Genomic DNA, 62,671 nt, shown 5'->3' with positions numbered 1-62,671 from the left:
CCAACAGAGAGAGAATCAAAGTTGAAGACAACAAATAAAAACTAAAAACCAAGCCCAGAACAAGTGCTACTCAATTGGAAACATGCAATAATTAATCATCTAACATGAAGAAATCCATATGTTTTTGAAAGAACAGTTCGGTGTACCACATCCATACCCTGCTTTGCAGGAGCCTTTTTTACCTCTTTAAATATCATAGTTAGCCCAACGATTAATTTCTGTAAGGAGTTAAATACAGAAACCTTCCAAGGATGTTTGAAGGCATAAAAAACATTGATGGATGTAAAAAATTTCGAAGGGGAAATATAAAATTGCGAGCCTTGAAAAGAGAGAAGGAAATCAAGGAAAAATTCAAATTGATTGTATGGCAGTGGAAAAGCATATTGTGCATTGCTTGGATACATTTTGGAGACTGTAAATGTTAATAATTGGTTGTTAAAGAACATGTGCTTAAGAAACAAATTTACGAGCTCTGATTTTATGGATGGATAAGAAACACCATACTGCATGCTTGTCAAACCATGGCGAAATGGCATTCCATGACTGTTTATGGGGCTCGAATCCAGGAGAAGATTGATTTGAAGAGTAATGTAAGATGTCTAAAGCCCCAACATAACATCGCAAACATATTAAAGCTAGAATGGATTAAAAATAAAAATAACAATTGAAACACTTAATACTTTCTCATTTATGACCTTTTCATATTTCACCTCTCAAGCTTCAACAATCAGCTAGAGATGTTTTTAGCTCAGATTCCAATTCAGTCAATTCATATAAAAGGTGCTCTAACAAAACAGAAAATTGACCTCCTATAAAACACACACCCCCATAGAGAGACACGCATTTATACATGTAATATATATGCATGTAAATTGTAAAGACAGGACAAGAAAAGCTTCAAATCAATGAAAGAACATATTAATGATATTTTTTGTAACTGATAACAAAGAAAAGGAGATCCTACTAAAGTCCCACTGTATGATCAGAACAAACAAGAAGTTCAGAGAAATCAAATCTATAATGCAGCAACCAAGCAATGGCACTCTGCATAATCAAGTCACATTTTTTTATTTTCCGGAAGGTGTAATTAAGTCACGTTGTTAGACCAGGGGGCTGATTCCTAAAAGAGCAGCAATATTAACGCATATTAACACTTTCTACTGCTACAATATTTGTATGCGCCAACTTACTTCAATGGAGTGGCTAAAAAGAAAAAACCATTCTAATTAGAAATTTTTGGTTTACATAAAAATAGCCCAAAATAGAGATCAACGTATTAAGTATTCAACATTTAGAGAGTAGAACAAAAATTGCTTCTGTTATGGAAAATACTGAAATATTCAGCCTATTACTTGTTTAAGTGTGATATATAGTGTTCTGAATGGTGAAATATCAGTGTGGGAAACATGAAAACATATATGCCAATCGGATATAATTACATGTGTAGTTGGATATGCAAGCACGTCCAGCAAAGGTCACTTATTATGTTCTACTCATTATATCTCCTATTATGTAGCTTTGTTGGGCATGTGATAGACAATGGTTGGATATGCATCTATAATATTTCAAGTTCATTATATAGTACATATGCACTCTCTTGTTATGTTCCTTCTGTTACATTATTGCTAGCTTTAAACCAGTGAAACCATTATTGTACTCTTATAATGTAAATAAAAATTATTAAATATAACATGAATATTTGTGTCCTCGAGTATTATTAAATAATTACTCAAAATATACTTCAGCATGATTGCAGAATCTATCCATAAGATGACACTTCAGCTACATAATTAAACATGGATTTGCAATTCAACAGTACATCTAAATGAAGCATGGAATTTAGACTAGGGAAAATAATAGAATAATAAAATATTAGTCCATTATGGTGGGCAAATTTATAAACCTTAATGAAAGAAACTTGGTTTTATTTTCACTTCAAGATATTATAATGGTGATTAGGAAAAAAAATACTAGGTCCAAAAGATATGAATATTGATCATAAAATTTAGAGCCATAACTAGTGAGACTCGTATCCTAGACCTTGTATATCAATTATTATGTGGTTTAACTCGACATTTTCAGGTCAATGTAAGGACCTATCATATTCACTTTCATTTTCTCCATTTGTTAAATGGTTTAATTATGTGAGAGACATTGTTCTAAGTTTCTGACCTGATTGGAAGGGATTGCGATAGCCATTTCTGAGGATATGCCAGCATGTTTGGACTTGGGTACCCCTGCTGCTGATACAGGAAGCTCCAAAATTTCTGCAATTCCCACTGCAACATTCTCATTTTCTGCATATGTAAAAGCTAAGCTTAAATGCGGGGACTAAAAAGCCCAAATTGATCACCAAAATTAAAATGCCATTAACTTTCTAAACTTTACCTTTGGCACTTTTGTAAACCGTATTTTCCTTCTCTGTTTCTGATCGAAGACCTCCGTGCACATCAGTAACAACTTGATCTTTAGCTTTCTCACCCTGCATTACAGATTTATTGTCGACCAGAGGCTTCTGCTCCTCTTCTATACTTTGGACAACTCCCCCAAGTCTCCTCCCATTTGAGTCCCCATAAGTTCTCTCTACTGCTAAAACATTGTCAGCATTATTTTCATCTTCATTTTCATGTATTATAACTTCTACCTCCCCGACTGGTTTCACCTCCGTTTGGACAATATCCGTGTTTTCTTCACTTCTTTCTGGCATCTCATTTTTGTTTGGAAGTGCTTCAGCCCCCTTTTTTCCTTTTCTTCCTTTCTTTTTCCTATTGAATTTCTCCACCTTCACATTTTTCATTTCAACATTGCTGACATTTTTATCCCTCTCCCCTGCACCAAGCATTTCATCCTCTTTCACACCATTATCAACATTGCCCTCTTTCGCTAATTCCTCCTCCTCTTTAATTTCTTTTGGAATTGCCTCATCTTCCCTAACAAGTTTCTCTAATTTGACATTTTTATCTTCAGATTCTTTATTGATTTCTTCAACACTCATGACAACTTCCTTGCCAATCACTTTTTCCCCACTACCACTTTCTTTTACGATCCGCGGCTCCAGAACAACTAATTCATCCACTTCTTTATCCTTGCTTTCTTCTATCAACATTTCACCTTCTCCCTCTTCTCCCATTCCTTCAATTTTCACTACATTCTCTTCCTCATAATGCTTGTCGATGCCTTTTAGCCCATAATCATCTTTGTACTCCGGCAAAACCTCTTCTTGAGGTTCGAATTCTTGGCTTTCATTTTCAACCAATTCAATCCTCATTTCAACCCCGCCCTTCGTACCGGCCTTTTCATCTTCCTCTTCCTTTTCCATATCAATATCTCCTCCAAAACCCACACCGGCCTTTTCATCTTCCTCTTCCTTTTCCATATCAATTTCTCCTCCAAAACCCACATCTTCTTCTCCATTTTTTCCATACCCCAAAATAAGAGGAGGTTCCGGGCTAGGAAGGAGCTTCCTCATGAGCTTCTCAGTGCATGCATAGCTCGCAAATACGAGCCCAAAAGGGACCGACACAGCAAAACCAAGTGCAGAAATTATCACAAGTGGAGGAAGAACTAATGGTGCAGATGATATTAGTATACCTGTAATCACAATTTTCTTTCCTAACCCAAGTCCCTTGTTCAAAATCCAACTCACCTTGCTCTGTCCGTCTTCTGATGGGTAGTATTCTTCAATCTCCCATTCCGATCTTGGATCTTCCATCCTATAAAAAAAGATATAATATTATCATTAATAGAAATGCCAACCTAATGTTTGGTTGCTGAGAAACCTAAGGAAAATGAAAGAAACTTGATTTTATTTATTATACACAAAAAAATAAAAAATAAAACCCTTTTGGTCAGCTATAACAAAACCAGAGGACAAATAAAGAAAATAGAACAGAAACTGGAAATTACTTACTCAAAACCCAGAAGAGAGCAAAAAAAATGGAAATTATTAGAGAAAATCCAATCCTCTGGTTGGTAGCTCAATACCTACTAAACATGAAAGAAAAATAGAAGAGAACTAGAAATTATTAGCGGAAAGTCCAACCTTTTTTGGTAGTTCAGAAACCAGAAAAATAAGAAATAAAATAGAATTTAACTTTAAATTATTTGCGAAAACCCAACTCTCTGTTTGGTTGCTCAGAAACAGGAAAAACTATAAATAAAACTTGAAATTATTTGCAGAAACTAACACTATTTGGGAAAAAAGAGAGAGACTGGAAATTATAATTAGTCTAAACCCAAGTACTACCTCCGTCTTTCAATAGTTGTCCACATTGGGAAGAACCGTGACTCACAGAAGGATTTCCAATATGAACAACTATTTTGGGACAAAAGAACTACGATTCTTTGGTATCTCGATCAGATGAGAACCCAGAAAACAGGAACACAAAAATAGAAGAGAAATACTAAAAATTATTAGCAAACAGAGTGTTCTTAAGTTTTGTACCTGAAGATGATAGATGAAGAAAGACTTCTACTTCAGGAAATTAAATGTCATGATAGAGCTTTGAGCAGGAGAGAAATGGCAGAGTGGCTTTTCTTAGGGTTTCATTTGATGAGTGAGATGAGAGAGAGAGAGAGGAGAGAGAGACACGCGTTGGAAAGAGGGGAGAGACATATGCAAGGGAAGCGCACGTCAGCGACTGCATGAGACTTGCAGTGCTGCATGCTTTTCTTAGGATGTCAGATTGAGCATTTCAACGTGTCTGCCAGATGATGACCCTTTCTGTTGCCACTGAGGTCACGGAAATAAGCGGTGTGGCACTTTTAGTTTGGGACATCGTTTTGAAGTGATACATGTTAGGTTTTGCCCGGGCTAATTCATGGAAGGCTCCGATACAAATTAAATATTATCTCCGTTTCATTTTAAATGTCGGTTTTCGAAAAACAATTCTTGAAACGGGTATTTCCAAAGTTGACATTTAAAATGGGACAGAGAGGGTAAAATTCAAACTATGTCTGCCGAGAGTTTCGAAGTGATACTAACTCCCAATAAATTTTAATGTGCCATTTTATCTTGGTGGAATCCAATGCTGTAATAGCACTCTAGTGTAACAAAATTTAGTTACGAAGCAATCAACTGCTAAGCTCAGTCACACGTGAGAATCCAGCCTAGAAAAAATAACTGAAGATGCAAGAAATTTCTCTCTCTATTTTGACAGAGTAACTCTACACTTTAAGATTTTTTTTTTCCCTTTTTTCCTATATTTTTCGTCTATTTATAGACTATTACAAACTTTCCAGAAGCTTCCTAACTAACTTCTTGCGCTGAGCTTCTTCTTGGGCTCTTCTTGATGATGGGCGTAACTCTTTTGATCGGGCTTCCGTCATGATCTTCCATTCCTGGGCCTGACTTGCGAGGGCTTGGTTCGGACCTGGATCACTTACCCGACTCGATTTTGGCAATCTGGACCGGCCCGACCCATGCCATTTTTGGCATCCTCAATAACACCTTAAGATATATTGTGAGTAATCGTGATGAACTGCTATAATCAATTATGTTGAAAAGGATTTGAACTTTACTTTACAATTCATTATAATTAAATGATTGAAATTGTTGATATCTAAAATATAATAGAATAATAATTTATGAATCGAATTCAATACTTATGGAATCTCGTTTATGTGAGTGGTACAGCAAGACCACCACATGATATCCCACTCACATAAATGGATTGTGTAACTATTGAATTTATTTAATAAAATATTATTATATATTACTAAGACAATAGTCTAGTAATGCTTTCTTACCATTAAAGGTAAAGAGTTCAAGTCCACGAGAATAAGTGATGGGTGGTGTATGTCTTGTCATAATAAAAAAATAAATAATAACAATTCTCTGACTAAATGTGTTAAATAATGTGTATTGAATAAATAATAGGGAAAATAATTATGTTACACTTTTAGTTTTAAAGTGCGCTGGATTGTGAATGTAAAAGTGTTGCATTTGTTTTGGAAATAATTAAGCTTGTGCATTGTAAATGTGAGTGTTGAATTTTTTATATTAAAAAAAAAAACGCATACGAAAAAAGTTTTCATTAATTTTTATAAGAATCAAAATTAAAGAGTAAAATACTATTTTCAATTCAATCTTAAAAATAACGACAAATAAATGTGTTGAAGTCAATGAAGTAACAACTAATGTTATCGAAATAAGTAGTGTGTTGAAATTCTCAAAATTAATTCATTATACCGTAAAAATAAGTTGTTATCGAAATAAGTAGTGTGTTGAAATTCTCAAAATTAATTCATTATACCGTAAAAATAAGTTGTTGACATCCTCGAAATAATTGTGTTGAATGTTAAAACAAAATGTGTAAGTTTTCAAAATAATCACATTGTACTGTTAGTATAATTTGTGATGGAATATAGAGGATTATAGAAAGATGTGTTTCTAAAAATATAAATAAAAATTGTAAGTGTGTTGTATAGTTGTATTTAGAAACAACCATGATGTAAATAATAACATTAGTTGATCATCAAGATTAACTATACACACACAAAAACTATTATTCATCACATAATGAAACTTTGGGTATAACTTTTGGCAGTAATTAGAATACAATTTTCGCGGGTCCATTATATATATATATATATTTAATTTTTTTTTTTTATTTGTTAGGATTCCTCTATCCTTACCCCTTCAAAACTGTAAAAATGGTTGCATGACATTCAACTTATGTTTTTATCATGAGACCAAGCATTACTTTTTATTTAAAAAATCCAAAATTCCTCCAAATCTATTGTTATTTTATTTTCCAGAATTATAAGAATAAAAATTCTTGGAACCGAGAGTAAATTTTTAAAAAATAAAAAATATATTATAAGAAAATAAAAATAATTAGTAACTCCATGTAGTTTGTAGTGATGATTCCCAACTCACCTGGTCAGTACTTGGACACTTGGGTCTTGCATGCCTAAATTAAAGGTCGTCCAATTGCATTTGATTTTATAGAGTGAGACATCTATTTATCAATCAATTTCAACTACTATAACTTTCCAGTGTTATCATTAAAATTCAACTACAAAAATCACTCAAAATTCAAATTTATGTACAAATTGATTGTCTTAATTTGATAGGTCTTGATTCAATCCCTAATTTTATGCGAATAAATAAAACAGACTAGAAGTCATCAAAAAAATTTGTAGATAAAAAATTAATTATATATATATATATATATATATATATATATATATATATATATTGTCTTCAACATATTCCTTTGGCTGCCCAAATTCAAGATCCTATCCGTACCTTGAATATTTGAGATTTATCCCAAATTCAAAATCTTATTCGTATTACGAATATTTAAAATTTGTCGTATTATCGTACCCTTATTATATCGTATTGTATTATGTATCCGTGTTTCCTCCCAAATAAATTAAATAAACATTATAATAAACCAAATAGGATTATAAACCAAACTTTAACTTCTTCTTTTTCCTAATTTTTTCACACTAATTTTAAAAGCTGGTATATAAGAATATAAATATTATTTTAATCACACAATTATCCTGTATCCGTATTCGTATCCGTAAGACCAAGATCAGGCTCACGGGCCGGTCCTCTCTGGATCCATGGCCAACACGTCGAATAGTTTCCACGGTGGATATTTCCTAAACCAGAACTAAGTTATTTCCTAAACGAGGTGGAGATTTACTTTCTCTGCGCATATGTTATGTGTCGAATCCTTTCCCAGATGGAGATTTGTTTACTAAACCAGGCGAATCAAATAGGGTTTTGTAAAGGTAGATAGGGTTTTGTAATCTTCTTCTTTCCTCCGTTCGAAATGAAGATCGTTCGTAGAGACCTGGTTCGTGATGGGCCTGGCAGTGTCAAGGTGAGATTTTTGTGGATTTTATTTTATTTTGTTATTATTATTATTATTATTATTTTGAAAAAAGGGAAAAAAAGTCTTGATTTTGTGCTTTGGGTTGGGATTGAATTTTGATTTTCGTGTTTTTGAATTGGTGGATGCAGATGATTCCACAAGAATCCGATGATTTATGGGTGGCTTATAACTTGATAGCTGTAGGTGACACAGTCCTAGCTGTTACAGTCAGGTGTGTTGTCTTTTTATATCTCCCTTTATCTATTTCTGTATATTTGAAGGTGAATTGTGTATTGCTATCCACAACATATATAGTGAAAGGCACAATTTTGCATCAAAATTGTTTATGGGTTATGCTGATACAGTTTGAAATTTAAAGAGTAGTTTGGTTGTGGAGGGATTCAGGGAAAAGGAGATAATTGGGTAAACTAAATTCCAGAAATTTAATACCTTGGGACCCAAGAAAGCAAATAGCTTCTCATTATTGAAAATTATTTTCAAACAAAAAGTGGCATTAATTGGAACTATTAGAATTCAGAAATCTAGCTAAAAATAGATTAATCAATTTAACTTGATAAATGGCTTTATACATATTTCACAGAGTGACACAGACTCAAACAAATTAAAATGATAATCTTAACAGACCCGAAAAATGACGTGGACAGTGAAATCCATTACTTTCAGTATGGTCTCCGAACTTTCAGTTGTGATATGAACAAGAACGTAATCTCATTCAAAATTATATCAAGTGAAAATGGGTAATTGTCCGCAATATGGGTGATCATCCTGGTATTGACAGTGTACATCAGATCATGATTAGATAGTAGCTGTTTTGACATGCCTTATTAGAAATATTCAAATAAGCATTAGATACCTTCAAATGTAACATCGTTATGTGGAACTGAATGTATATGCTGCTGTTTCATATGAGATTTTCAAGGTGCATAAAAAAAGTTATATTTTGAACTGCTTCCCTTTTGATGAGATTCATACTTTATTTTCTTTTTCTTTTCTCTCTTAAAAAATAAATTTATCCATTCTTATGGTTAGAAACGTGGATGAGATCTTGATTGTGAACCAAAAAATTGGAAGATTCTTTCTAAATCTCCACATGGAAAAAATAGTTTAATTGTTGGGCAGGTAGTAAAATTCCATGCATGTTTTGTACAAGCGGATATCACAATCATTGGTTCACTTTTTACAGGAAAGTTTTAAGAGAAGCAGCTTCTGGAGGAAGAGATGCGGAACGCGTGAAGCTGAAACTGGAAATAAATGTGGAGGTAAGACAAGGTTAAAAGCTTTAGCAGTTTTTTTCATATAATCTTTTTCTAGCTTATTGTCTGAGAGAATGAGGTACAATTCCACATTGGCAGCTTATTTTTGTTTTGATTGGTACTGAAAAATTATGTTAGAATTGTTTATAGACCAAGTACTTAATAATTTACGAAGTCAATTAATCTTTATTTGTACACAAAAATTGATCTGTCAAAATATAGAAAGAAAAAAAAAAAAAATTCTTCTTTCCAAAATCAGATAGGAAAATACAATCAGGAAAGCTTTGTTAAGTAATGGATTTAAGGAATTATGTAACAGATTTTTCTTATCATAAAAAGTAGTGTGTGGGTGGGTGGTATGAAATGACAGAAAAGAAGAAAGAAGAAAAAGGGCATGGCAGAGGAGAAAATGGAGAGTTTTTAAAGTTGGAGTTAACAAACTGGTAGTTGCTAAGAAGCACGAACATGGATACGACACGACACCGACACGGCGACATGGCAAATCCAAAAAAATTAGGACACGGACACGGCGAATAGTATATATATATAATGTAGTACTTTAAAAATTACCGAGTGTTACTATTTTTTATCAACCTCATAATGAAAAAAAAACACAAATCATAACTCATAACTAATAAACTATAAAAGAACAATGTTGCAGAGTTATAAAACCAAATAAAAAAACAAGACATTAGAATAATAACTAGTATCATTTAATCATCATTGCAACTTTACTCCAAATACAAAAGCATAGACAAAAAAGGACTATTAACATTCATGACTGTTTAACATTCAGGACTTTACTGTTAGCACTTAACATTCACAAAAACCTAAAGGCTAGTCCCCAAAAAAGATACAAAAACCAAGTCAGTGTACTATAATCTATTCCCATCCATCATTTGACCTAGGACTTTTACCACTTACAATACCAAAAGGGTAGTACAAAACAAAAAAAAGAACATATCAGCATTCAAAAAAAAAAAAAAAAAATTTCCAGAAGTGTCCGTGCCGTGTCTGTGTCCGTGTCCGTGTTCGCAAAGTGTCCGTGCCGTGTCCGAGCTGTGTCCGAAAATAAAATAAAAAAATTCCAGACATGTTTTTTGGCGTGTTCGACACGTGTCGGACACGGATTCTTCGCCCATTTTGGAGTGTCCGTGCTTCCTAGGGTAGTTGGGGGCTAGTGTTTTGTAAAATAAGTGTGGTGTGTAGATTGCATCGAGGGTTTGTTCTTTAGGAGCTTAGAGCTTAAAAGTTATTTGAAATGAAAACCGATTTAGTGTAGTGCATGGCATAATTTGATATGCGGTGCTTTAATAATAAATTTAAAGAATAGGGTACAGTAACAGAAAATAGAAAAAGTTTCAGAAAGGAGGGCCCAGAAAGGCTAGAATTCTGGGCTTAGTACTGGGCTTGATTGAAGGGGCTGGGCTTGATTCTGGACAGAATTTTTTGGAACGGCTGGCTGGGACTAGGTGTTTTCTTCCTTTTCTTTTTCCTTACTCTTGACTCTATCTCAAAATCTTGAATTGTCAAGTGTCTTCTAAGGGCGCAAGAAATTCTAAACAGGTTTGCATTTCTTTTATTCATGGCCACACGTGAGATCTGATTTATCCTTCTTCACTTATGTGGTTAGTCGATAATGATTTTTTGATAGCTTATTTCTCTCACAGCTAGTTAGTTGGTTGATGCATATAATTCTTAGTGCTTACTTTTAAGAGCTCTGCCTGTTTTACTTCTATGATGTGTCCTAATTTATGAATTTTTAGTCTGTGGATTATGACAAAGAAGGGGCTGTTTTGCGCATACGTGGAAAGAACATCCTGGAAAACGAACATGTTAAGGTAGGTATAATTTTCCAAATCAATAGAAGTATAGCTGAATAGCTTTTTGATTCTTACATGAATTTATCATCTTATTGCAGATAGGGGCATTTCACACTCTAGAAATTGATCTTCATCGACCTTTTGTGCTAAGAAAGGTACGCTTTCCTGAAAAGAAAAAGGAAAAAGAAGATCTGTAATCGCTAATATTTTGTCCTTTCTATATCCACTTCATTGTCTTAAGTGATATGTTTAAAACATCCATGATACAGTACATCTCCTGTTAATTTGGATTTTGATATTGTTAATATTTTGTTGGAATTGATGCTTTATGTTATTTTTGCGTGGTATTCGTTGAAAGGAATGCCTTGTAAGTTAGCTTTATGCTTGGTATTGTTTTTACTACATAGTAATATTTTGTTTTTTCGATTGCACTTCATATCTAGTAATGAGGCACGTTGCAACAGTTATGCTGTGGTCTTTTTTAACCAACAAAGTTTGTGCTTGACTGAAAATATGCAGTTTCATATTTTCATTTCATTCAAAGATATTTGTAAAACTTCACATTTCCAGTTAAATAGGATTTACATTGTGTTGTTAGCTCTATGTAGTTATGTTAGCTCATTGTTTGCTTGCCCTTTCATTGGTTGAAAGTTGTTACCCAGAGATGTACATGATATATTGGCTCTTTAGGTGACATTATGGATGCACATTGTTTTGAGGGAAAATAGTAATGTAGTAAGGTTTGTTCTACCATTTATTTTCCCCTTTGGGGGCCTTTCCTTTTCATGCAGGGTTGGGGGGATGAGTCTGTTGGTTTGGGTTGTGGGAGAGTTGGGAAGTGGTGTGCAAGAATGCTCATATGGTCATAAGGGCACAAATACCAATGCTTACTGTGTAATCCGAGTCATTAGAATCAAAGATTGACTTTTTCAAGAGATTCTGAATTTCAGTTAGTCATATTATGTCATCCCTTACTTCAGTCAAGCTTTTACTCGGAGGAATATATCACTGTAATGTTGTTTGATTGAAGGAGGTGATTCCATCTTATTACTTCCTTGAGTTCACCTTATCATTAAATGTCTTAGACTACTGTAATGCAAGTCTCATGGGATGCCTCCTTTGATATTACCTATGTAATTTTTTGTTCAACAGAGATCTTCACTACTTAACAGTTGCACCTCATTGCTCTTCGTCTTATTCGTAGTTTGTTGGATTGTGATTTCATTTCATTTTCTAAGGCTGGAATTTTTATTTTTTATTTTTATTTTTTATTTTTTTATTTTTTATTATAGTGATAATGACTTCAAAATTATGTTGCCAATTGAAATTCAATTTTATCACCATTTGTCATTAAATGGAGCAATTTTCCTCATGACTTATGAAATGCATATCTTTTTGCTGACATGAGTTGCTGTCAAATTTTCTAGGAAATTTGGGACTCACTTGCGTTAGATGTACTCCGTCAAGCTTCAGGTATGCCATTTTGGTTCTGTAAATTTATTCCGGTTCCATTACTGGGAGTATACAAAACTGTTATCATCATTTAAATGTATTAGAATCAGATATCAGTTTTGCTGTGAATGGCCCCAATTTATTCATCTGGTGAAAATTGAAGTTGGTTACTATTCGAAAAAAAGAATTTGAAGTTGGTTATTTTAGAAATGTCTTTGGTGGACTCAGCCTGTTGACATGACCTAGTGTTTGGTTCAATCGTGTTTAAAATGGCAGAAACTCTATCTGATCTGAATGTCCTTAATCATAATGGTTTAGGATTAGTAGTTGAAATGGTGGTTGAAATTATAAGGTGTTGCATATCTAGTATGCAGTATGCTTGATTGGAGATTTTGATAGAACATTTTCCCTCAATATGCTTTTGACATCTTTAGACATTAACAAAGAAAAAACAATAATAGTAGTAATAAAAGAAGCATTTTTGGTTTGTTAAATTCAAAGAATTTTTCTTTTAAATGTTATAGCATAATTTTCTACTCAAATGTTTCGTGGAACTAAGAGAGAATGTACTTTTTCTATTTAGTCAACTTATTTTTTTGCACTTCAGAGCTTGGAAGCTTCCTGAGTATATGATGATATATTTGTAGAATGATACCATTGGTGTGGTGTATATAATAAGGGTAAGAGTTGAGGAAAAAAACCTTAAAAATGAGAGCTTCAAAATTTACAATACAGATATTCCTCTGAATTGTCAATGAAAGCCACGGTGGTAAAGCTGTCATCTATATGCGGTGGTTTAACTCAAATATATCAAGGAAGTCATTAACTAAACTAGGAAAAGGTGTAGGAGACAATAATGCTACACTGGACATAAAACAAGAGATAATAGCAAATCAAGGACGTTACCATGCACTAAGCTTTTATTATTAGAATTTTAAAAATAGTCATACCAGCTGAAGTGAAAGACAAAAGTAAGATGGGCAGACCCCCTAGAAGCCCCCCCCAAGGAATTTCCCAGAAATTGTATGTGGGGGGAGGACTCCATGTGTTTGGCAGTGGACTGTGGGGTGCTCTTAGAGGCTGTAGACCACCATTGTCAACAAAAACCCAGGCAACAAAGTGGACTGTGGGGTGCTCTCTTCTGTTTTTCAACTTGCGCCTCGCTTCAGCCAGGCCCGGCCTCATCTTGTGACTTTTGCCTCGGGCTCCAGGAGAACTGGGTGCCTTAGTGCGCCTTGAGCCTTTAACAACTATGGGCTGGCATTGCTTAGCTGAGGTCTATTGTAAGCATTGGTTAGTTTATCTTGGCGGGGTCATACCTAGGCGACTGACTGCCTAGGAAACGCCTTTACTACGTTGATGCTAAATTGATCATTATTTTTTTATTTTGTATTAAAAAGGTTATGGATTTAACTCTCATCATCATCAATTTGACTCTTTCCTACTTTCAGATCCTTCTGCAAGTGCTGATCTAGTGGTGGTTTTAATGCAAGAAGGATTGGGACAGATCTTCCTAATTGGTAAAAGGTAGCATAATTCTTTCATGAATGTGATTCATTATTGAATTACCTTATGATATGCTTTAAGGTATTTGTGTAACTGAGGTGTGATGACTGTCTGTTTATATATCTACAATGTTCATTGATCATGCACTTCCCTTAATGTGCTATCTTGTACTGTGTTATAACAGTTGCTACACAATTAAAAAAAAAAACATTTGCACCATTGTTGTGTAGAAACACACATTCTGTATATGTGACAGAATACCATCATAGAATTTTGAGGGCACATTAAGCATTTATTTAGGACAATGACATTGTATTTTTGAGTTAATTTGTTTAACAATTATAATATAGTTAATATTTTATAGAATAAATATTGTATTTTCATTAAGAAGCTTCTTGTTTCCAAGGGGAAATCTACATTTCATGTCTGTTCAACGAATACGATATCATGTGTTGAATGTGCATTTATGGCTTATCATGTTAAACTCATGTTCCACCTGTTTGAATTCCCCAGAATCAGATAGATCCTTTATATAATCAAGTATCAGGCAAAATGTAGACAATATTATCCAATGATGCTAATTCTCCCAAATATCTCTAATATATATGTCTGCATGTGTGTGTGTGTGTATATATATATATATATTAAAGTTAGTTATTTATTGGTTCCTCTATCTTGCTTTGTCTTTCTATCTTACGTTACTTCTTATAACTATTTAAATTTTAAAAATTTAAAAAATCAAATAGGCTTGTGCCTTACCCCTTAGGTTTTAAATTTGTTACCTTGCACTTTACCCCCAGAAACTATGGCTGCAGTTATGCATGGGAGACAATCAGTCTCTCATTACTGCCAGACTTACGAGATTTTAAAAATCAGGAAGCTTCTATTGATTTGGATTGGATCAATAAAAGTGTTGTTGAACTAAAAGAATGTCTACCATTTTCCAATTTAGGTGTAATCTGTACGTCCTTTTAGTTCTAAATTGACATGGTCATAAGTTCTCCATGGTATCTTTACCTCGTTCTAGAGTTTGGACAGCAAAAACCTTGTTTGGTTGGAGATTATATTTTGTGTTTGTGTAACAGAATCTCAAGAAACACTTCTCTGATTGAAAGAGAGGTAAACATGCACTATAAATGTTTTTTATTAAGTAACATTCAAGCATTTTCCACGTCATTCTCAGGCTTTTCTCAGAGTAGATATTAAATGGAACTTTGTAAAAGAGAAGCGATTACTAGAATCATCACCTCTTCAGGACAATAAGAAGTGCAGCCATCAATTCCTTTAGCAGTAGGTTCATTTCGAATTTTGAAAATCTGATTTAGTCATTCTACTAGATTCGAAATGAATATGCTTCTGTAAACAGAATGTTATGCAGTTGATTCTCTTCACAAATTATGAATGCATTCTAGTGAACTTTGTTCATTATTGGATTGAACTATTTTGTATCACAGACTCAGAAATTCATTTAGGTGCAAGGACCTACTTCAAATATCCAGTGAATTGCTACACAAAGCTCCCTGAATTTGTCTAAAACAGTGATACTTGTGTAGTTTCCATGTTACCCCTAATGGATTGTTTAAAATAGCATATACTGGTATAACTATAGTAGTCTTTTTTAGTATTCCTCATTCTTCATGTACAAATTTATTCTCTTTGGCAATGTCAATTACTGCTAAGACTGTATTGTTATCGGTCATATATATATATGTGTGTGTCTGTGTGTGTGTTTTATTGAAGGGAAAAAATACTGTAACAGTGACTGACTTGTTATGCTTGTATAAATTGGAGTGCATTGATTGAAAATTGAGGGTGTATGAATGGCCTTTAGCAGGGTCTAAAATCGAACATCAAATATTCTATCATATTATGAAAACTTAGAACTAAATGCCAGACTTGCCAGTCAATATGAAGCTGAATGTTCAACTCTAGTTTGTGATGAAGAAACTGTTCATGACAAGTTTTTTTCTACCAGTATATGTTCAATTTTATTTATTAACATTTTGTCTCAAGTTTGTGGAAGTTTACCTTTTTACTGTTGTGGCTGATATGTCAACAGTGTGACAACTACTCGTTCACGGATAGAAGTGCCAATTCCTCGCAAGCATGGACCTTCTATTGCTGGTTATGATAAAGTAAGTTCCCTAGGCTTGCCAAATTTAAATTGCTATATAGTGTGGACAGTGAATGTTGTCTCTCTAAGCATGTAAAAGTTTTTGTCTTCATCAATCATATTTTTCTTTACAGGCTTTGAGCAAGTTCTTCGAGAATGTTTTACAGGTGAGCTCATCCCGAGTTTTAATTTCTTTGCTTATTGTATGACTTATTTGATTGATTTTCTATCTATCAAATTTCACTTCTATTTCTGAATGCAATGCTTAACATGTTTATTTATCTGTTCTAGGCTTTCCTGAAATATGTTGACTTCAAGGTTGTCCGCTGTGCTGTGATTGCAAGTCCAGGGTTCACTAAGGTCTGTATAAATCTATTTTATCAATTTTTTATTTTATTTATTTATATGAAATTAGCTCTGTTTAATCCTGAACTTAGTGGTCTAGGTATTGTCGTATTAATACTTTTGACATGTCAACTTTAGGATCAAATGGGCATTTGCTTAACATTTAGAAAATCGGACTTTTATTAGAGAATGATATATTGGATTTGAAAGTTATTTTGTATATGTTTCAGGATCAATTTCATCGTCACTTATTGTTGGAGGCGGAAAGGAGACAACTGAGACCTATTATTGAGAATAAATCACGCATAATTCTAGTGCATACAACCTCTGGATACAAGTATGAAAGCTCTCTCTCTCTCTCTCTCTCTCTCAGCTTTTTTCTTTTTTCCTTTTGTGTGTGTGCTCAAAAGACTAAGTTGTATGATGAACATTATTTTTAGAATGCAATTATGGGTAGTTAAAAAATATTGGAGGTTATTGAATCTTTATGGCACATAAAAGGCATTTATTGATTCTTTGATGTAGTAATACATGAGTGTGTGTGCACACATGCTTAAGTCATCTCTATGTGGTTGTCTATATGGATCTTCTTTTATCAATAAACTCAATGTAATGCCTACTTGTAAAGTCGTAGTCAGCTTTGTCTCTTCTGACATTTTAGATCTGCCTATTTTTGCTTTATCATTGTCCTTGGCACACTTTTAACTACATAACAAGTCACTCCATGTAGCTGCGGTATCAATCTTCATTTTACATGCATAACTGTTATTGGCATTCTTGGGGATATGCATTTGCAGACACTTACGTTTGCAGTTTGTACGCATCAAGCATCCCATTAATACACTAGAAGCTCTGGAGGTCCGAAGCTTGCAAAGATTTTGATGTATTCTATTTGGGGTGTGGGGTATCTCAAGAAATCACGAAACACCTCCCAAAAAAACTCAGCATACTTTTTTAAGAAGGTGGTTATGGCTTCTTTCATCGAATGCTGGGGCAAGGCTTTGTTAAGTAGAGTCGAGTTGGCTTTTTTCCTTAATTGTTGATTTCGATTTAAAGTTAAGAGTATAATTTTTTTTTTTACTGTCCTTTATGTTAATATTTCTGCTATACTTTCTTCCTTTTTTTAGAATTTTCATTGACTTGGTTTTGTATTCATTTTTTATTTTTGCCTAACATGTAACTGCTTTGCATAGGTCATAGTTTTTGGCAGTTATTGATATTTATTTGTTTTTCAAAGTATTTATGTACAAGTGTATTAAAATTATCTAAACATAAAAAATTTGGTATACAGGCATAGTTTGAGAGAGGTGTTGGATGCCCCAAATGTAATGAATATGATTAAAGATACAAAAGCAGCACAGGAGGTAATACAGCATATCAATTTGGTTTAGGTTCTTTTTAAATTATTCATTTGGTTTGTTAGGATATTTTGTTGTCCTCTCTCTTCTTAGACCTTGTCATTTGTCCAAACATGTTTGTCATTATTTTCTCTCTTCATGTTGTTGTTTTACCTGGCAGTAACAGCTTTTTCTTATTTTCAATTTATTTAGGTCCAAGTTCTAAAGGATTTCTTCAGCATGCTTTCAAATGTAAGATTCTTCCCTGCATATCTATATTTCTTTGTTATTTATATTTGTTTGGGACCTTGATATCAATTGAGAATCCTTGGACAACAATCCTTTTCTGTAGATAATAATCAAGTTCATATTTTATAATTATTTAATAATTCACGAGATCAAACCATGATACTAGGTTACTATCAGATGATGTCACGGTATCTTGCAACAGATATATGGTTAAACATCAGCTCTTAGAGTTTCTTATGTCTAGCTTGACATTATTCTTGTATTGATCAAGAACAGGGTAATTCTTTGATGAGATTTTGTTCGTGAGGGACCAACAGATTATATTTCAGCTGGGATATTGTTTGCATTGGTGTCATGTTATAATTAAATTGCTGCATTTTCACTTTAAAAGAGTTTTAAGTAGTTGTATATATGTTGCCATTACATAATGTTGGCCCTGTTAGTTGAGAGTGTTGGGAAGGACACTGTACAGTTCAACTTTTGGCACTATTTGCACAAAATTGCTGTCTTCCTACTCAAAACTGTTTTCTTGGGTTTAACACTTAACAGTGCGAACTGTTACCGCCAAGCAATGACCAATGTAAAAAAAAATATATATATATATAGATATAAGATAATATGTATATGTCCTTGTGTGCAATTTTTCTTTTATTTTAGTTCGTAGTTGAGACTTTTATGGGTCATGTAGGATCCTGATCGTGCATGCTATGGACCAAAGCATGTTGAGGTTGCCCATGAACGAATGGCAGTCCAGACACTTCTCATCACTGACGAACTCTTCAGGTTAGTAACTTCAGCCGTTATACTTCTAAACGTTGGCTTCATTGCTGTTTCCTTCACATTACACAGGGTAGGACCAGCTCAATACAGTTTTGAGGCTTAGGGCAAAATTGCTAAATGAGCCCTTTTGAATGTTAAATATGTGAGAGAATTTAAAAATTAGAAGTCCTCAAAAGGTGAGATTGTTGAGAGACAAGGAGGTAATGAAAAGAACAAAATTGTAGGGTAAATCAACTTGTATTGACCAATAGCAGAGTAGTATTATGTATGTGGTAATTGATAAAATAAAAAGGAAATGTCATTAATACATTAAAAGAACTATATAAATAATGTAATAGGGCCCACTTTTAAGGGGCTCTTTTTCCCATTGGAACCTTAGACGGCCACCTTAATTGCCTTGGGGTTGAACCGCCCCTACTAAAGGGAGGTTGAGGGTCCAAGTTTTAGTCGAACGTCTGTGTGCGAGTATATGTAACTATAAATTGCAAAAGGTACAGCAGTCGTACTATTTGGACTTGGATACATTGCATTTTCACGTGGATTTCTGTTACTTTAAAGAAGTCAAACTCATTTTGGCTCACAGGCTCTAAATGCATCTAGGTAGTGCAACTCATATTTCACTTTCTGTAGTACTATACTATATATTTATTATTATTATTTTTTTTTTGCAATCTATCAACTGCATGGTTATTGTGGAATTAGTCTCTCTCTCTCTCTCTCACACACACACACACAGACACGCACGGAGAGACACTTATGCATGCATCATTGTTTGATGAAGCTCCTGCAGAAGTGTCTTTTGTTTTTGTTAATCCCTCTTTAAGATCGTAAATATATTCTCCTTCTGGAATCCTATGAGATTTCGTTAAGACTTCTTAATGTCATCTGACTTCCAGGAGTGCTGATATAGCAGCAAGGCAAAAATATGTTAAGTTGGTCAATTCAGTCAAAGCTTCAGGGGGCACCACTCACATATTTTCATCTATGCACGTGTCAGGAGAGCGTAAGTGCATTTATTTTCTTCATTATCACTGTATTTTCTTCTGTGTTAGTTGATGTTCCGTGCTCTAGAGCCCTCTTGATCATACTCTGGTTAATATCATTTCCTCACTAAAATCATTGTCATATGGGAGAACAGAACTTGCGCAGCTGACCGGGATTGCAGCAATCCTTCGTTTCCCCCTGCCAGACCTGGAAGACATTGAGATGTGACGGAAGATTTTTGGGTTATTGAGCTAATTATTATTTAATTGGCTTCTTGTTGTTGTATCTTAGTTTATCTTCCATTTTATTTATAATGATATGCATGAGAGTGTAGGATCAACTTCTGCGCAGTGGAAAAACATTTATTTGTAATGTAACTAATAATATGTTTAATAGCAATGCATCATTTTTCTTTTCTTTCTTTTTTTATCACTCTTTTCCCATTTCACTTGAAAGGTATTTGATTGTGGCCTGGATGCGCTTGTACGCCACCATAGCTGTGTGTTCAATTAATGAGCTGCTTCTTGTAAATTTGCAATATGACTTGTCTCAGTGAAAATTCTTTCTATTTCTATATTCTTTTTAATTGTATATGGAGTTTGGTTATACATGCAGATAATGGACTGGAAATATTTTTAGTGTGGAGAAAGCAAGTTCATCGTTTACTTTCTGAGATGTTAGATGTTATTTTTCTTATTTTCTGTATAGTCATTCACTTTCTATTGGATCCGAGCACCATTTTTTTTTTTTGTTTCCCCGGCAAATTTAGTAAAATTAAAAGGAAGGAATAATTACAGAAAATCGAGAGGCAAGGCCACATTTGTGGCCCAATCAAAACAAATCTGCACGCAGGAACAAAACTAACTTCCATCATAGCCTCGGGTGGGAACAATCAACGAAGATGTATCATACTACAGGGATAATGGGTGGTAGTGGCAATGGTTGTGGTGATGGTGGTGGAGGGTTAGTCGGTTGGGTGGACGGGAAATTAAAGAAGGGGTTTGTATGGGTGGGTTCAAAGAAGGATGTGGGGAGGTTCCATTCTGCTGCAATTTCTTCTGCAAAGGGGCATTTACACTTCTTGACAGAGAAGAGCTTCAATCTGATTGCATTAATCACCACATTCATGGTTTGAACGGGAGGTAATGATTTATTTATGAAAATTCTATTTTTTTTCTCTCTTTCCAAACATGGTAGACAAAGCTAGGCAAAGTTGGCTTCCAAATCAAGACCCTGTTTCTCTTTAGTTTTTGCTTCCAATTAGAGGATGCCCAAATTAGGAAATCCTTCCAAGAGTTAGGGTTTGTATAGAACCCACATTTGTGTTGTAAACCACTCCATATGACTTTGAAGTAGTCACATTTGGGGAACAAGTGATCATGGTTCTCTGTAGCTTTGAGGCAGATGATGCATACATTGGGTTGCATTTTGTAGTTGAGGGCTTGTCAAGTATGAGCAGCTTCTCTTGAATGGCTAACAGAGGCAAAAAGAATGTTTTGAGGTAGCATGTTTAAACTGGATGAGTTTATGCCATAAAAGAGGTGGGTTGGTGGGGTAATGGTTAGGTGTAACAAGGGTCATTTGTCCCATATCGGATCCGAATGGAAAAGTGATTGGGTATAAATGGGTGGATATGCAGTATTACCCAACAATTTCGGTTTTTGAGTAAATGGGAAAGTGCCCACCTGTTACAATTGGTATCAGAGTCAGACTCAATCCTTGATCCGGTATCACGCTCCGTTCCAGGCCCGGAGGGCGTCCAGGTTTGCAGTCCGGGTAGGCAGGGTGGCCCGAGCCGCAACGAGGGCGTTGCAAGTTTGGGTTGGGGAAAATGTAACAAGGTCATTTGTCCCACATCAGATCCGGATGAAAAAGTGATTGAGTATAAATGGGTAGGTATACAACACTACCCAAGAGTTTGAACTTTTGAGTAAATGGACAATTGTCCACCCGTTTCATTAGGAGTGTATGCTTAAGGAAGTAGGTTTTGTTGGGAGATGGAGTCCATTGTATGGTGTCATTGATGTTGAGGTTGGGGAAGGGTAGATTACTGATGTCACAATGGGGTGATACAAGGTTAGAAATATGCCTAGGCTCTACCAGTGGATGTTGGTAAGGATGACAGTTACATGTATTTGTTGATTGTCCAGCCCAGTCTATGACTGGAGTTAGATACCTGATACCTGATAGAGAGGTCTGTAATTTTCTCCAAAACCAGGAGCAATCATTTGGGATAGGTGCCTCATATGTCATTTGAGCATAGTGTCCACGTATGTCTCAAGATTGATGCCTTGTTCCAAAGTTGGATATCAAGTCCTCCTCTATGATTGGAGATCTAGTGACGCGCTGATCAAATAAGGAAGACTAGTTGTAATAGAAATGTAAGAAACAAAGAGGGTGGGATGAGGTTATTAAAAATGATTTTAAAAAAGTCAGACTAAGCCCTCCAAATGACTTACGGTTTTTTTAGGGAAGCAAATCACCAGGAAAAATGTCTCACCGTTATAAGCTTCTCTGGAGCAATTTGGGTTTTTGCATTAAAACACCACTTTCAGCGATGAAGAAGGGTCTCCCCTAAGTTAAAAATGGGTGTAGTTGTTGGAGAGAGAATTCATGTGGCCAATTTCATTCGGGTAAGGATGATAATGTTATTTTGCTGGAGGCTCATTGGCAATTGCAAGATCAGCTTGAGTGGACATGAATCCAGATCTAGTGTTGCTTAAAATGCCCAGAGCAAGAAAAAGACTTGGAACAATTTCCTTTCAACAAAAGTTTTGACTGCATTTAAAGGGCAATGAAATCACTGGGGCTAAACCCTTGTTGCAATAAACAAGATCAATATTGCCTGAAAAGTGAGAGGAGTTCTACTTTCTTTTCAAGGCTGGGAAACAGTTTCAGCCGAAGCCATACAAAAATCTTCAAGGAAAATAGTTTCTGTTTCTGAATTGTCCAACCAATTAATTCTACAGCTTGATAAATTGTCTGCATTGAGATTAGAGCAACAGGATTCTCAGCATAGCAATTGGGGAACAAGAAAATCTAGATGAGATACGATAGTTGCAAAGAATTCAAACAAATTATGGGCATTTATTTAAAAATTCACGAATCAAATGATCTCAATACGATCTTCTTATTAAATGATCTCTGTAGGATCTTCTTCAACCAATTTCTGCTTACCAAGAGTAATAAATGATAAAACATAAACAAAAAATTTGAGCAAGAGAGAGATCAAGTCAATTGCTATTGTGCAATCTCAGCTGGATCTTGATTTCTATTGCCTTCATATAATGACATGTCAATACCTAGGCGAGAGAGATCCTGACGCAGTAAATCTGCATTCTTGAATTGTAGACCAATGATGCCAGCATCTATTGCCGCCTCAACGTTTTGCATCCTGGCAAGAGGCATTGATAATACATGTTAGTAACTAATATTAAGCAATTCCATCTCTCTCTCTCTCTCTCCCAATTATAGTGGATCACATGCACACAAGCCAGGAAAAATAACGCCGGAGAATCCGCGTCACATTCTGCAAAAACTTCGAAATTTTACACGAGTCACATTCTGCTTCTTATATTCAGATTAGAATTTACAGCAACCGGAAAGACTTTGTCCTTTATTAATATTGCACAGTTGCTATCAAAACAGTTCGTCAACAGGTGTAAAATAGGGTAGATGGGGTGCAGAGGTATCTTGTAATCCAACGGGGAGAGAGGGAGGGGGGGGGGGATTTAAAAAACTCTACTAGTCAAGTACAAATTCTTAGCAAGGCATTATAGATGATCCACGCAAAATTGGTACATATACAAAATGATCGAAACTGCTGTAATGCAACTAGTTGGACCTCATGGAGATCAAATTCTTGAAGGTTATCTCATGCTCTTAGGCTTGGTTGCAGTTCACCCAGGAGCTACATCTGAAATTATCGTGGCAATACCGGTTTTTCAAAAAAAAATCACGAGTTCAGAAAAGGAATATGGATTTCGGATGTTACCATAGTCTCTGGTTGTGTTAATGGTTTCATAAAGTTCCCTCCTTTCCTCCCTCTGTACTGTTCAAAAGATTAAATCTGTCTTAACACTGGAACTAGACCTGTCAATGGATCGGATTCTGATCCGAATCCGATCCGATTAGTCGGATATGGATCGAGTACAAAATCCGATAACCCGATTATGATCCGAATCCGATAATCCGATAAATTAACAAATCGGATATGGATTAGGCTGATCCGATCCGTTAATAATCCGATCCGATCAAAATTATATATAATTATATTTTATATATCAGCAGATTCCACCGTTAGATTTGTTTGGATTACATATAAAAAACCAATCAGAAGAAGTATAATGTTCTCTCACCCACACAATAATATCTCTCCTAGTATATATGTATCACAGCCACAAACTGAAAAGCTCCAAAACGCTCCCTTTACGATAGTTTCAGGTTGGAGAAACTCAACAACCAAGAGAAAGGGTGCTCATCCATCAGTAGGAACCCTTCTTCAGTGAGTTTATTGTTTTTATATTCTCTGATCTCTCCCTTTCCTTCTCTTCTTCTCCACTACCCTAATTTTTTATGCGGTAATTTTCTCTATTTCGCAACTTGTTCAGTGAGTAGTTATTTTTTTTTTCTTTTTTCTCTCTCCTCTTCTTCTTCGTCTTCCTCCTCTCTGTCTCATTTTTTTTTCCACTCTTTATTGTGATTTTATTTCTTTAACAAAGAGTACAAAACCAAGTGATATTATTTCACTTGTACAAAAAATTGTAATACTCTTTGTTCTACCTTCAAATAAATTTTTTTAAACATATTGTCAGTGAACTTGAGATTTTGTTTTGGTTTTTGAGTAGTTAAGAATGAGGAAGTTGTTTGCCCTAATTGATTGATTTGTGCAAAAGTGTGCAATTTAATCGGAACCAATTATCGGATCGGACATCCGATTAAGTGTGTATCGGATATGGATCCGTCAAATGAAAATCCGTCGGATTATCGGATCGGATCGGATCATGTATTATACTTATCAAATTCGGATCGGATCAACCATGATCCGGTCCATATCCGATCCGTTGACAGGTCTAACTAGAACTAATCTACAAACTAACAATATTATTAATAATTTTTTTTATTATTATTTTTCTATTTTTATAAAAGATGTTATTTATTAATAATACACCGTAACAATTCATCCTGAATGTGTCTAATCACTTACGCAAATACTAATCCCTGATATAAGCTTGCAATATAATTAAGTAAACTCTTTATATACAATTATTCTTAATATAGTCATATCTACATTATACATGTCTTTATCAGGTTTATATATCTATCGTGACTCATTTCTTTATTGATAGGCTTTCCAAGTACATAGAAACCATATGAAGATCCCTCCTCTTCTCATTATTCCCTTCGTAGTCTCCTTCATAAGTAATAGCTTCCAACATAATTTACATTAGTTTTCTAACACTATTGTTTCAATCCTATTTGCTATATCACCAAGGCTCTACCTCAAGTGGCATCTCCTTCTCCCCCCTATATGGGAGTGTATACGCGCTTACCTGTCAAAAATAAACCTGTCATCAAGTGGTATCTCCTTCTCCTCCTATATGGGTTCAATCCCCATTGGGGCTATATGGTGGGCGGGAGTGTGCGTGCTTGCCAATAAAATAAATAAATAAATAACCTATTGATAGAGATCAGTGGCAGACATCTTTAAGGATATACAAAAGGCGCAAAAATGAATGTTACAAGGCTCAAGCCTTAATTCGGCACATGCTAGATGATGGAAGTCTACTTGGAGTCTTGCATAATTGGGGGATTTGGTCAAATTGCATAATTATGGTCGCTTGCATCAATTACGATAAAATTGCATCAGTCAGTAGTAATTAGTTTTATCATGCTAGAGTCAAATATTGATTACGGGCGATTAATTTTATTATGCTATAGAGTCAACTTTTGATTACCTCAATCATGGGGTAATCTCAGGGTCATAAGTTGATATAAGAAGGGTATGATGTAAACTTGGTGAGGCAGCCAATGAATGAATAAAAAATATCCTTTGAGATTTCTTTGTGAGTGATTCACAAATTTCGAGGGTGTGAGGCCTTATCTAGGTGTGATACCTATGCCCTGTTGGAGTGATTCCAATAGGTAGCTCTATTCTATTTCTTTTCCCTTTGTTTTCTTACATTTTTACTTTCAAACCTCCAAATTTCAGCCCTAGTTCTTTGAACTTTCAGCCTTTAAATTCTGTACGTCTTTATCTATTTAAGGCTGCTCTTGTGTCCTACATCACCTATTCACCACTTAGTCACTTTATCTCAAATTCCGTATCATGACACAGAGAGACCAACACCCCCCCCCCCCCCCCCCCCCCCCCCCCCTCCCCTCCCCTTCCCTTCTCTTTCTCTCTCTCTCATTTCTCTCAATTCAATAAAATAAAAGGCCACCCCAAATGCGTACGGCCAATTGACGTTATCGTTCAATGTTACAGATCAAAATACCAAACTGCATTAAGGTACTGCAGGTCTAATTAAGAATAAAATCTGGAACTCCTAGAACTAGAAGAAAGAGAAAAACATTGTTATCCAATCTCTTAAAAAAAATAATAAACTATATATAAATAATAAGGAAAACCTGTCATCAATGAAGATGCAGCTTGCTGGATCAATGTCGAGATGCCTCAGAACTTCTAAGTAAAAATCAGGCTCAGGCTTTCTTTTTCCTGCATTTAGGAAAACAAATAATAATAATAACTGAAATTATATTTATCAATAAAATAATAATAACTGGAATTATGATTGAAACAGTAAAAAAAATAATAATAATAACTATATCCCATTGACGAGAGTCTAAATCCTAAGGCTTTCTAATGTAAATTTCAGCCTGACATGTTATTGCAATTAAATTATAATCGACAAGTAGCAATGGAAGTTAATGAATCGAGTCCCCACCAGACGAGAAAGGAAAAAGGGGGGGAAGTTTTATCTCAATCCTAAAGGATAAGAAAGAAAAAAAAACTCCACTAATATACTGAGAAATTCTGAACCTCAAAATGATGAGGTGGAAAGGCATATGAAATATCAGGAGCCCAAATACAGATTACGATGCTTTGTTTCATTATTATTGAACTTTGGGTTTCTTTTCTTTCTTTCTTCTTCTTGTTCTTGTTCTTTTTTTTTTTCTTTTTTTGTTGTTGTTGTTGTTGTTGTTGAAGTTGCAAGCATTTTTAATGTCCTAACCCTTAGTCAAAAAATAGTTATACAACATTATTTGATAGAATGTATATTTTTTTTTCCCTAATTAAACTTGTATTAACCAAAGAAATGGAACTACAAGGACAAGAGAGGGGGGCATACCATCACTTAACAATTGAGAGAGACCATTTCCAAAACCCAGAAATTAAAAAGAAAATAAGGAAAAGAACACTAATACTGAGGACTACCTCCAGCATGAGATACAAACATCAATGAACCACCGGAAACTTTAAAACACAACACTCAATTCTAATTTCCCGTCCTCGTTGGCCACACTTTCGGCTGGGTTAGGCTCTGATACCATTTGTAGCAACCCACTCCACCATACTTCCAGTTGGGTCAGGCTCTGATACCATTTGTAACAACCTACTCCACCACATGGTATGATATTGTCCGCTTTGGGCCCGAGTCCACACGGTTTTGTTCTTGGGTTTTACCCCAAAAGGCCTCATATCAATTGGAGTGTACAAATCCTACACAAATAGCACTTTCCCTTTTCACACCCAGGCGATGTGGAATTGTGCACCCGTACCCGTAGCCTGCTGGTGCCTCGCACCCGCCCACGCACACCCAGCCACAAGTTCGCCACATACCCCATATGACAGAAGAGAAAAACATCCTGCACCACTGGTTCTCTTTGAATTCTGCTTAAAACTTTGCTGGAACCAAACAATTGTGCCCATGAAGATATTTGCGCCCAATTCCAATGCAAGACATTAACGATTTCCACACACTAGAAGCATATGAGCATTCAAAAAATAGGTGTTCAATTTGATCCTCATCCCTATAACAGTTACTGCAAACAGAAGTGAGACAAATACCCCTCAATTGCAAATTAGAAAGGGAGGGAATCCTATTCTGAAGGGCCCAAGATTTCAAGCATGCTGCAGGTCTACTTTGGTTCCAACAAACTTTGTACCGCTGTTTGGGTGATGAACTCTTAGATTCTTCCAGGCTGATTTGAATGAAGAGGCACCATGTTTCCATAAGATTTGATCTGATCCATGATGGATCTTAATAGCTAAAAGCTGGTTCTAAATACGTTCCGTGTCAGTAGATAGGAATCTAGGCTTCAACCATCTGTTCTCGTAGCTAAGGATTTCATTGGCAGGACTAACGCTAACAAGCAACAGGAGAAGTTGAGACTGTCAAGCATGAGCAGAAAGGTCCAAGTCCGAGGGCATTCAAAGTATACGAAACTAAAGCTTAGGTTATAGTCCATCCACCCCTCCTAACCACCTGGGTTGCCAATGACATGTATTGTTTCGTTTAACTCCACCAATGTCATGCAAGTGTCTTATCCTTCATTCAGTAATGCCAAGCCCAAAGGAAGGGAGAAGAACTCGCAAGCAAGTGGCCAACATAAGTACAGTCATACCAATAGTTATCTCAAGGTCAGCGATTCAAATCCTTATGATTTGAATTCATTTTGACTCCTCTTCCATGTGAATGGCTACAGGAATTCCTAGTATGAATTCTTAATGAATCTATGTGAATCAAAAAGGGCATCACAAGATTCATGATTCAGAAACAATTTGTTGGATAGGTAGCCTGTTAAGCTGGGAAAAGAAAAGGAACATTTTTTTTTTCCCTGTTTTTTCCCATCCACAATATGCTTCCAAATCCATTTTAAGGGCTTTAGGAATGTATATTATTTGCCTATCTTCCCTATTTTAATGCTTGAAGATCTCTAAACTCTTTTCAAGACACAGAATTTGATGTCTCACTTCTCACTACTAATTTCCAAATCAAAACTATTTCTTTCCAGATGTTCTTATGCATGAGGAAACATTTCAAGCTAACCTTTCTCTCCTCCTAAAAATAATATAAGCTGGGAAAAGAAAAAAAAAAAAAAAAATTCCCTGTTTTTTCCCATCCACAATATACTTCCAAATCCATTTTACGGGCTTTAGGAATGTATATTCTTTGTCTATCTTCCCTATTTTAATGCTTTGAAGATCTCTAGAATCTTTTCAAGACACGGAATTTGATGTTTCTCTTCTCACTACTAATTTCCAAATCAAAACTATTTGTTTCCAGATGTTCTTATGCATGAAGGAAACATTTCAAGCTAACCTTTCCCTCCTTCTAAAAATAATAATAATATAATAACTACTACCCCCCTCCCCTTCTCTCTCTCTCTCCACAATATACTTCCAAAGCCATTTTATGGGCTTTAGGAATGTATATTATTTCGAGCTAACCTTTCTTCGGGAATGTTTGTTCTTTCAAACTAACTAATTTTGAGTTAGAAATGGTTGTTGGGCTTTGGTCTTCGATGTGAGATTTTTGTTTTTTGTTTGGATTTTTTTTATTTTTTGGATTTCTATTACAAAGTTGCTAAACGAAGAAAAAAAAAAAAAAAAGTGAATTTCTGATCCCACATAGGATCAATTGCACAAGTGTCAACGATTGAAAGCAACTAAGATTAGAAACGTTTAAATGCATTCAAAGTGTAATTATTGTGGTAATGTATATTTTGGTAATATTGTTCGGATCTACAAAAGTTGTTCTCAAATATCAACAAATTTTGGAAATCAGCGTTAGTTTTGTTTAAAAATAGATGAAATTAAAACAAAGTATGGAAATAACGGTGGCTGGATGGTTGGTTCTGAGAACATTATGATATATCTTACCAAGGAAAAAGCAACATTTGGAAAGCTTTAAAAAATATTTGAAAGAGAGAGTAAAGAGTAGTAGTTTTTCTTTGACAATGTTGGTGTCGGGCCTTTTAGAGCACACATGATCCACCATCGGATACATGCAGTCATCCCGTCCCACATGTATATGGCAATTACAGGAAAAAAATCCCCAGGGTGTGTTCCCACAACTTCCAAGATGTGAGGTGAGAGCCTTGCTATTAAGCTATACCCTTAGGGTTAGGAAAGAGCAATATTCGACTATTCTAAACATTGATAAATTCATTCTTGGCCATGCTTTGGTTTCCATTTTGATAACAAGCCTTGTATCTGGTAAAGATAAGATGGTAGAAAGATTGGTATGGTAAAATTGTAAAAGAGCCTTCTTGTCATGAGGTCAGGATCACTTTCATGAATAAAAGTTTGATGATGTTAATGTAATGTACAAAAAAAAAAAAAAAAATCAGAAGAGACAGTGGTGTATAAGTTAAGTGCCTTGTTTGTTTAGATGGCACGATCACTTCACTAAAAAAGTCATATATCATTATATCCTACAGTACCGAACATTTTCTCTAGAAGGGGCCACTGCTTGACACAATAGTAAAAGCTGTGAAGACATGGTTTTGAGTCTAGAAGCAACCACTTTGTGCAAAATAATGCTAAAGGTTGGGTCTGTCTCCCGTCTTTCCCTCCCAACGGCCAACACTCCATGGAAGTGGGGGCCCAGCACTGCTTAATGACCTAAAAAGTTCTATACCAATAAAAACTATTTTTCGAACTATCTTCAAAATTTTCAATGTATCTCTGGATTCATGATATGGTACATTTCATGATAATAAAAGCATGGTACCAAATTGCCAAAAAGTCTGAAATATGTGACAAAATTATTGTTATATCAAACTGACCCCAATTATCCAGAGTTTAGCATAGTTAAGCCACGTTGTCACATGTATTACCCTAGATATCATATCCCAGCAAGCAGCCAGGAACCTGTAAGATTTAACGCATGACTAAAAGGCTTTCTTTTTGTAGGGCAACTGTATTCTCATAACCAAGATTTTCTCAAAGAACCTATTTAAATTTTTTCTAGCATCGAACAGGAACCTCGGTGAAATGGTGTGAACAAAATCTGTTGCTTTTAGGTGTCATTCTAGCAGCTGAAAGGGATGAGGAATTGGCTTTACCCACCAATGACATTGAGAGAGTCAGTAAGTTGACAACTATCAACTATGGCACAAGGCACAACGGCCAATGGATGTGACTAAGAGCTGGTGGCAACTGAATACCTTTCACACCTAACAGAATGTTGGTTCTATTTGTTTTAATAATCATAAATGACACAAATTTAAGTACAACTAACGGATCTCTTGATCCTCCTTTAATATCATAAAGCAAATGGTCCTTTTAATCTAGTTGTATTTTTCATAAGCATAAGTAGTCCAATACATCTATATCTTTGTTAAAAGGGTATCCTCATAAATTCTCCATCTTAATTTGCAAGTTTTCAAATTCTATATGCGTTTCAATTTGTTTTAATAATCATAAATGACACAAATTTAAGTACTACTTATGGATTAAGAGATCCTCCTTTAATATCATAAAGCAAATGGTCCTTTTCATCTAGTTGTATTTTTTATAAGCATGAGTAGTCCAATACATCTATATCTTTGTTAAAAGGGTATCCTCATAAATTCTCCATCTTAATTTGCAAGTTTTTACATTCTATATGTGTATGTTCACAGAAAAATATCTTTCATGTGAGCATTTCATACACAACAACATGCAAATACAAAAAAGAAGAATAGAAATAAATAAAAAAAAGGTTAATTCATAGAAATACCAGATATACATGAACAGAATGTCCAAGACAAGTAAGTTGAGAGTTTTAATTTGTCCTCAATCATTTTATACCTACAAAACAAAATTTTCAAAAAGTGACTCCAGTCAATTCATTGAATAAAATTAAGTTAAAATTTGCAATTTAAACTTACCAGATTGGATAATTTGTAAAAGTATGCATTTCGTAGTTGCTTTGTTTTAAATCATGAAGCAATCCTTCAACACCTTCTAGATAAGAGTATCCATTTATCATACACTTTTTGAGCCCTGCAAGGGAAAACACTATTAGTTACTACACATCAGGAGGAAAGCCAATAGAAAAATAGATTCATAACACCATTTAGCAACACCAACTGCAAATCGTAAGACAATAAGGAATCATCACTACTTCTACACACATGTAAGAATTTCCACTGATCTATAAGTTCAAGGGCAGCAACTTCATGGAAATGAAGCAAGAGATTAGGTACATTACCAGCTTATCCTTCCTAAAATCCAAGATTGATGAGACCAACGTCATGTACTTGCCTTGTAATATTGATGATAGGAGCAATGCCACTAATTAAAGGAGAAAATACGTAATTTACTTTAACTTTTTATATTCTCATATAGTTGGAACTCAGGCAATTTGTTGTTACAGGAATGTAAGGTGCATCATAGCTAGCATAAAATATCTACTCAGATACTTCACATCTCTGATTATAAGGTTATTATATCATTAACTATAATAAATTGAGCATACAAATTCATGTTAGCCATCTTTCCGATGCAAAGAGAGAATAAATTGTAGGCACCATCAGGAAGTTCCAATTACCACTAAGACTGTTATTTAGGGGTACAATGTCTTGAAGAAATCTCACCTACCTGCCAAATCAAAAGGCCTTCCATCTTTAAAAAATTTGCTAGCTAGCTCCATCTGAAAGAAAAAAAAAAAAATATATATATATATATATATAAATAAAAATAAAAATTTAAAGTGAACAGAAAACTTAGCCAATAATTCAACCCACCTAACTACAGGGCAATCAATTGCAATGTTATGCTACTAGATGTAATTATCTTTCTCTAAAATATCTTTTATATATATACATATATATTTTCATTTTTAGTAGGTTAAGGCTACTTTTGGTGAGGATCAAGTGTCAAGCGCCCTTCTAGAGAAGGGGCTAACGGATTGTAGAGAAACTATGTTGCTGGTGGAATCTATGATCCAAGGCAATTAAGGAATCGACAGGTCCGGTTTGAGAATCTGCTCATAGAGTTACATTCCTCATACAATATGGTGATCCAAATTTATGGACGTAGGTGACAAGATGTAGTTACTGGGAGAAGATCTGGTGTAAATAGGGCCCACGGGTCCACTTAGACATGTGTCCTCCATCTTAATGAGGTGGTTAGGGTGGGAAATATTTTATATCGGAAATCAGTTAGAAAGGTCAAAGTATGCCAGTGAACAGAACTCCATAAGTCAGAATAGCCAATGTACTGCTGAAAGAGCAAAGTTTAGAATATCCTGATGCAGTCCAAAAAAAGGTTCAAGAAAGAGCATTTCAAATAAAATATGCCTTATTGCTAAAATCATTTTCATCCACTGTAAGTTCCTAAGTAGTAATATCTTAGCAAATTTAAATTTTTCATACCATTTCCTAGTATACCTCATCGATCAGCCCCTTTTCAAACTCGATCCATGCAGTTGGATGCTTGCATTCTATTAGTTCCTTCAAAGACATTCTGAACAAAAGATCAATTAGAATATACAACAAAAAACGAATAAAAGAAAATTTCATAACTAATTATTTGGTAATAGAAAATGGACAAAAATTCTGGAAGGTAGTAGGTCAAGAAATGATTCAGCAGGACCAGTACTACAACAACTACAAGAATCAAGAAAAAAATCTCAATACATGCTGGAACTAATTCTGCAAGATTTACCTCTTGACACCATCAGGACTACATTAGCATCACAAATGATGCTTTGTCCTCTTACCATGTTACTAAAGAAAATGTTAGGGACAGACAAGCATCACACTAAATTTAGATATTTGATGCCAAATTTGAACTAAGGGGCCATTACATGGTGCATTAGTAAAAGCTTGGACAATGGGGGTTCAAGTACGATTACAATTATTTTGTGTAAATAATGTCAAATATTAGGTTTGTAGCTATTGTCCATGTTTGTTCCTCTTACAACCCCCAACTAAAAAGATCATACTATGTAATGGCCTCACCATTGGATCAAGTATCAGTTGTTATGCTACGTAAAGCCATAGTGTGCATTTTTTGGTTTGTGTGTGTGTGAGAGTATTTACCTTAAAAAAAAAAAAAAAAAAAGAACGTATCAGTTGTTTACGTCATGTAATGCCACAAGTGGGAACCGAGTTGGTAATCCACTAATATATCAGTGGACACGAAACTCATGACTATTATTAAGATTACCTTAACAACCATTGCAGATTGTTAAAACCTGAGGTCTAACAGCACCAACCTTACTTTTCCCTCATTTCTTCATCTTTTACTTCTTTCTAACCTCTTCTAAAGCTCCAAAACTCAATTGGAAGCTTAGATATACTGATTTATATATTAGAACAACAAAATCTAAGTGTTGTTTATCATATCCGAGGCATTATTGATTTTTTGGGGGGCTTTATTTTATTTTATCATTATAGCCTGACTCTTTCATGAATAAGCAGATGGACAAAAATCTTATTATATATCTCACAATATCATATTAGTTGTAAGTTTTTACCACCATATTCATTTCTCTTATTTTCTTCTATATATATATATTTTTTTGAAAAGTAGCATAACGACATATGTTATTTATGCAAGGATTTTAACAACTTGGTATTATTTTTGTTGTTTCTATTTCTTCTAATTTTTAGTTTTAGATAATAACTTAATAGCATATGCTCTATTAGATAATATTTTAATGGGATTTCTAGTTCAAATATTTTTATTTTGTGTTATTAAAATTAATGTTTTTTTGGTTTATACTACTTTAAAAATGTGTCTAAACCGGATCTATCAATCCTCAATACAAGGACACGAGGAGATGGGAAAATATCAAATTTCTAAATGTGCTTCTTCAATTATATATGGTATTTATTAAGGGAAATAAATTATATACCATGTATGGTATTTTATGCAACTTAGAAAGTTCAACATAGAAACCTCACTCATTTGAATTAACAAGTTAAAAAGACCACGTAATGAAAGAGCTCAAACTATCACATAAGCCCTCTAGACACATGTCCAACCAAATATGTCACCCATACCTAAATGTTTTGTGCCTGATGTGGGTTCTTGGAGCATTTAAAGACATCATGTAACATTATTGTGGCGGAAGACTAACTTCAGTTCACAAGATGTATATAAATCAGCCAGCAGATCACTGCAGCATATGCATCCAAGGCTACCAGGCAGCATATGCTTCGGTTAAGTATATATTCTATAATCTGAATGGGAACAGCATATGTGGAAACCAAGACAAAGTGGTTGCCGTAAGACCTACGACGTAAGGTTTCTGATCGGGACATTATTGAACGAATCATCAATGGAACTAGCTGATTCATACCTCAAGTTCCTGTATAATACTTGAATTTCTCTCATATTTGTAATATGTGTGCGCAATTAAGGTTTGTCGTGTCTATGAGGTTCATTCTGAACCTTCCTTCAAGTGATTAATAAATTATTCAGTTCAATTTCACCCACTTACTAGATAATTGAAAAGGCACCAACACCGGAATCCATTAGAAAATTTATTATCATCATGGTAGACCAAAAAAGCCATACATACATCTTTCACTCCGTTTCGTTTTCCTAAGAATTTGAAATGAAACAATTACCGCACAAAAGTAGTCGAGAGTGTTTTTTTTAATAATTGTGAAGTGTGAGAGTGCTTTCAAAAACTATAATGTCATTACCTTGTCTCGAAGAGTAATGCTACTCGAGCCGACAAAGTAAACCGACTAAACAATAATGAAAAGTGGTCAACAAACATATTCATGGTCCCGCATAAATTGCATAATGTCATCTCATTATTATCGATGAGTCGCTTTGCCTTTAGATTGATAAATGGATCCAGCTTAAGTGGGCACTTTGAAAAAATAAAATAAAATAAAAAATCCCTTTTTCAGGTAAGTGGAGTTTAAGAATGTGAGTTAAAAATATGAATTGTGAGTGTCATTTAAGAACATTCTCTTCAACAATCTGCACGTTTGAAATTACTTTTAGCCCTATATTTGGTCACTGAAAATGAAAATAAATAAATAAAAGATTGATTTGAAGGTTGTCATTTTTTTGGAGCACCAAAAACTCATGGCAATTGGGTAATTATTTATTTATTTTAATCAGTCACCTACAATCTCATTTTGCAAATACCCGAATAATAAAAAATAAAATTTAAGACCCAAATTATGATTTCTTATTCTTTTACTTTCCTGCATTTTCTCAAAAATATATATATACACACAAGTTCAAAAAAAAATCTCAAAAAAAAAAAATAATAATCTCATTAACCACACATTGGAAAATTTTAAAATATATGTGTGTGTGTGTGTGTGTGTATAGTAGAAGAATTTCAAAATACACACAAGTTCAAGAATATAAGAAATCCATAAAAAAAACATAACACCTCAGAGCTAAAATGAATGAGCGATATGATATATATATATATATATATATATATATATGTATGTATATACCTGAAGAAGGCAGGGATATCTTGGTAAAAAGGGTCGCGAACAAGGGTGTCCATGACATCGAAGAGCAATATGGGCAGCCTTCTTGTGGGGTTATTGTTGTCGTTGCCAGTAGAGGAGGCAACGATTGAGGAGGTCTTGTTGGTGTTTTGGTTGTTGGTTTTGGTGAAATTGAGAGCCATTTTTGCAGATTTTTTTGAGGGTTTGAAATGTAAAGAGAAAGCAGTGGGTCTCAACAGTAGAGCCATCTGTTGTCAGCTTGATTGAATTCCGAATTTATATGCGACCCAAATGGATCACAAATCCTCTTTTTAGACTATGAAAAGAGGAAATGATGCTACTTGTACTTTACTTTTGTCCACTTAAAAATTTCTTTTTTGTTATATATATTGTAGTGATGGGGTCCACTACTTGTATAATACTCCAACATTGATAACTTATTCTGTTGTTCACCAGTGCCATTCATTGCATCCGTAGAAATGGGCAAATGCAACCTTTTTTTTTTTTTTTTTTTTTCTTTTTTCTTTTTTTCGAAAGATGCAACTTGGGCCTCTGTTTTGTTGGGCCTTGGCCTGTGTACATTTATCTTTTCAATACAATTCTCATCTTCCGAATGGGCAAATGCAACTTGCTACAAGGAATTGAATAAATGTATTGTAGACGTGAATATTATAGTGATTGCATTGAAGGCATTCCATACCTTACTCTGCAAGATCGGTTGGTGGCTATAGATATATATATTATATATATATATATATAATGTATCCGGGATGGAGTAAGATATAGAAAAATGAATAAAAGAAATTCTCTCTTTTCAAAAGTTCTCTCTCTTATTGCCTTAGTTTGAGTCGACAGATCTTTGTTCTTATATTTATAAGAGAGGTCTAATCAACGGATCTTTATTCTAAGAAGCTCCCTTTTCCTCTGTGTCAATTCTATATATCTTTTTTGATATTAGTTATGACAAATTGTTGAATTTGTTTGTTTTGCTTAAAACAATTAAGAATAAAATTTTATTTCTATAATTCTTATATTAATTGTTGAGCATGAAGTATAACAAATTTTATTTATTTATTTATTATTCATTATTTGTTTTGTCCGCCTAAGTGATAAATGTGCTCACACACACAATATATATATATATATATATATATATATATATATATATACATAGTAAATATGACTGGTTTGACTGCTTTTTTAGTTTAATGATTTATTTCCTTAAGTTGGTCTTATCGCCTTTATTATTTAATTAACTCATTTAATATGGCTAATTTTACCACTTTTATTGCTTAATGATTCAATTAGAAATATACACAATTATATGGGTGTTTTTGGGTTGAGGTATTCATGCATAAACTTGCAATTGATCGAGAATTCCATTGAACATTTGTTATTTTATTTTATTAATTCAACTGTTGATTCAAATTGTTTTGTTGAGGTTTTTATAGAATCATTTATTAGATTATAATTTTCTAATAAATTAAGATATACATGTTGAGTGATTAAACCTCTTGATTTGCATACAATTTTTATATGATACATATCTGTATCTATACTATTCTAAAAGTGTAATTCCCTCTCTCAATTTTTTAATATTTTTATTTTTTATAAATACAAAAATTTCTAATAAATTCTTATTAAGGCAGAGTTACATCTCTTGAGTTTTTTTTTTTTAATTTCTTTTATTTTGTGTCGTCTGTTATTTTTATATTTACTATTATTATTTATTTCAAGAGCTACTCAACTCTTGAGTTGTCCATTTCTCCTTATTAGAGTTGTCCATTATTTTTATATTCACTATTATTTGTTTTAAGAGTTACAACTCTTAATTTGTCCTTTCTCCTCCACTTTTTATGCATGTTTTATTTTTATTTTTTATCATTTATTTATTTCAACTGTTACAACTCTTCGGTTGTACATTTCTCTAATTCTAATATATATATATATATATATCAAAGAATATTAAGTACCGAACAAACCCTTGAGGTGGATGGTTTAATAGAAAAGAGGTCATGAGGGTACTTCAAAGATCGAGAGAAGATGGTATGTTTAACATGTTCAGTGCTATTGCAAACTGATAATTTCATTTGAAACCTTGTATTTTTTTTTTTATCCTTTTTTGAAGGTTAGTATTCTATTCTTGATTTTGAAGGATTAAAACGTTTGTGAAACACAATAGGAAGGTAGCAGGAGGAGCAGAGGAATCAAAGAACACTTTTTTGCACAATCTCACTTTTCATGCTCGGAATTGGTTTTTAACTTCACGTATCTTAATTCTAAGTGGTTTCCATGAAATACGTATGAGGAAAACGGAGCACGGAGCAAAGGAGTCAAGCTCTTGAGTGAGTCCGGACGTTTTGAAGAAGAAAATGCACCATATAGTTGGTTGTATTTGTATTATAGGGGCATGTGTTTATTTTATTCAAAATGATATTTTTATGTTGTCTACTTTTCTACAAAAATGAAAACTACTACTATTAGAGAATGATAATTTCATTTGAAACCTTGTATTCTAATACATATCAATTTTTTGAAGGGTGTATTCTAATCTTGGTTTTCAAGGATAAAAACGTTTGTGAAACATAGTAGGAAGGTAGTAGCAGCAGGGAAATCGAAGAACAGAGGAAGGCAGAGCAAAGGAGTCACATTGAAGAAGAAAATGCACTATATAGTTGTTGTATTTGTATTATAGGGGCATATGTTTATTTTATTCAAAATGATATTTTTCTTTCAAAAATTTGTCACAAAAATTCTAGTAACTCAATTTTTTTTTTTTTTTTTTTATGTTGTCTTTATTGTATTTATTTTATTCAAAATGATATTTTTATGTTGTCTATTTTCCTAAAAAAAATGAAAACTTGGAAGATAATATCTGCATGATTTTTCAATACACTATCCATTTATTTTTTAATCTCCCCTACACGTTAACAGAATTCTAGCCCAAAGAGGTCCTTCCCAAATAAGGATTTAGGGTTCAGGTCCCATTGAGGACATGTGGGATATGGGTGTGTGTGTTTGTTTTTAAAAAATTATTTGTGTTGTCACTCTAAACAAAAAAGAGTGAACAAATATGTTATTTCTCCATTTTTTCAAAAATATTACAATCTCAATTCCAATTTTTATTCATGGAAAAGGTGATTCTTATACTCCTATAATCAGTGTGTTTTCAATACATTAAAGTGAGAAAATATTTGTACTTTTCCTTTATTTTTTCATTGAAGTAATTTCAGAAACAAAATTTAAGTAAAAAAAAGATCAAGAATATTTTTTTAATAAAAATATATTTCGAGACTATAGATAACTCTCTTAATATAAAGATACCTCTGAGGAGTTGTTTTTTTTTTAGTTGGCATTATTATGAAATTCATTACATACAGCAAGTTTCCATAATTTATGTTATATTTATAATGTGAAATGCCAAAAATATATTATATCCATAATGTCATATCTATGTACTTTTAATAGCAAGTTATTCATCAACGCTTAAACAGATTAACTAAGACATGTTGAATGTTTAACAAACTCTGCATTTGTAGAAAAATAAAAATAGTAATTTTTTATTTTTAAATTTTTTGCTTTAGTACTCGCTATAGATTTTTAATCACACGCATAACAAATGCTTTTTCCTAGTGTACATATATATATATTCAATTTGTTCACCACTGTTTACGATGGTATGATTTTTTACTTCTGTAGAAGTAATTACTTCAGATGATTAATGGTAACTCGCCACTAAAAGCTTAATAATATGTATAAATATGATTACACCACTATACATAAGAAAGCTTATTTATTTTTCAAAATAGACGAATTATATATCGTATGAAAGATTATTAGTTAATCATATTATAGTGATTGTGACACTTCAATGATTTCATATTGATTATTTTTGAATTTTTATGCATTCTTCAAATTCGATAATGAACTGTGTTATTTTGCCATTTATTATATCTTGAAATATGTCAAATTTAAAAGACTTGATTATGTTCTTTTAATATTGAGGCAAATTATTTTTCATAAATTTGACGAGATCCACTTTTATGAATATCGAGTTTACAAGTAAGTGGGGAAATCAACCGTCCTTGAAGGACTGCACAAAAATGAGAAATTGAAATTCAACACCTCACGGTAAAAATAAAAAATAAAAAAAAACTCACTTGTTTTGTGGCAAAAATTTGGAGATATATGATCATCTAAAATATTGTGATCATCCCAAAAGCTCAGTATGAATGGATGCAACTGCGGTTTTATGATTATAAAACTATTAGTGAATATAATTCAGCCATGTTTAGAATCAGCTCTATATTAAAATGCCGTGGAAAAACATACACTCATGGGCATATGTTGAAAAGGACATCATCCACATAATGCCAAAGGCATAGATTTATGATATATTCATAGTTGATACAATGTCTGCTTGTGGTAGAGCAAACGTCCAGGGTATAAATTTATGAAATTGTAGTAGAGCAAACATCCAGGGTATAGATTTATGAAATTATTTTAGGTGGAGAAAATATTACTAATGATTATATATTGAACAAGAGATACTCCACTATGTAAGCCCTGAATATTGTACAATCGAGCCCTTAAATTTGCATATGTTAATATCTTAGTAATGTTTATTTCATATTACTTACATCATTTTCTTGGTTTGGGTACTTTTAGGTGCTTATCATTAAAAAACGGTCAATTCTGTCTTTTTTGAGCCTTTAATGATGTTCCCGAGTATCAAGAAGCAAACCAGCTTATCCAGAGCCAAAATGAGCATAAATAAGGCCTAAATGCAATTTCCACCTTTGGGGGATCGATCCCCCACTCAACCAAAAAGTTGGCAGAATGATGTGAAAAAAATCCCCCATCCCTTGGCAGCATTCTTATTCTATCCGGAAAATCTATGTTTTGCTCTTATTTAATCCTACTTGGGACGAATTTATGTCAAAAGTTGGAGCACAAGTTTGGGCCTATTGCTGACAAATATAGGTCATAATTAATGCATATTGAAGAGGGAGAGAACACATAAGAGATACACTTCGCGGCTTGGAGCAATCCTCAATTATCAAAACTTGAAGAAGGTTGATCTTGATCAGATTTGCACTCCATGGAGTTGGCGTTAATCACATAATTGAAGATTTATACCTTCACCATGAGTAGCTAAATCCTTTATTGGGCATTGATATAAACCTAGCTGAATAATATGGTTTGATTGTTCTTAACTTTGGAAAATTTTCTAGATTATGTACATTGATTGTATGGTTATGAGTAATTGACTTAGTTTTACTAAACAATTGAGTTTTAATGATTAAAATCAATTTTATAATTGATTTTATTAGAAATGATTATTTTTTGTGATTATAGAAGTAGTGATCATACAATGCTGGTTAACAAATGTGTGAATGAATGTTTTGATAATTCATTTATAGGGAAGACGAGTTGTATTACATAATAAATTAGAATTATGTTTTAATATCTAGGATTGAATAAACTTCTAACCCGGCCAACTTTCCAAATTTGAGTGTCCTGATTAATTAAGTTAGATACTTTCCCACATCCAGCATTAGGTCTTGGAGTAGTCACAGCTTGATTATGGAGATCTGAGAGCTAATTATCCTTCAAATATTCACCTTATATCAATATTTGCATCAATAGACTTGGCAACACAAACACTCTTCCAAACCCAAAAGCTCTTTGACTGCAATAAGAATCTATTAAAGTTGAAGAGGGATGGTATTTAACCTTAAAAACCTTGAAGAATGGAGAAGTTCCTCCCTTTTCCAGCCTCCATGCCACCTTAGAGAGCAAAGCCAAGTTGAAAGCTGAAATATTCTAAACCCTAATCCACAAAAAAAAAAATGGGTGGCACATACCTGTCCAACTCATCCAATTAATTTTAATAAATTTTTCCTTATCACTCCACATAAAGTTGGCTAACATACTTGAGATGGTATCACAAACATTAGCTGGATTTATAAAGCACCGGGGGAAATAAATTGGAAGAGAAGAATGAACAATTCTCACCAAAATCTCCCTACTAGCATTTGACACCAATTCCCCCCTTCAAAATTATAGTCTTCGCATCAACTCTGGTTTTGAGGTATTCAAAAGCTTCTACTTCGTTATGTTTAAAAGTACGGAATCATGCGCATAATTTAAGCATTCATTCAATGCTTTTAGACATTAAATTTTTTCTAAGGGTTTGGCTTTTCTCCATTAGGCTTTCTCACAAAATATTTTTATTGGTGGTTTGTATTTGTCAGGAAAAAAAGAATAAAGAAATATTAATTTTCTTTTCTTAACATTTTGTACCATTTTAAAGATATCCCAAGCTAAAGTAATTTTGTTTTAGGCTCTATTTGTTTTGATTTAAAATATTTTTTTAAGAAAATATATTTTTTTAAGGTAAAATATTATTATTTTTATTTTTCGATATTTGACAAAGGTTTAATTTGAGGTTGAGGTCAAATTCATTGAGTAGAAAATATAAAATAACTTATTGAAAATTGATGAATAAATTATTTTTATTAAGTTATTTTTTATTTTTTTCATAAATATTTTATCACAACTAAACACCAAAAATATAAAAAATGTTTTTCAAAAAATCAATGTAAAATATGAAGTTGAAGTGAAAATGAAACTTTTATTCGTGGGTAAAGATAAATTAGGAATCTAAATCACACACTTGTTGGTTGTAAGGTGAAGCAATTTTTACAACGACGGCTTTTTGACCAGCCCTTGGGTTCAGTTCAGCTCATCATAACAGAGGCAAGAAAATTTACAAAGACTTCACAATTTACGAAAGACTCGAAAGATAACAGGGTGGGGCAAGAAAATCCAACCCAAAAATCTCTGGATCCAAACCCTCAAATCAGGAAGCACCAGTATTTTGTTTTCATAACAGTACCCACAGTCAAATCAATTCATCAACAACGACACGCAACGCACAAAGTTCTCATTGAACACATGGTCTAAGAAGGAAAAGTTCTGTAGCATCTTTTTTTGTTATTATATTTGTTTAGCCTTCTTTACACCAACTATCTTTGTAAATTGTATTTGTGGGGACCCAAATCCCCAATACCCACTTTCTAATTTTGCCTTCGATGACGAAATTTGATTGATTTGGATGGGTTTTGACTCTCGAATCGATCTGGGTCACCTTCAAAATCTTGTTTTTTGATTGCCCAGAGCTACAATTATGTCCAAAAGCATGTCGTCTTCCATGTGTTCGGTGATATTCCCTCCAAGTATGTGCAGTGGCTCTTCTCGCTCCACCAGATTCAATGTCTCTGTTTCAAAGGCTTCCCAGTGTTTTTCTTCTTCTCGGCAGAGAAAGATTGTTTGTGCTTGTATGGCGCCGCCGCGGGATTTGAGGCCGGTCGATGGGTTTTCTCCCTCCAAAGTCAATGTAAATCTTTTTCCTTTCTCTGCTTCCTGTAATTTCTGTATTGAGATTGTTCAATTATATGGTTTTGTATTGCTTTATGTTTTATATTTCCTGTAATTTCTGCATTTTGCTTGTCAATTATATGATTTCAATGGGCACTTTCCAGTTCCTTTTGGTTGGCCCATATTTCTGGCCAATTTGCCACATTGGGTTTTGCTTTCAATGCTAGTCTGACCTTTTTCATCTGCATGCTTTGATTCCTTCAATTTTTGGGTTGAGATCATTAAATTTTTCACTTTCTTGTTGTTTCCGTTTTCTTGATAGTTTCTTTTATTTTCTAAAATTTAGTCATTTTCAGTTCTCCATACTGACAGGAACCTAGTCTTATTATTATTATTATTATTATTGTGTTTGGATAAAGCTGGTTAGAAATCCATCTAGAGAGGAACTAGAGGGGAACCCATTCAGAGACAAAAGCACCTCATTGGAGGCAAATGATACTGCTTTATCAAGAGAGGCTGATCAAATCATCAGTGGCATCTGGATTTAAAATGAAAACAAGAAGAACAAGGAGGGCATAGGAAGGAAACTCCTGTTGATGCAATTTAAATGTAAAACCAGAATAAAACAAATGATAAAATAAACCCTAGTTAGACAAGAATACATACGGTTTCCCCACTAGAATAGACTCAATCCTAACCATCCGATAGAAAAACTCAACCCTGGTCGTGATTAGTCTTATTAAGAAAAATAAATGTAAATGAAAAACAGAAAATTTGCTAAATCTGGAAGATGCTAATGGGAATTTCTCTATTCGGTTTGTCTAGTCCTTTTTTCACTCCTTGCCATCTTTGTATGCTCCCATTACCGCAAAGAATTGTCTTGTCTTCATGTCCCCCCAGGTTGGAAAGAACTGGAGCTACCAGAATTTTCATCATAAGAATATCTCTTGTATGGAAATAAGTGCTGGACATTGCAAGCATCTAATGTGCCAGATGGCTGGCCATCTTAAGCTGGTGGACATTGTCATTAATCTTCTTAATGCCCTCACATGTGCTAATATTCTTATCCCTCAACTTATTGTACGACCCGGTTGGAACTCCAACTTAAAATATCATGATTATTTTTTATAAGAATCAACATTAGTCTTATATGTAGCATTCAGTCCTCAATTTGTTGCTTTACCCTCATGAATTTCTTGCACAAGTTCAGCCATTTCTTTGGTCCAAACATAATCTCGAACTTAAAATATCATGATTCTTTTTTGTAAGAATCAACATTAGTTTTATACGTAGAATTCATTCCTCAATTTGTTGCTTTACTTTCTCATGAATTTCTTGCACAAGTTCAGCCATTTATTTGGCCTTCACATTAACCTTATTATGTGTAGGAAATGGAGCCAAATCAAGAGCACTACTTGGCTTTGCTCCATAGTCAACCTCAAAAGGAGAGATTGGTCGTTAGTCTCCTTGAAAAATTATAAGCAAACCCAAGAGGTGGTAAATGAAATTCCAATTATCGTGGTTGACTGGTTGTTGCCCATTACAAATTTTTTATTAACTGTTTAGCGATTAAACGGGAGTGCTAAAATTAAACTCCATGCCTATCTTCTTCCATAAAGTAGTTAATATTTATATTGGAAACAATGGAATGCCGGGTTCCATGTAATTAGTAAATTTCTTTAAAAGATTAATAATGTTGGAGGCATCCGTAGTCTTCTTATAAGGTATGGAAACCTGCCAGCTACCACCATAACAGAATCACATTTCCTTTGAGCAAGAGACAACCTAAGCACGAAATCCATTTTAGTAGCTACCCAAGGTCAAGTAAGTACCAGCAAAGGCATAAAAAGAAATGTCCTGTAATTGGTTGCAAGTATTTAGCTTGCTTGTTTTTCTTTTTGCTTCCTATTGGAAGCATGGTTCGTAGTACCGGTCGGTTCCATACGAACCACCGGCCTGGTTCGCACCGGTTTGTGAAGGTGACAATACTGAGACTTAGCAGTATATCAGTGAGTGCCGGTATGCACATGTCTACCGGCTTATTCGCGACGAACCGGCCGGTACTGTTGCTGTATCACTAATAAATACATCCAGGATTTATACCTTATCCTCTGTTCTGGGAAAGATTTTAACCCAAGATAACTTGAGGAAGAGAAATCAGGTGGTGGTCAATCGTTGCTATATGTGCCTTCGCAATGAGGAAACAGAGGATCATCTCCTCTTACACTGCACCATTGCTAGAGAATGCTGGGATTTGATGATTGGCTTGTTTGGGTTTCCATGGGTCATGCCTAGATCCGTTAGAGGGTTGATTGAGGCCTGGAGTGGTTGCTTTGTGGGAGCTCTCATTCGGGATGCTTGGAGGGCTACGCCTCTGTGTGTGTGGTGGTGCATTTGGCTTGAGGGGAACAAGAGATATTTTAATGGGCAGGAGAAGTCGATTTCTATTCATAAATTCTCTATTCTTTCCACTCTTTTTTGTTGGGTTTCAAGGAGAGATTATAGATTTTTAGAAGAGATTGTTGACTTTTTGGCCTCTATGAAGGCTTAGGTCCTTTGTGGCCTTGTGTACTTTTCTTGGGATTTGCTCCGCTTTTGACCGCAAAAATTTCAAAGCAAAAGCCGTGTAAAATTAGGGTTTCTAGGCGGAAAAAAAGGGTTTCTGCTGTGGAAATGCAAAAATAAATAAATAAATAAAAAAAGAAGAAGAATAAATTAGGGTTTCTAGAGAAGTAGAGGAGGAAGGAAAAAAAAAAGAAAAAGGTTTCTAATAGGAGGAAGAAGAGGTGAAGGAAAGCAATTAGGCATACCTCTGAAAAATATTTAATCTCTTCGATTTTCAATTCAGCTTAGAAGATGATTTGCCCTGAAAAATCTCGGCAGCAGCTAGGGTTTCTTGGTAAGATAGGTGTGAGTATTGGAAGCCAGGTATTGGAAATGACGACAAATGTTTCTTTCCCTTTATTACAGATCTGAGAATAGCAGTATAATGAAAAGTTACTTTCTTTTATACAGATCTTTGAGCTTTTACAAAAAAGCCATTCAATTTCTTGCCAAATTAAAATATCAGCTTCTATTATATTTCATAATTAGAAGAAGGTACTTAATACAATATGTAATTACAAAATTTCTTAACTGAACTAAAAAAATTAACATTTATCAATCCTCTTATTATTATTATTATTTTTTTTAAAAAATACTCATAAATTTTATTTATGTAAGGCATTTAATTAGTATACTTATACATTATGTATTTTATGTCATACATTTAGTATTATATATAAATTATTAAGCGTTTAATAATGACAACACTTAAAATTTATTAATAAATCATAACTTGTGTTGGATGGTCTTCACAAATTAAATAAAAGTTAGTACTAAAATTCACAAAAAATTATTTTTATTGGATTATGTTGTAAAAAATTGTGTATCAGTGCATTTTGGACCCTACGTGCAAGATAAAAAAAAAAAAATTCATGACTACGATAACCGATTCCGTTACATAACGCCGATACATGCCTGATTTTGTTACATCGTGACCACGACTGCGGACCTTGATTGGAAGTGGACTTATTTTATTCTCATTGTGATGTTTAGTGGGGCTATGCCTCCACTTTAATCCGGTACCTTATTCTCTTTATCTTTTAATACGAAATCATTTAGGAAAAAAAAAAGGCAAAAAAGATATCTACATTTCGTCCAGATTTGATTTCCTCCAACATTGATACAAAATAAGGATCTTCCACATATAAATCCTTCCACCAGAACTTGTGTGCACATATTAACAAGCAAAGAAGTTCATCTATTCAGTACACCAACTACATAATTTGATTGTAAAGGTAAATTGTTGCAAGTAGCTCGCTGTTATTAGTATGCCTTGAACTCAAGTTACATCGGCTTGAGGTACTTAAGTGCTTCATGATGTGAATATAATTTGTTTTCCTTATAAGCAACATAGTGCCATCAGTGTCGAAAGGCTTGAAGAACAACATAAAATTTCATGTCAACTAAGGGCTACACTACACTAATGCCAACACCCGAAGCATCGCAATTTACCTGTAGTACCTCTTCCAAATTTGGCAAAGCAAGAACCTCTGTTAATTTCCTCTTGATAATTTGGGAACTCTTCTCCGCCTCTTAATTCCACTCAAGAGGCTTTTTCTTCATGCAATTAGAAAGTGATGAAGAGATCAGTGAGTGAAGATGTAATGGTGCTGAAATTTGTGGATAATTGCTTTTAAAAAGTTGCCGAACCACGGAAACTTCTCACGTCATGCACCAAGGTAGGCCTGGGCCATTTGAGGATTGTCTTTACCTTGTACTCATCTACCGTAATACCTTTGTAAGAGACTGCTAGCCCTATAATACCTATATGTTGATTATGAAGATAAACTTATTTACGCCAGCATACAAATGTTCTTTCTTCAATGTGTTGAAAAAAAAGCGTACATGCATAAGTGGTCCTCAATGCTATGATTATACACCAAAATAATCAAATCACACACTTACCAATAAGTGGTTTCAAATTTCAATATTGGAGTTATCATGAGCATGAAAGTGCTAGAGGCATTTGATAAACTGAATGACATCCAACCACTAACATAACCCATCATTTGTCTTGGAGGCGGGTTCATATTCATCACTTGGACTAACTCGGATTTGTGGGCCATTTTCTGAATTCAGTTTAGGTTTGGAGGATAGTGGTCAAACGAATTTAGAAATTAATTAGGATTTATATCTAATGAGTTATTTGTTTGTATTTTGTTACCAGGATCCATCTAATCCAGAAACTTTGAGCGCAGTGCGGGAGCTCAAGGATGATTCTGATGTTCTTATTGAGTGCAAAGATGTGTACAAGTCATTTGGGGATAAGCACATCCTAAGCGGTGTAAGCTTCAAGGTGAATTTTGTTAAATTTTCATTTGTGCATTTGCTTGAATGCTTTGATGACATTTATTATGAAATTATGAGGAAAAAAAACTCTTCAATGGGGATTTAATTGTCAGAAGTTTGACATAACAACGTGATGACTATCAAATACTTTTTCGCAAAACCCCCATTGAATAACTAGATCTCGAATAAGTACTGCTCGAAATAGTCACTTGTTTCTTTTTCCTGAAGTACCTACTTTATTTTCTCTTTTGTAGGTGATTAGCAAGTAATGGTCCATATCCTCATTAACCTTTTGGACCCTTGATAGGCAATTTTCTGAAAATGATTACTTGTTTTATCAAACAAATACTGAAAACTTAAATATCCTGATCTTAGTTATATGACTAGATTGAAATATGTTCTATTAGGACCAATTAGAACTATACTGAACTGCAGTTGGTATGAGGAGGAACAACTGCGGTAAATGTCCTAAAGAGAGCATTTAATTTTTCTTTTACTATGTCAATTGCTAATCATTTTCTGTTTATAATTGCTTGTGGCATGGTTACTGAGTCTGAATGTTAGTTTCTCTGCTGTTTCTCATTGTCTGTTACTGTCGCCACCCATGTTCGAATGGGCCTGGTCAATTCTTATATTCCTCTCGCTCTTGGTCATGTGGTCCTTATATTTGCATAAAGTGGAAAGGTAGTCAAATCACCTTATCTGGAAGTGAGTGTTCCATGCAGCTATAACTTTATAAACAACAGTTCAACGTAACTGCTATGGCACGACAAACATCAAAACAAAACCAGTTGTTATCACAGATATTAGTTTAACGCAACATCTCAAATAGAATCAGTAGAGTACAATGACTTCACAGCACATCATCATAATCATCATGTTTGATTGCATCAAAATTTGTGTAGTGCATGCTATCCAGTTCCCCATTCCAGTAGTGTCTAGCTGTCCTGTTTTATCAAGTTTTAGTAACCTCGTCCAGTCGAGATGGTAGCTCGTATGAACGCACAACTGCCAAATCATCCCTAATTATCCAGCTCGGTTCAATTGAGTGACACCTTCTTTCAGAGGAACCAACCAGTTTCAAGAATTCTATAATTTTCCTTTCATTTCAATCCCATACTTGTACAATAACTTAATAACACAGTCATTTAAAACATGATTCATTATTCTATCACACCTAATGCTACTTATAATTTCATGCAAACTCCGCTGATACTTGTTATACCACGCATAATTCTATCAATTACTCCATTTCCCAGTTTTTCAGAATCTCATTTCGCGGTCTAATGAAAAGAGGGCTAGCCTAGTGCACGAGGGTCCCGGGCTAGCCTAGTGCACGAGGGTCCCGCTATTGCAGGGTCTAGGGAGGGTCAGATATATATATAGCCTTACCTTTGGATGGGAAGAGGCTATTTTCTGTTTCAAACCCATGACTTGTAGGTCACAATGGAGCACCCTTACCGTTGCGCCAACCGCCAGGGTCCGCCCTCTTCATTTCACATTCTGATCATGCAATATGTTTGAGAATGGGCATGTATTATGCATACCATGTTAACATTCCGATTTACTACGTATAAAGTACCTAAACATGCAAAACAACAGAATTGACTCTATTTTTTGTGTATAATATGTTTGAGTAATGAGCAAGGAAGACAGAATTAGGCAGAGAAATCCGTACTTTTTCTTATTAGTTTTATATGTATAATATGTAAAAGTAATGAGCAAGGAAGACAGAATTAGGTGGAGAAATCCTTACCTTTTCTTCTTTTCTTTCTTCCTTTTCCTTTTTCCTTTCCCTTCATTTCCTTTTCCTTCTTTCTGTCCCTCCCCTTTCTCTCTCTTTCCTTCCCTTTTCCCCCTTTCTTCTTGCACTCTCGTCATTCTACTATATATAGGGGAGGTTTGATTGAGCCTCCATCTCGTTCAGATGAACCGCCTTTTCTTTACTTCCCCCATTTCGACCTTCCATTTCTATCTTTGTTTTGTTATTTGTCCTATGGTCATTACAATTTACCTGCTACTGAGAAACTGCCTATTAGTATTAATGTCAAAGTCAAACCATTTTGCTACTAGGAGTAGCATTTTATTTTCTGAAAAAATAAAAAACACAGTGACAATGATTGATCAATAACAACAACAGCTGAGGAGGATTAGCCTTATCATAGTTGTCAATATCTTACAGTGTCAATGGTACAATATGTTATGAAGTGTTGGGAAGTATACCCCTTTTAATACGGCGGAGGCAAGTCACAAACAAGCACACATAATAACACAATATTTTCTGTGGTTAGGCTGAGCTCAATCTACTTCCACGGAGAGAAGAAATTTCACTATAATGAATTAAGAAGAAAATATACAACTGTAGAGAATTCCCACTCCATAACTGCCTCATGAGAAATTACACCAGTGGAGGCTTTGAACACCTAACCGTGTACACACTCTCTCTGCCCAAGGTATGGTGTTGGATACTCGAGCCTTTCACGGTGTTCCACTCCTCGCCATCGGTGTTCTATCCGCTCACTCATCATCTCTACTTCCACACACTCACCAAATTCTATGAAGCTGCATCTCTAAACCCTTGGTGCCCCTTTGCACCCACCCACTCTCTTCTCTTTTCACTTGCTCCACTATTCTTTTTTTCTTTTCTACCTTCTCCATTCATCTCCCTCTCTATTTATATAGAGTTCCTAACCCTAGCTTGGTGAACAAGTAATACAAATACTTATTGGGCAAGGAAATCAACTACTTGGGGCTTAAGCAGAATAACTTTGGGCCCAAGTCTAGCAACACATCCCCATACCAATACAACATAAAACCCAACCCAATAAGAATTTGAGACATCCCCAACAATTCTACACCTTGGCAAAAATTCTCCACCTTATCTGAAGATGAATAGCTCAATCGTCCTTCTTTTTATTGTGTTTTATGGGTCCCTATTAACAACTGTTGAATTTTGAGGACGAACCTTCAGCTCTTGACAAACTTTCCCCGACGGAACCTTTGGCTTTGATACCACTTCTTGGGAAATATACCCCTTCATTCGGCACAGCAAAAGCAACTCACAAAAAAGCACACATAATAACATAATATTTTACGTGGTTTGGCCATACTCAACCTACATCCACGGAGATAATACATTTCAATAAATTATAATAAGAATATTACAATGTTACATTAGGAATCAAAGAAATTTTTTAATTATACTTTCTTTTATCTCCTTCAACAGAGATATATTATCTATAGAATTCAGAAGTTAAAGCATTTATTTCTGCTCTTTAATGGGAGTATTTTTCATAGTCAGATCTCAAAGTGTGAGTATTTTTCACGTAAATGGAGGGTACATCTTGTGTTTTTTATTCCCATTTATTAGCTGTTCCTTTTTTATTTTTGATAAGTAAAAGGTAGAGGTAAAATAAAATATAATTGTAAAAGAGGTCCTACCGGGAGTTGAAAATATTTGTATATATTCTGCACCTTAGAGGGATTGAACCATAGACCTCAAGTTGAATTGGCTAAAGACTTAGCCTTTTTTATTTCTTACAATGTTTTCAATTTATTTTGTAAATTTAAATGTATCTTTGATATCAGCCACAAAATAATCCACACAGAGATGCTTGCTAGCATATTGACCAAGTTTGACTTGGGATAGCAAAATCAACAATCAAAAGAAAAAGATTCAATCTGAGGTTTGACAATTTTTTAATTTTTTTTTTCCTTCGCACCAGCAACTCTTAACTTAGGAGGCAGTGACCTATTGCTAGCCAGAGGGCAACAGCTTAATGAGGGTTGCAATTAGAAAATAATCAAGTTCCTATCAGAAAATAGAGGAATGACATCTCTGCAATAAATTTCATGATCTAAAGGAAAAGTTTTCAAACAATTTCACACTTCGGATTTCTAGGGAGAAAATCCTTAAAAGGAATTTTATCTGACGCTGCTGAAAGGGTTTCCAATATGGTGTGGGGAGGACCCAACAACTGCAGATATTATAGCATGGTTGCGTCCTGGGAAATCAGAACTGTCTGGGACATGGTGACTGTATTTGAGAATTTACAGCATGTCCAGAGACATCAAATCCAATAAGCAATTCGATGAAGGTTCTGGCATGCTACTAGATTTTTTGCCGAGCCTGAGAAGCATCAACTGGTGGAGAAATGGTCCTGAAATTTTTGTCCTTGATTGGGTTATGATCGATGAAAGAAACCTGAAGAGACTGAGAATTTGAATCAACCCAGACATACCTCCCGTAGCTTCCAAATTCAGTCATTACAGTTGTGGCTGATAGTGTAAGCTTACGGCAGATATGATCGTCATGGTTGCTGTTAGCCGAGATATGATACGCTAGCATCACGGATGTAACTTACCATACTAGCCGAGATATGATGAGCTAGAGTCATGGGGACTGACTTTATTTACGCATATGTCTAGGCATAGAACATGCAATGATTTTATTCAGTTTCCTTTGTTGTAATATTAACATGTGCTCTTTTTAGTATATAAATACCAGAGTTGTGAATGAGTGTTTAAGCCTCATTCAAGCATATTATTAATCTCATTCAAGCCTTTACACATTTCTCTTCTCTTTCTTCTTCTTCTGTGGTGGTAATCAAGGCTGTTTGAAGGTGCATTAGTGGTGGAGGTAGTGATGGTGGTAAAATGTAATTGTCATGGAGTAACATTTACGATGTTACTTGAGCTCTGGTTGTGGCAGTGTTTGTGTGGTATCATCTAAATTGATAGTCAAAAATAACATCAATAGGGAGAATAAAACTCAGTTAAGATCAGTAGAAATCGTAGTATTGGGAAAGTTGTGGTCAGGCTTTGTCTAACTTCAGGTTCTCAGGTGTTCTGCCTTGTACATGTGTTACATGGTTCTAATTATGCAATGATTAATGCTCATTGTAGATGTCATTCTTCAACAAAACAAGCAATGCTGCAACTTATAATGTCATTTAGAATATCACCAGTTCTCAAGCTTGGTATCTCCTGCCATCCCATCAGTATAAGGTGCAGGCTTCAAGCCCTAGTTGGAACACTTGTGTTGTACTTGTCAAAAAAAGAAAAAAAAGAGAGGATTAAAAATAATCATGTTACTAGAACAACATGTATAATTTGATTATCTGATTAACCTACGTGCATGATATCTCCCCCAACTTTCAGTTATCTGGTGTATAATTTATTTGCTCTTTCATCTTTGAAATTTTATCCCCAATGTGTAGATTAGGCATGGGGAAGCTGTTGGAATAATTGGGCCTTCTGGCACTGGGAAATCTACTATTTTGAAGATAATGGCTGGTCTTCTTGCACCAGACAAGGTATTTATTCTCAAATATATTTTATGGACCTTATGTTTGCGTAATTGTTTTGGTTGGCACAATAATAAGCTTAAAACAGGTTATTACTTGATTACCTTTTGGGCTCTCTTGTATAAACTATGTTATTTTGTGAGCAGGGAGAGGTTTTCATTCGAGGAAGAAGGAGACTTGGTTTAATCAGTGATGAGGAGATATCTGGCCTTCGAATTGGCTTGGTAAATTGTAACTTACACATATTGTTAATAGTCCTGGGTTTATCTTGTTGGTGATGATCTGAGACATTGTCTCGTTTTTCTTTTTTTATTTTTTCCCCTTTTGATAACAGGTTTTTCAGAGTGCAGCTCTCTTTGACTCTTTAACTGTTCGTGAAAATGTTGGTTTCCTTTTGTAAGAGACTCTACTCTAGCTTCTGTATATTATTTGATGCATCCTTTTATATTTTTCCTGAAACTGAGTAATTATAATTTGATTGAATTCATTTATTTATTTTAGTAAATTCCATAAAATCCAAAGATTAGGCCCTTTTTCTTGAATTGTACAGGTATGAGAATTCGAGCATGCCTGAGGATCAAATTGCGGAGCTTGTGGCAGAAACATTGGCTGCCGTTGGATTGAAGGTATGGTTGAAAACTTGAAATGAGGATCCATTAGTTACCCAGGTCACATTTGGTTTGCTTTACAGGGGTCTAGACCACAATATAATAGCGCTCGACCCAAAGTCTGAGAAAAGGAAATATATGAGTTATCCCATGACCATATGGGAGTGTGTGTTTGAGTCCAATGGTTTATGGGAGTGTATGCTTCAGTCCAATGGTTTACAGTCAGTGTAATAATATTTATCAGTTTATGAATATCCTTTGCTAGGTATATATTACATTCTCTTCAATCATTTGAAAATTAGTGAAGAACCAGGGAAAGAATCTGTTTGGTTTTGGTTTTAGTAATCAGTCAGGTTCATTTTTAGTATAAAAATATGAAATAATTGAGTTCTGGGTCGTTCTTCTCCCTTTTTCGGAAATTGTGTGAATGTGTTAGCTATCTGACTGAATTTTGCGGGGTCTTGTAGCACATTCTTGGGTTTAAAGTCCCAGCCTAAGCCTGACCATTTTTTCTCCTGCTAAAATCAGCAACCAATTGCGAGCTTAGGATTCACTCATCCACAAAACAGAAAACTGTGAAGGGAAATAAAAGAAAAGAAAATAATAGTTTCAATAGGTATATACCCTAACCATTTGATACTTGTATTGATGCATGAAATCTTGAATTATGTTTTGTGCAGGGAGTTGAGGATCGATTACCTTCTGAGTTATCCGGCGGGATGAAGAAAAGAGTTGCATTAGCCCGTTCTATAATTTTTGATACCACAAGGGATGAAATAGAGCCGGAGGTATGTTAACTTGCCGGTAAGCTATAGATATTCTCTTTCAACCATCTGCTTGGGCATCTCTTCTAGGATTTCCTGTCAATGGATAGTAGAATTTCATAAATAATATTCTCTCTCTCTCTCTGTCTCTCTCCCCCTTGTTCCATGATTTAAAGCGAGTTTGTCAGTCTTGTCGGATGAGTCTTCTGGTGTCCTTGTGGCATGCATTTAAAATAATCTGGCAGCTAGCTTTGTCGCATTGTTTAGGTAGGGTTGCAAGAGAAGTTCTAGGTTGACACTGTGCTTTGTAGTTAACCTGACAATATGTGGGAAAAGAAAATTTCTGGTTGTGGCCTGGGGTTGGTTGATGGTTGAACCCATGAAAGTTCAAACACCAGGAATTATTTCAAAGTAGATGCCAACCATTGATTCTGTAATTAAAGATCCAATTTGCGTCCATTGGTTATGTTGGTCTAGGACTTCCAAGGCCATATTGAGTTACTGCAAATAGTTGCAAACTTCCCTCCTATACACCAGGATGTAGTTCCTTCCAACCCTCTGGCAATGAAAATTTGAATAGTCTACGGTACAAGCACACTCCTAGTTTAGTCAGTCCTGTTGGTTGTCGGTCACTATGCACTTGCATGTTAAGTATGCTTTGGCATGGCCGAAGTTACTTCCCAATTCAAGTCCTTTGTTTGTTTTGCCTCTATTAGATCTGTTTTTGGGTGTGTTGTACCTCTATATTGAGATGCACCTCTTCTACGATTTTATTTATCAATTGTTTTTATATGTTTCTGTGGGGGGGTTTTTGGTAGTGGGTATAAGGTTTTGACTAGAAAATACCGTTATGGTAAAAAATATATGGATTTTTTTGGTACTAAAAAGTTCAATACAGAGCACCAATGGGTTCTGACCCATGTATGTACTCACAAATTATACGTCTTTCAATAGAGAAGATTTCCCTACAGTCCAAAACGTCGAAGTAATTAAAAGAATATACTTAAATTCAAAATAAAAACCTCAACAGTCTTAAAGACTTATCCATCCAAAGGTACCATTATAGACAAGGAGCTACCTGCTAAACTGGAAGAACTCTCCTATTCACCATAGCATCCATTCATTTTACAACTGTGAAAGACCAACTGCATAGCAAAGAGTGAAAAGAGAACAGTCCACAACTTTCCCATAACTAGACAAATCAACTATTCCTTCATCATTCTTGCAATTCTTGCCTATAGAGAGTATACTAGGGATGGTGTGTAGGGATGGCAACAGGGCGGTTTGGGGTGTGGATCCCATTCCCCATAACCGCCCCCGTTTAATTTTGGAACCCCCATAACCGATTAGAATATCACCCCTCCATCCCATAAAGCCCGTGTAAGGCTGGAATCAAAACTTTCAAGGATGAAATGCATTAGAGATTTTAGAGTCTAGAACATGGTATTGAAGCTTAAAGGCTTCATAAATATTTCCACTATAATTGATTCTTGCACTGGTTTTGGTAGTACAACCATACACACGTATAAATGTGATTGGGTACAACTAGTAAATTGTTGAATTCTCTCTGATGATTGTTCTGCACCTCCTCATCAGGTGCTTTTGTATGACGAACCAACAGCTGGACTTGATCCTATTGCATCTACTGTAGTTGAAGATCTCATTCGCTCTGTTCACTCGAAAGGTGAAGAAGATGCACTTGGGAAGCCTGGGCAGATTGCATCTTATGTTGTTGTCACCCATCAGCATAGTACCATCAGAAGAGCTGTTGATAGGTACTGCTATTTCCAAAACATTTTGCAGTTCTTGAATGTGTGTGTGTGTGTGTGTATACTTATCTTTATTTGACCAGAGGTCTTGGAAAGTGTGTTGCTGCTTTGTATGTACCTAAACAAAAATCAAATTTGATTTGTCTAGGTTGTTATTTCTCTACGAGGGAAAGGTTGTATGGCAAGGAATGACTCATGAATTCACCTCATCAACAAATCCTATTGTTCAGCAGGTAATGACTGAACTGTTTCTGAAACCTGAAAATTTGGTTATAATTCGGTTTCATCAACCAAATTGATTCTAAATTACCCTAAAATTTTGATAATAGGATTTAAAATTTGTCAGTATTTTTGTTATATTAAGGTCATTCATTATTTGCTTTTCTGGATTAATTTATAAAGAAAAAGAAGCTTTTCTGGATTAGGTTTGGTGCTAGATTACATCTTTCCACTTATTCTGTAAAAGGAAGTGTGAAACCTAATTCCATGCATTGTAATAGTATTGAGAAAATAATTTTCTTAATGTAACCTATAGTGTTCCAAATGTTTGATTTTGAAAGGTTATTATGCTCAATGAAAATTTTGAGGTCTTGACTCTCAGCACACCAATTCAATTTGAGTTGTGGTTTTTTTCTTTTGTTATTCATTTGTTGTAAAACTATCAAGACTAGTAAGCTTGGCAGAACTTATTTTTATTTTTATTTTACATTGATTTTTCTTTTCAAGATGGTTCGACCTTTTAAAAATCTCTCATCATCATTCTCACTCACTACAGGATTAAGTTTTAAATGATCATTTTTCTTGCCTTTTCTTGCATGATTTATTTAGACTCAGCATTGATTCTAGTCAGTTATATATAATTCTGTTTTTGTTTTCAGTTTGCATCTGGGAGCTTGGATGGGCCAATTAGATATTAGCACATATGTTACTACCATGGTATATTAGAGTCCATGTTTGTTTGCGGATCTTCTGGTGCCGATGGAGAGTTTTCAGAGAGATGCACCGAAAAGAGTTAAACGGTTCGTCCAAACTTTGGCTTTTCTCCATCTGAAACCCTACTCTTAGAAGCTATCTTGGTGCTGACCAACAAATTTCTGGGCCTAAGTGGAGACATTGCAGTTGTGATTTAGCCGGGCCTGCTTCTACAATGACCATGCTGGAAAATTGCTGGCAATACAGTTCTTGATTTTTGAATTGTTGCTGCTAATCAATTTTCTATCAAGTTCTCTTATATAATTGTAATTTTATTAACTAGGAAAAATAAATGTAATTTTATTGGGGATTGAGCCAACTCAGACTCAACTTTTTAGCCTTTCAAATAAAAACTGACTCCTTCGCCTCGTCTATTTGGTTGTCCATGTGTCAAATATAATGAAACCCGTATGAAAATATGAGGTAATAAACTATTTGGAAAATTGCCCTGCTCTTTTCTCCTAATGCGAGTCAAGTTCTGATCTAGGGTTTCACATCTCAATTAGGTATCTTTGTTAGGCTATTAAAGTTTCAATCACCAATTTGATATACATAAGCTATATATAATAAATTGTGTACCTCTTGTATATACATCAGACTGCGGCTCTAAAATGTTGGACCCGTACATATATAACAAATTGTGTATATTAGATATGTGTGTGTGCGTGTGTGTATTTTGATAAGTATTTGTTAATTGCTATAATATATTTATATAGATATGTACTTGGATCATTAATATCAATCTATTTACTTTGATAAGTATTTATTAATTGTTATAATAATCAAAGCTAATTATTTGTCTTGTCCAACAACAAGAAGTGGGGAAGCTCTTAAATTAGTGATGAATCTTGGAGTCTGATTGCTTATATATCTTGGAATTTTTGTGGACGAGTCGAAACAAGTTGATGTTTGAAGGTGATTTCAGATCGGAATGGGACATTCTTTCGAATGAATGCAGTGAACCAATGGGCTGCATACGATTGTGGTGTAGGAATCTCATGGCGCAGAACGGGGTTCATGGGTGGCTGTCTGGCTGAGTCAAATTATTAGGAGGAAAGAGTGGTGCATTTGAGTTACTGCTGATCTTTTGTTGCCTTTTCAGTATTGAGAGGGAGTATTTGCACATTAGGTCAGCCGAGTCCAGAAACAAAAAGAAGAGGATCATGGAAAGAAAAAATTGCATAACATTGCAGGTTTAGGGTTTAGGAGTCGGTGAAGCCGTTGGCAGCGGAGGTTGGATAGGAAGAGATATGCTGCAGATGAGAAAAAAGAAATTGTTGCAGATAAGGAGAGAGAAATAGGGATATGAGAGAAATTGCTACAGTTGAGAGTGTTCTGTACAGAAGAAAGAGAGAGGGAGAGTTCCGAGATGAGGAAAGAAAAATACAGAGAGGAGAGAAATTGTTGCAACAAGAAAAAGAGAGAGAAGTCATGTCATCAGTCGGTTAAGAGTCGGTGAATTCAAGTCCCCAATTAGTATATCATTTTCCTTTTACCATTGAAATGTTTGGAAGACAACCTGTTAGTAGTGAAGAGCAACAGTATATGCATAACTGCAGCATTACATTGAATTGAGGTATAAGAATCAAGTACTATAGAACTGAAAAATCAGATTATATACGAAGACATAAACGTGTTTACTTCATGTCTCATGTCCTCAATGGAAACTCGAGCTCAATGGAAACTCAAGCAAAATTCATTCGCAGAAATACTTTCCTATTTAAAGGGGGCGACATGCATTTCAAAGTTACAACCAAATTCCCCTCATATGGAGAAAAATACCTCATTTCGGGGGTTTATGCTGATGAGATGACTACTACTTAGAATATCTTGTCTACGAGGGAGGCTAATAGGCTTCAACTCATTGCCTCCGTACTTCATAATATGTGCCCAGTTTGCAGCAAGAAGGGGATTCTGCCTATTGAAGGTTGTGTGTGTGGGGTTTGGGGGTGTTCTCTGTACTAGTTATGCAATCTGATCAGCATCTTGTTACCGAGAAAATGTTTTTTACTGATGTTATACATATTAGCAAACAGGAGAGAATTTGAGAGAAGCACATCCTCTCATACAGAGAAAAATGAACTTAATTTTGACAAGAAAACTAGGCAATAAAAAGAGAAATTGGATTGTACAGTGGTAGGTTTTCATTTTCATACCTATACACCATTAAACTTTTGTTTGGAGAATGTATTGTCTTGTTCGAGCAGAGCAAAAGAGAGCAACAACACCAAAGTAGAAACTAACAAAAGCACTTACACAGAACACCCAAACTGAAACCGGTCCCTCCATTTCTTCTTCAAACGTCTTCCCTGGCACTGCTGGAACGTTTTTCGTCCGACACCCTTCAACAGAGGATTCCACACACAAGTCCGGATTACCAGCAAATGCTCCCGGAAACCTCCAAAAACCTTGCTTGTTGGGGACAACTCCAGAGAAACAGTTATAGGACAGATTCAAGAGTGCCAAATTTCCGAGGCCAGACATGTTCCCAGGGATCTGACCCGATAATGAATTGTGTGACAAGTCCAAGGCTCTTAAACTCGACATCTTCTCCAAACTCGCTGGAATTCGACCATCAAGAAAATTGTAAGATAAATTCAGGTACTCTAAACCATGTAATTCAAACAGCCCCTGTGGAATCTCCCCGTGTAGCAAATTATCAGATAAATCAATTCCAAGCATTGAAGAAAGATCATAATTGAAGCTCAATTCATTGTTATTAGCAACAATGACGGAGAATTTTATCTCTATATTTTGCAGTGCTGCCAATGGCTCTCTCAGGGTTGTTCTGCTAATGTCACCATTGTTGAAATTTAAACTAATATTGAAGTTACCGTTTGGTATATAGCCAGAGAACCTGTTGCCAGAGAGGTCCATTGTTTGGATTGCTTGAAAGGAGAAGAGCCAACTGGGTAGAGCTGCACTGAACTTGTTCCGAGCAAGAGAAAGAAACCTGAGGTTCGACCATTTTGTAATTGCATCATTCAGAGCTCCTGACAGATTGTTAGAGCTGAAATCCACAACCTCCAACGATTTACAGCCTGCCAAAGTCAGAGGGATCTCGCCAGAAATCTTGTTGTTGCTCACATCAAGTATCTTCAAGCCATCTAAGGCATCAAGCTCTGGCTGAATTTGACCAGAAAGATTGTTGTTATTTAGTACCAATGCTTGTAGCTGGAAGCAACCAACAATGTTCAACGGAATCGACCCTGATAATGAATTGTAAGACAGATCAATCACTTGGAGATAGGTCAAATTCCCAATCCTCCCCGGGATCTCACCAGTAAGAGAATTGTGGGAAAGAAACAATGCCTGCAAGCTTTTCAACTCTGTAATTGTTGTGGGAATTTCACCTAAGAATTGGTTGTGTGATAGGTCAAGAAGAACAAGCCCTGACTTCTCAGATGTCTCGGCAATTTTACTCGGAAGACGCCCAGATAAATCATTGAAACTCAAGTCCAAGACATTGAGTTTATCCGAGAACACAAGTCTTGGAGAAATCCCATATTTCAACCCATTGAATGACAGATTAAGTTGGGTTAGTGCTCGAAGAGATGAAATACAACTGGGAATTCCTCCCACAATAGAGTTGTTAGCTAAATTGAGAATTGAAAGCGATTTGTGGGATTCCATAAAGCAAGGTAAAGTACCCGAAAGAAAATTCGACTCCAAATTGAGATGAACCAAAGATTGATAAAAATCGCAAAGATTTCCAGTCAAAGAATTATGGGATAAATCCAAATGTTTGAGTGACTTCAAGTAAAACAAGCTCTCGGGAATCTCTCCGTAAAACGAATTGAAACCCAAATAGAGTTTTTCAAGTGTGGTGGAGAAATTCCCAATCCAGGGTGGAACAACACCATTCAAATCTTTGTTAGCATTGAGAGCAAGCACACTCAGCTTCTTAAGCCCCATGAGTGTGTTTGGAACAACACCACTAAACATGTTATGGCTAAGATTTAGGGTTTTTAGGTTCTTAAATGCCCCAAAACAAGGCAAAATTGAACCACTAAAGTTGTTGTGTGACAAAACTAGGGTTTCAAGAGATGAGAGGTTGCACAAACTGGGATGAACTTGGCCTGACAAGTTCATGTGAGTGAGGTTGAGGGACATGACATGACCAGTTAGGTTAAAGCATGTGAGTCCTGTCCAGTTACTGCATTTAGACCCATTAACACCCCAGCTTGACAAGCTTTGATTTGGGTCTTTGAGCTTTGACTTGAACAACAAAAGTGAAGCCCTATCTTGTGCATAAACATCAGGACCAATCTCAAGCACATCATATGCATTATACACAGAAACAGCATAAACAGAAAAGGGTTTTGATAAACACAACAGCATCACCCATAACAGTGAGATAAACAGTAAATTAGGGATTTTACAGGTCTGAGAAGCTAAAACCCATCCTTCTTCCATGGATGAATGATGGGTTAGAGTGAGAAAATGTGAGTGTTTTAGAGAGAGAACAACAGTGGGTGAAAGCATCAATACCTGCAACTATGTGAGTGTATGTTGATGGTACAGGAAAACCAACATTCCCTTTTGATAAGAACACAAATTGTCGCCATTAAAGCTCAGTCTACAAAGCTCTCAGTGTATAAAGTGAACTACTTTTCTTTTCTTTGTTGAATTCTTTCTTAAACTTTACCTTTCCATCTTTTTCTTACGTATGCGATTCTGCAACACCTTTCTCAGAGCCTATCAACACGGGCCACGTTCCCACTTTTGTACAAATCAGCTCAATAATTCTGTGTGCGCAAAGGAAATTTAGTGTCACCAAAAATATTTTTAAAATTCAACCCAATTTTTAATTTTTCTAAAATTAGAAAGGGTATATTTTCAATTTTAAAAATCTT

At 34.8% G+C, this 62,671-nt stretch overlaps 4 protein-coding genes across 4 annotated transcripts; 2 read left to right on the top strand and 2 right to left on the bottom strand.

Annotated features, from left to right (window-relative positions):
* The first annotated feature begins 7,550 nt into the window (after window positions 1–7,550).
* Window positions 7,551–20,109, top strand: LOC132271349 (protein PELOTA 1). The gene is made up of 16 exons (XM_059772699.1): window positions 7,551–7,838; window positions 7,979–8,061; window positions 9,034–9,109; window positions 10,870–10,944; window positions 11,025–11,081; window positions 12,354–12,399; window positions 13,830–13,905; window positions 15,944–16,019; window positions 16,132–16,164; window positions 16,289–16,357; window positions 16,573–16,679; window positions 17,634–17,706; window positions 17,893–17,931; window positions 18,617–18,711; window positions 19,605–19,711; window positions 19,847–20,109. The coding sequence occupies exons 1-16, from the start codon at window positions 7,788–7,790 to the stop codon at window positions 19,918–19,920; spliced, it is 1,137 nt and encodes a 378-aa protein (XP_059628682.1). The 5' UTR covers window positions 7,551–7,787; the 3' UTR covers window positions 19,921–20,109.
* Window positions 20,110–22,759: 2,650 nt separating this feature from the next.
* LOC132271348 (flavin mononucleotide hydrolase 1, chloroplatic) lies at window positions 22,760–36,479 on the bottom strand. Its single transcript, XM_059772698.1, has 7 exons — window positions 36,124–36,479; window positions 33,076–33,151; window positions 32,285–32,336; window positions 31,573–31,687; window positions 31,422–31,492; window positions 26,323–26,410; window positions 22,760–23,086 (listed from the first exon to the last, which is right to left on the bottom strand). Exons 1-7 carry the CDS (start codon window positions 36,366–36,368, stop codon window positions 22,933–22,935), a joined length of 801 nt encoding a protein of 266 aa, XP_059628681.1. The 5' UTR covers window positions 36,369–36,479; the 3' UTR covers window positions 22,760–22,932.
* Window positions 36,480–42,835: 6,356 nt separating this feature from the next.
* Window positions 42,836–58,187, top strand: LOC132271347 (protein TRIGALACTOSYLDIACYLGLYCEROL 3, chloroplastic). Its single transcript, XM_059772697.1, has 10 exons — window positions 42,836–43,522; window positions 48,275–48,403; window positions 53,616–53,711; window positions 53,849–53,926; window positions 54,037–54,098; window positions 54,253–54,328; window positions 54,991–55,098; window positions 56,671–56,849; window positions 56,992–57,076; window positions 57,722–58,187. The coding sequence occupies exons 1-10, from the start codon at window positions 43,313–43,315 to the stop codon at window positions 57,758–57,760; spliced, it is 1,062 nt and encodes a 353-aa protein (XP_059628680.1). The 5' UTR covers window positions 42,836–43,312; the 3' UTR covers window positions 57,761–58,187.
* A 1,614-nt stretch (window positions 58,188–59,801) lies between these two features.
* LOC132271346 (receptor-like protein CLAVATA2) lies at window positions 59,802–62,461 on the bottom strand. The gene has a single exon (XM_059772696.1). The coding sequence runs from the start codon at window positions 62,298–62,300 to the stop codon at window positions 59,982–59,984; it is 2,319 nt and encodes a 772-aa protein (XP_059628679.1). The 5' UTR covers window positions 62,301–62,461; the 3' UTR covers window positions 59,802–59,981.
* Window positions 62,462–62,671: the final 210 nt, after the last annotated feature.

Source organism: Cornus florida, unplaced genomic scaffold (assembly GCF_030987335.1).
Source record: "Cornus florida cultivar Cherokee Brave unplaced genomic scaffold, ASM3098733v1 CherokeeBrave_3.0.0_Hap2_Chr08, whole genome shotgun sequence".
NCBI lineage: Eukaryota > Viridiplantae > Streptophyta > Magnoliopsida > Cornales > Cornaceae > Cornus > Cornus florida.
The sequence above is the reverse complement of the archived record's forward strand: the minus strand, read 5'-3'. Positions and strand labels throughout refer to the sequence as shown.

What these genes read in the sequence shown, in the direction of transcription:
- LOC132271349 (XM_059772699.1), top strand. Translation starts at nt 7,788, where the DNA reads ATGAAGATCGTTCGTAGAGACCTGGTTCGTGATGGGCCTGGCAGTGTC. An exon ending in TCTTCAGCATGCTTTCAAAT is followed by an intron (nt 17,932 to 18,616) that starts GTAAGATTCTTC and finishes TGGGTCATGTAG; the next exon opens with GATCCTGATCGTGCATGCTA. An exon ending in ATCACTGACGAACTCTTCAG is followed by an intron (nt 18,712 to 19,604) that starts GTTAGTAACTTC and finishes TCTGACTTCCAG; the next exon opens with GAGTGCTGATATAGCAGCAA.
- LOC132271348 (XM_059772698.1), bottom strand. Translation starts at nt 36,368, where the DNA reads ATGGCTCTACTGTTGAGACCCACTGCTTTCTCTTTACATTTCAAACCC. An exon ending in AAAAGGGGCTGATCGATGAG is followed by an intron (nt 32,337 to 33,075) that starts GTATACTAGGAA and finishes TTTTTCTTTCAG; the next exon opens with ATGGAGCTAGCTAGCAAATT. An exon ending in TTTACAAATTATCCAATCTG is followed by an intron (nt 31,493 to 31,572) that starts GTAAGTTTAAAT and finishes TTTGTTTTGTAG; the next exon opens with GTATAAAATGATTGAGGACA.
- LOC132271347 (XM_059772697.1), top strand. Translation starts at nt 43,313, where the DNA reads ATGTCCAAAAGCATGTCGTCTTCCATGTGTTCGGTGATATTCCCTCCA. An exon ending in TAAGCGGTGTAAGCTTCAAG is followed by an intron (nt 48,404 to 53,615) that starts GTGAATTTTGTT and finishes CCCAATGTGTAG; the next exon opens with ATTAGGCATGGGGAAGCTGT. An exon ending in GTCTTCTTGCACCAGACAAG is followed by an intron (nt 53,712 to 53,848) that starts GTATTTATTCTC and finishes TTTTGTGAGCAG; the next exon opens with GGAGAGGTTTTCATTCGAGG.
- LOC132271346 (XM_059772696.1), bottom strand. Translation starts at nt 62,300, where the DNA reads ATGCTTTCACCCACTGTTGTTCTCTCTCTAAAACACTCACATTTTCTC.